This window comes from Lolium perenne, chromosome 2, assembly GCF_019359855.2.
Source record: "Lolium perenne isolate Kyuss_39 chromosome 2, Kyuss_2.0, whole genome shotgun sequence".
NCBI lineage: Eukaryota > Viridiplantae > Streptophyta > Magnoliopsida > Poales > Poaceae > Lolium > Lolium perenne.
The window spans coordinates 208,129,084-208,200,770 of NC_067245.2; the positions used below are offsets into that span (position 1 = coordinate 208,129,084).

Below are 71,687 nucleotides of genomic sequence, written 5' to 3' on the forward strand. Positions count from 1 at the left end.
CGCGAAGGCGCACAATCATAGCGTCCTTCTTGGCACGCTGCTGGCGAAGGGCCTTGCGGTCGTTGTTGAGGAGCTTGATCGCCTCACCCTGCTCAATGATGTGAGCATGGGTCTGGTTCGCGTAAGCGCGAGTGGCGTCGAGGTCCTTCTGAGTCTGGTAGAGCATGAAGTCCAGGTGCTCAGCATGGTGCCTCAACTGCGGGTGCGGCTGCAGCTCCATAGGCACTCCCATGGCATCACGCCTCATGAGATGCGCAAAGCGCGAAGCAAGGATGCGCACCACGTTCTGTCCATGGAGGTGCGCAAGTGCCTCCTGAAGGCCACGTGCGAGTCCATCGGGCCAGTTTCTCTCGCGGAAGGAGAAGAGGATCCTCTCCGAGGTGGGAGGCTCCATCTTGCCCCTCAAGTCGGCAGTGATGATCCACTGCAACTCTCCTCCAGGAGTGTCGTCCACCTGAATTCCGTGGAACTCAGGGTGCGGGCGCTCGAGGAAGTCCGAAAGGGCGTTGAGGTCATGCTCGAAGATCAGACTCCCCCCATTCCCAAGTTGGTAAAACTTGGTGTTGATGGGTACATTCGGCTCCATCTGAAAGCGAAAAGGATGAGTAAGTTAGAGAGTGAACAAGTGTGGCAAAATTTTAGGTAGATTCAAATAAGATAGAACATGATTCATCAAATTTTGGAAAAGTCTCAAAGACAAGAGTGTAAGTAAAATTTTCACAAATATTTTCTTCATTTGATTTCAAAGTTAAATTTTTCAGAACGCCCATTCTAACTAAGGTCTTCTAAGGTCAAACAATGGCTCTGATACCAACTTGTCAACACCCGGATTTTTAAATCTGAATGCCTATTATGTCATACATCGCAATCCCAGGAATATTGTTGTTGCGAGGCATAATAGTTAAGTATCACAGTCATCATTCATTACAAACCATAATGTCTTACAATTGGAATCACATCATCCATATTACACGAATAGTTGATCTATTGATCAACGAACAAAACACAAGTTCATAGCGGAAGCGTAAGATACAAGGACTCTCTAGTCCACAGGCCAATGCTTGACGTCGGAAGACTCCTAGTTGTCGTAGGCGTCCTGCTGGTCATCTCCTTGTTCATCTTCATACTCTGGCCATTTGAATAGCCAGGGACAAAGCCGTGAGTACTTCAAGTACTCGCAAACTAATACTAGTGTAAGTGCTAGACAATTCTAGTAAGGTTTGCTAAGCTCTAGTTTATTTGCATAAAGCCAATTTTAGTTCACAAGTATTTGAGAAAAGCTTATTCATGTGCTAACTAACTCAAGTGGGAACATTAGTGTCATTCCCACCATTCAAGTGGTGATTTCAATTCAATTCACCACTTCACAATTCATTTCACCATCATTTTCAAGAATTGACATTGGAAACTGTATGGCCTTTCCAACCGTCCGTAACCGTGGACGTGACTATTTGAATAGATTGACACTCTTCAGAGGTTGCACACTTGTGCCACAACATTTGATTTCATCCGTCGGGATTACCCCGAGTCATCGTAACACAGTACGCGGATCATCAACCATAACCTTTCACTTACAAATCCTAGTATGAGCACCTCTCCCCATGAGCTTGGCCTCCCAGTGAAGACCAACTGTCAACCTGGGAACCGCACGACAGGCTTGGCCGTACAATTCACCTCAATTCACATCATTTCTCAACAACGGAGGCAGCCTCAAGCATAACCCCTATGATGTGTGTTCAGAGGGAACCCATACTAAGATGCATAAACTTCCAGTTAAGCCCTACCCATAATCAGGTATTGTGGGGGTACTCAAAATTGGAAAGGTATCGCATTCAAACCAATATCATTTTATCAGAAATCACCATCTTCTCTTGGTCATATCCACCTTCAAAAATCATTCAATGGAATGCTTTCTCATTCCAAGGTTTCAAAATTCAGTTCAAGTCACATTGTTCCCATCTAGAGTAGTCAAGTTTTAAATCATTAGCACTAGCTCTAATCATGAGGGGTGCTATCTTGCTTGGCTAGTTTGATACTCATTTTACTACTCTAGTAATCATCTTTAACTTAGACCAAAGTTAACTATAAAAGTAACTCTTTGAAATAAACAAGTAAAAACTTGTAAGGTAGAAACATGGGATAGGCTTATGGTAAGAAAGGTAAGACTATGGTGCCTTGCCCCAAAAGGGCTTTGCGATTTGCAAGAATATTAGCTTGCCTTGGTAGTTCTCAAAGTTCTCCTCCTCTTCTTCTTGGTAGCAACCTTCTTCCTCCGGGTATTCTTCGGTGCTAGCGTCTAAATTTGAATACGAGTATAATTACGCAACTAATTCAATGGCTATTCCATACATCACATATATTCACACAAACTATTCTAAACACACAATTAATCTAATTAGGGTGCATTGGTGGTGTTGCTTGAGGAGAAATAATTTCCTCTCATTTAATATGTAAATGATAGTTTCCATAGGGTTCTTGAGAAATAATTTCCTCTCATTGAAATCTTCTTAAGATTTAATTTCTCAAACAATCATGCATGAATTTATATTGACCTAAGTCAAACATTCATTATCATCATTTGAGAAAATGATTTAAATGAGGTAGACCACCTCATAACATTTAATAATTCTACAAATGATTTAAATCTCCAAGTATTTCATATAAGAGTGTTTGACCAGGGGTTCAAACATCACATGAATTCATTTGGGACAAGATTTAAATGAAGTAAAATACTTCATATGATTTGCATAATAGTTTTGGACAATATCACTTGAGTAAACTAGCCATATTGTCCATTAATTAAACTAGGGCATGATCATGCAAAGTGACCACACCATTTTCTTGCAGAAACAATTAGTGTAAGTTAAATGTGAGCTACTGGAGTTGGAAGTAACTAAATATCTATTTTGATTGATTTTTAATAATTATTTGAATAGGAAAAAGTCCTTGCCTTCTTCTTTTTATCATTTTATTTCTACAACAGATCTTGAGGTGGGACCAGTGGCATGTTGTAGAACTTTTCACTAGCTTCCAAAAATATGAAATTTGTTAAATTTGGCCAAGCCAAACAGATTCTATGAATTTTCAAAGTTGGAGCCAGTATTGAATTTGAATTGAAATTATTTAAACTGGATTTGAATTAACGGGCTGGCGGGAAAAGAAACTGGGCCTAATCAGTTTGAAATAGAGAGAAATGGCCCAGCAACGCAGCTCGTGCGAGTGGGCCGCCTGACAGAGTGGGGGCCACTCGTCAGCGACTCTTCAAAGCCGAAACGGTATGGATTAACCAGAGGCGTTGGATTAGAACAGGATCGGACGAACGATCGTCGTCGTCTTCTCCGGCGAGAACCCGACGCTCTGGCGGCGAGCCTAGGGGGTCGGAGGGCTAACCGTAGGTCCAGCGAGCGGCGGCGGTGGTCGAGGCGAGGTTGTCGATGAAGGGGAAGAAGCTGGTAGCAGTGGCGCAGCTCGAGGAGGCTCCAGTCGACGGCGATTTCACCAGAGCTTCCGCGGCTCCGATCGCTCGATTGGGCTTGCTCCGGCAACGATTTGGTGAATGGAGTGGTGGTGGAGAGTTAGGGATGGGAGGAGAGGAAGGTGTGGTGCTCAGATTGCTCAGGGGACGCTGGTATTTATAGAGACGCAGGTGTGCTGCGGGGCAGTGGCAAGGTCGACATGCTCGCGGCGATTCCGGCGAGTGTTGGGGCTAGGAGAGGGTGCAGCAGTGTTCTCCTCGTCCAGGCGAAGCTAGAGGTGGCGACAGCTTGGTCGGGCGGTGGCTAGAGCTCTCGCATTTCTTCCATGTCTGGCGGCGGCGTCTACGGGATCTTGCTCACCATCTCCGGCGGCGGCGGTCCAGGGGCTGGTCGTGAGCGTGTCTGGCGGGTCTGAGGTGGCGCGGCGATGCTCGACACGGTGAGAGAGGGGCCAAGGGGTGCGCGTGCTGGTGGGGTGGCGCGTGGCCAGTGCGCGTCCACGACGTGCATGGTCGCGACGCGAGCGGCATGCTGACGCGTTCTGGGCGCGCGTTCTCCGGCGTGGCTACGGCGTCTACCTTGATGCTGTCGGTGCTAGACGATGTAGATGAGCGAGGTGGCGAGCTAGGGCATGGTGGCTAGGGGTGGAGAGGAAGGAGAGGAGGCACTACTAGGAAAAGGGCAATCAGTGGCGCACCACTTTTACCCATCAGTGGCGCATTAGTGGTGCGCCACTGTTATCACGCCACTGCTAAGTTTTAGTAGTGGCGCACTAGTGGTGCGCCACAACTACCCTAAGTAACAGTGGCGCACTACGTGGTGCGCCATTGACAAGTCCAGTGATGCGCCACTATTACCCCAAAGGGGTGCGCCACTGTTGTTCTGCAGTAGTGCGCCACTACTCTATGGTGTCGGTGCGCTACTGCTACCTCCTAGGGTGCGCCACTGCTACTTTCGAAAGGGGATCAGAGAGTAGTGCGCCACAAGGTCCAAATTAGTGCGCCACTGCTACTTACTGGTCGTGCGCCACTGATGGTCCTCTAGTGCGCCACTGCTAGTATTTCGTTTTTATTTTTTGTATTCCTGGCAGGTATTTGTACAGGTTGTATATCACACTATAACAACACAAATATAGTATATATAACACATATAAGCAGCTAGCACAGTATACCAATACATAGTCCTTCACATTAGCCTCCATGATTCACAAGATTTCAAATATTAGATAAGTGTTACGGTGTTACAAGTCACAAATGAGCTAGTGGTTACACAAGGTTGATCATCTAAACTAGCATCACATAGAAGAGAGCTAGAGTCACACTAGCACCGTCCCGATGAAAGTGGTCTTCATCCGGTTCCTCCTCCGCTCCGTCCTCTCTCCCGCCAGATAGCGTGCGTATCTGTCTTTGGCCTCCGCTCTAGTGGTGTACCCTTTGTAGCTGTTACCGCTAAAACGGTGAACCTGTCTCCGACACTCCTCCCAGTCGTTGTAGACTCCAGGAACCTTGCCCTTGTACACGACATACCACGTCATATCTGCACATATATGAACAAGCCAAAGAAACATTAGTGCACGCTCATAGATGTTTGCAACGAATAAGAGCAAACTCAAAAACGATCCAAGTAGTATGAACTAAATGAAATGCCTCATATATACATTGTTGGTCGAAACAAATATGAACATCCCGGGATGGCGTTAGTGAGGCCAGGTAGGATGCACAAGAGATTGATATTTGTGCCATCACACCAGGCTCACTAGCGTCACCCCGGAGTGTAGTGACCACAAAATTTAATCATCGGCCAATTCAATTAAGAAGTGCAAACTCAAATAAGAGACAAGTAGCTAGTATGAACTAAATGGAATGCCTCATACATTGTTGGTCGAAACAAATATGAACATCCCGGGATGGCGTTAGTGAGGCCAGGTAGGATGCACAAGAGATTGATATTTGTGCCATCACACCAGGCTCACTAGCGTCACCCCGGAGTGTAGTGACCACAAAATTTAATCATCGGCCAATGCAATTAAGAAGTGCAAACTCAAATAAGAGACAAGTAGCTAGTATGAACTAAATGGAATGCCTCATACATTGTTGGTCCAAACAAATATGAACATCCCGGGATGGTGTCAGCGAGGCCAGGTAGGATGCACAAGAGATTGATATTTGTGTCATCGCACCAGGCTCGCTGGCATCACCCCGGAGTGTACAGTTGACCAAACATTCTAATCATCGGCACTAAAATGGAAGAAAGGCTAATGCAATTAAGAAGTGCCAACTCAAATAAGAGACAAGTAGCTATTATGAACTAAATGGAATGCCTCATATTTTGTTGGTCGGAACAAATATTAACATTTAGAGAAGGGGTAAGCGAAACCAAGTAGGATGCACAAGAGATTGATATTTGTGTCATCGCACCAGGTTCACTGGCCCCTCCTCCAAGTGTATAGGTGACCAAACATTCTAATCATCGGCATTCTGAAAAACCAAAGCAAATGGAATGACGATGGCCTCATACATTGTTGGTCCAAACAAATATGAACATCCCGGGATGCCGTAAGTGAGGCCAGGTAGGATGCACAAGAGATTGATACTTGTGCCATCGCACCAGGCTCACTTGCGTCACCCCGGGGTCCTCTGTTGACCAAACATTTCGTACACACATCATGGAAAACAGCCAATTCGTACACACATCATGGACATAACATCATCATACCTAACATCGTAGCTTCATACAATTTAAGATAGAATTCAAACAACACGAAGCAACGAAGATAGAGTTGACAACACTCTAAGTTCTAACTATTGGTGTCCGAGCCGGATTCGCCGGTGTGGGGGTAGTGCACACGGCAGGCGGTGTCGTCGAACACCTTGACGATCATCTCGCCGTCCCCCTCGTACAGGAAGGTGAGCTGGCAGCCGGGCTCGAGGTGCAGGTCACGGGCGAACTTGTCCCACCCCGTGTGCAGGTACATCTTGCCCTGCCCGTCGAACAGGACCTCCACGGACCAGCGGCAGAAGTTGCAGCTAGCCTCCCGTAGCTGCAAGTGCGCCGGCTCGACGCTGTCGACGAACTCGGCGAACTTGTCCGGTAGCCTCTTGATGCCGAGTGGGTCGTCGTCGATGCGGAGAAGGAACTCGAAGCAGCGTTCCTCATGCGAAGACGAGGAGGATGCAGGTGACGGTGACCGTGGGGCCCTTGCTGCTCCACCGCGGCGGCCCCTTCCCCGGCCCCGGGGGCGCCCAGGACCGCGGCCTCGACCGCCTCGCCGGCCACCGGGACCGGCCATCCTACATGTTTACATTTTTGAACCATATTACGATCCATTCCACTAACAAAATTGGGCATGACCTATGCTAATTTATGTACATATGAGTGCCCCATTTTCGCCGAAACGGAAATGAATCAACATTTCGGCGATAATGGGCAACTCTGTCGATCCCTGCACAAGAATATGACAATATATAGGTGCACGACAGAAATGTTGATACCACCACATTCACACCAGCAACAAACTAGCAGAAGCTAGCAGCATGCATCAACAGCAAGCATGCATGCATCAACAGCAAGCAAGCAGAAGCTAGCAGCAGCTAGCAGCATTCAACAACAAGCAAGCAAGCAGCAGCAGCTAGCAGCATGCATCAACAACAAGCAACCTTGGAGGATGCGGCGGCGGTCTTCTGCAGCGGCGTTAGCAGTCGAGGGCGACGGCGGCGTGCTTGTCCTGCTCCTGCTCCAAGTCTCAGCCTTGCAAACGTTCAAAATAAAAAGTCAGTAAACTTAAGGACCTAGCAGCTAGCAAGCAACATCAGTTAGCAAGCAACATCAGCTAGCAAGCAACATCAGTTAGCAGCTAGCAGTAGCAAGCAGTAGCAAGCAGCAGCAGCAAGCACCAGCAGCAAGCTCACCGTGCGTCGCGTGGAGTCGCCGAGAGGTGAGCTGTTGCTCCGGGTTGAGGAAGATGCGGCAGCGGGTCGAGGAAGATGCGGCAGCGATGGTCAGGTGCTATTGTTCCAGGGCTGTGAAAGAATGACCATATGGTAGTAAAGTGAGGTTGTATGATCACTATAACAGAAAATAAAATGCTGATACGGTAGCTGCAGTGTAAGAAACACCACTCAAAACATTAGTGAAATCAGTTGCTTTAAACAAACATCAACTAAGCTAATTCTCATTTCTTGTACAGAATATCAACTAAGCCATTTCAGTTATAGGTGTTAGTTTCAGTTAACACTTAGCCTTTTTTTCTTCAGTCAAGGGTTTACCCTGATCTGTTAGGGTCTAGCAACTAGCAAGCACCTAATAGCAGCAGCACCTAGCAATGTTTGCAGCAGCAACACCTAGCAAGCACCAGGAAGCACTAGCAGGCACCAACAAGCAGCCTTTCAAGCAGCAGCACTGGCATTTGGTGTGATTTTTCATCTATTTTGATTTAATTAACAGTATTGGCACTTGGCTCCAACATTTGGCTCAAGCTATCATCCAAGGCAACATCTTATAAAAGGAAATTAGTAACTATTAGCTACCAAGCAACCTAGCAACTAGAAGCAACCTAGCTAACATCAAGTACCTAGAACCTAACAACCTAGCAAGTAGCAAGTAGCAAGCACATAGCAACTAGCAGTAGCAAGCTAGCAGCAGCACCTAGTGATGCATACAGAGCATCATTGCATAGTGCATACAGAGCATCGAAAATCAAACAGAGATCATAAGGAATTCATAGCTCACATAGGCACATAGCATAGGTCATGCCCAAACAGAGAAAAATTCAGAGGAGAGCAACATGATCATAAGCAATTCATAGCTCACATAGGCACATAGCAAAGCTAATGAAACTAGTATACTCAACAAATCAAAGGAATCAACAGAGATCGAGCAACTGAGCAACAACATCATCACATCATGAGCAGAAAGCAAGCAAAATGGATCAACTAGAAGTAGCAAGCTAGCAAGCACATAGCAGCAAGCTGCCAACAACAACAACTAGAAGTAGCAGCAAGATACCAGTAGCATGCAATAGCTAGTGTAGCAGTAGAAGCAACATCTAGGAACCAGAACAACATCAGCAAGCAAGCAACAACATGGTTGAACAACATCATCAAACAAGCAAAAACTAATCCTTAAGCAACATGATAAATAGTTGTTCTATTCTTGGAGTACTGCCTTTTTGATCACCAGCTATAACATTTATAATGTTGAAGTAATCTGCCTAAGAGAGTTTTGTTCTCTTATTGAACTCTAAACATGGTACCCACAGGTCTACTGAACAATGTGCTACCCAAGGTTATCTCATTTCTAGCAGCAGCACCTAATAGCAGCAGCACCTAACAGCAACACCTAGCAGCAACCTAGCAGCAGAAAGCTAGGAGCAACAACACCTAGCAAGCAACAACCTTTCTAGCAGCAGCAGCAGGGACATGGCAGCGCCGGCTCGAGGGGGAGCACCGAGCAGCAGCAGTAGCAAGCAAACTAGCAGCTCCTAGCAATTAACATCGAGGAGGAGGAGGGGCGTGGTGGCTACCTTGGAAGGCGTCAGCGGTCGAGGGCGTGGCGGCGTCAGCAGTCGAGCGGTCGAGGGAGGCGTCGATGGAGACGGGGCGCCGGTGGAGAGGGGCGCCGGTGGAGAGAGGGGCGCCGGTGGAGAGAGGTGTCGGCAGAGATGGGGCACCGATGGAGAGAGGCGTCGACGGAGAGGGGGCACCGGTGGAGAGAGGCGTCGGTGAATGGGGTCGCAGACAACGTCCTTCTCCACGGCGTGCGGTGGTTGGGGAGGAGGCAGGGAGAGGTGGTCGCCGGCGGTGGGAGAGGTGGGGAATCGAGAGGGGAATCGAGATCTCACAGTGATGCCTCGATCGGGATGGGGTGGGGATTTGGCTAAGTCCCCGACTCCCCTTAGCAATAGCGCACCTCTTGTGGTGCGCCACAGTGATGCCTAGCAATGGCGCACCTCTTGTGGTGCGCTACTGCCTATTTAGGTTTAGGTCAAAACATGGTCGGCACGTACTATTGACAAGAACCGAATTGTACCACAGTGGCTAGCTCCCCCTCTGTTAGGTTTACCCTGGCCGGCCAGGTTCGAACCCTGGCGGCCCCAATTTTTTTCCTTTTTTTAAAAATTGATTTAACCATGTGATAAATATCATAATACACCAAAATAAAAGGCATAAATAATAATATTATGTAGAGTATTTAAAATAATATAGAATCTAGAAAATATCCAAAAATATGAATTATATGTCTATTTTGATCGGTACAATGTGTAGATTAACAATATGACATCCATTATTCATACAAGAAAATGATACATAATTATCTTTTCACAATCTTCTTGCCCTTCTTTCTCGCGGTTGAATAATTTAGCCCCGGAACTCCTAGACTTCTTCTCTTGAATGGACGGCCTTTAGGTAGGGTGGTCCTGCTTCTTCTTGTTGTGTATGGTTCTTCACCATCGTCGTCGTCATCTTCCATCTTCGGATCGCCGTACTGGTCAAAGTCTAGCTCGTTGGCGGCTCCATCCATTCCGATGATGCTCCTTTTGCCTCTTCTCACGACAACACGGCTGGGCTTTTGCGGGTCGGTAATGAAGAAGCATTGGTCCACTTGGGAAGCTAGTACCCATGGCTCATATTTCGCGGTGACCTTTGCGCCCGCTGTCTTGGATTTGGCTTCGGGTATAACCATGGTGGTGAAATGTCGGTCTTCTTTTACGACGTTCTTGGCCCACCTGACACGGAACATCGGCACATTCTCTCCGGTGTAGCTCAGCTCCCAGATCTCCTCAATCTTTCCGTAGTATCTCTGCTTGATGTCACCGGTGTAGGACTCCATCGTTACCCCGGAGTTCTGATAATCGCTCTTCATGTCCTTTTCCTCGGTGTAGAATGTGTAGCCGTTGATATCGTACGCCTGAAATGTCATCAGGTTGTGTTCGGCGCCCTGTGACAAGGCGAAGATGAGTTTTTCTTCCGCAGAACAATCCTCGTCTATAGGGTACGTCAGCATCTTGTCCTTGAACCACCGCGTGAAGGTTGAGTTGTGCTCTTTGATTATATCTCTGTCCGTCCTCTGTTGGCCCTGATCATTGTACGTCGTGGCGATGAAGGTTTTGTGCTCTACCACCCAAGGATCGACCACGTCTATGTGTTGTAGCGCGACTAGGTTTGCTCTTTCAAAGTCGGCGATTCGACCCTTGAAGTCGACATGCATTTCGCGGCTACCCTCGCGGTGACCCCATCCAGCGAGCTTCCCGAGGTGCCTGTTTATGGGTAGACCGACGGGATTCTCGATTTCTAGATAACTCGTGCAGAAGGAGATGCACTCTTCGGTCAGAAAGCCCTTGGCTATGCTTCCGTCTGGACGTGCCCTGTTGCGAACGTACCCTTTGATGACACCATTCATCCTTTCGAACGGCATCATGCTGTGCAGGAACGTCGGCCCCAGTTGGATGATATCCTCCACGATATGTACCAGCAGATGCACCATAACGTCGAAGAATGCGGGCGGGAAGTACATCTCAAGCTCGCACAGTATCACCACGATCTCTTCCTGTAGCCTTCTAAGTTGCCTCACGCCAACAGACTTCCGAGAGATGACGTCGAAAAAGTTGCATAGGCCAAAAAGCGTTTCACGGACGTGCGCGTCCATGATCCCACGGATTGCAACCGGAAGTATCTGCGTCATCAGCACATGACAGTCGTGAGACTTCATCCCACTGAACCTCTGCTTCGCTTTGTCTAGGTACCTGCTTATCTTCCCCGCGTAACCGTAAGGAAGTTTTACTCCTAGGAGACAGTCGAAAAACTGCTCGATCTCCTTCTGACTTAGAGTGAAGCACGCGGGGGGCAGTAATATTCGATCTTTTTGGCCTTTTTGCCCTTGCGACGACTTTGCGTGTCCTCAGCCTCATCATCGTCATCATCATCATCATTAGGGCGTCCCGCGTGAAGCTCCTCCCTGATCCCAATTGATTGCAAGTCGTACCTTGCTTTCGGCCCATCTTTGGTCTTCTCTGGCATGTTGAGGAGGGTACCAAGCAGACTCTCGCACACGTTTTTCGTGATGTGCATGACATCAAGGCTGTGAGGCACACGGAGGATCTTCCGATGCGGCAAGTCCCGAGAAAACAGACCTCGTCTTCCATACCTTAAGCAGCGGCTCCGGCGCCTTTCGCTTCTTTCCCGGCGGTGGGCACTCTTTCCAATTTTTCAATAGCTCGTCTATTTGCTCGCCGCTTCTCGTACGTGGCCGTCTTCGTGGTTCGTCTTGACCATCGAACAGATCCTTGCGTTTCCTCCATGGGTCGTCCTCGCGAAGCCACCTTCGATGTCCCATGAACACCGTTTTTGAGGACCCAGGATCTCTATCTAGTTGGCGGTACGTTGTGTCGTCCATGCACCTGACGCATGCATTGAATCCGTGGACCACCTGCCCCGCGACATATCCGTAACCGAGAAAGTCGTGCACCGTCGTGAGCAACGCGGCTCTCATAGGGAAATATTCTTCTGCGGCGGCGTCCCACGTGTTGGCAGGCGCGTCCCATAGCGTGGCTAGCTCCTCTTTCAGAAGCCCCATATACAGATTGATGTCGTTCCCTGGTTGTTTCGGCCCTTCAATTAGCATACTCATTTGAATGTACTTCCTCTTCATGCACAACCAGGGGGGAGGTTGTACATCCACACAAACACGGGCCAGGTGCTATGCGTGCTGCTCTGGCTGCCAAACGGATTGACTCCATCGGTGCTCGCGCCCAGCCTTATGTTCCTAGGATCGTCCCCAAATTCTGGGTACTCGAGGTTCAACGCATTCCACTGGCTAGCATCCGAAGGGTGTCTCAACATCCTGTCCTTTTTCTTTTTCTTCGGATCATCTGCGTCATCTTCTCCCTTCCTCATCTCCGCGTGCCAGCGCATTAGCTTTGCTTGCTTAGGATCCGCGAAATACCGCTGCAGATGAGGAGTGATCGGAAAGTACCACACCACCTTCCGAGGAGCTTTCTTCCCCTTCTTGTACCGACTGATGCCGCACACCGGACATATGGTACACTCCGCGTGCTCGTTCCGATAAATGATGCAAGCGTTCAAGCACACATCGTATTTCACATGCGGTAAATCCCGAGGACACACGATTTTCTTGGCCTCCTCGATACTAGTCGGACACGTGTTACCTTTGGGAAGACGTTCCTGCCAGAATAACATGTTGTCGTTGAAGGATGTGTCCGTCATTCTGTGCTTTACCTTCATCTCCAGAGCCATGAGCGTTACTTTCAGGCGGGTATCCTCCGGCTTGCATCCTTCATACAATGGAGTAACCGCGTCTACCTCTAGTTGATCCATCTTGGCTTTCTCTCGAGCGGCAGCTCTTGCGTTACTCGTCTGCTTGAGAAGCAGCTCTTGAAGATAAGGGTCCTGCACCCAGTCCATCGACGATGGTCCATCGTCTTCATCTTCATGATCGTCATGATGACCTCCATCTTGATCTTCCTCATCATCAGGTCCAGGATCTCCTACATTGTGATCATGATCATCTCCGGGATCTTCTACATCCTGATCATGTCCGAGATCTTCTACATCCTGATCACCTCCTTCCTTATTTGTTGTTGAAATCCCATGGACAAATTCATAATCATCTTCGTCGCCTTCCCACCGATAGCCATCCATGAAACCACGCATGAGAAGGTGGTCCCGCACCATATCGGCTTTAGGGTCCATAAGGCTCGTCAGCTTGCATCTTCGACACGGACATCTTATCTCCTTTTGGTTATTTCTAATCATCTCGGCTGTCGCGGCTTTCAAAAACCTAGCCACAACGCCTTCGCTCATCATGCGGACCATGGTCGCCTGCGGGTATAGAGAAAATGGATATCTTAGCATACCAAAAGAAAATTTTGGCATGACCTTCCCTAAAAATAGGACATATGTATATGCGTAGTATGCCCAACATTCGCCGAAACGGAAATGAATCAACATTTCGGCAAAATATTGGCAACTCCGTCGCATTTCAAATCCCTGCAAACAAAAACACATGCAACACATGTGTGGAGGCTTCGCATATACAACACATGTGGATCCGGAGGCTTCGCATACAACACACATGCACGTGACGCTTTTCGCGCATGCGCACAACACACATGATCATCGAGCTTCGCACATAACATATGTGCACACACACACGTGTACGTGACGTGTGTGCAAGACGATCATATCGGAACCGGTCACACACAAAGCATAAAACCAACAAAGTTACCGATACGGCGAGACCTAGAGTGTTGGATGAGGTAAAAAGTTGAGATTGAGTAGGGTATTGAGCTAAGAAAGCTTCACCATTACTTACCTATGAAGAAAATTAAGTTTACCAACTTAATTTTGGTGAATGAAGAGGTGAAAATGAGGTGGGAAGGAGGGGCAACACGACCAGATCCAGATTTGGTGGGAGAGTGTTTGGGGAAAGTGGGTGGCACATGTGAGTGGAGGGGTTAAAAGCAGGAAATGGTCCCAGGTTAGCAGTGGCGCACCACCTAGCCGTGCGCCACTGCTAGGGTGAGATAGCAATGGCGCACTGCTATGTGGTGCGCCACTGCTCACCTGGTACCTGCACCACGCGCCCCTGCCCAACTTAGCAGTGGCGCACCCTGTTGGTGGTGCGCCATAGCTACTAGTGGCACACCACGGCTGTGCGCCATTGCTAAGGACCTCATCTCTAAAGGTGCCCTGGCCACCTCCTAGCAGTGGCGCACCACGATGTCGTGCGCCATAGGTAAGCGAAGTAGCAATGGCGCACCACTCCGACGTGCGCCACTATTAGGTTGGGGTAGGAGCTGGCCTCCTGCCAGTATTTAGCAATGGCGCACCACAAACAAGGTGCACCACTACTACATTTGTAACAGTGGCCCACCATTTTTTGGTGCGCCACTGCTAAGTAGTAGTGGCGCACGGCCACCATGGTGCGCCACTGATGTCAATCTTACGGCTAGGCCTTTTCCTAGTAGTGAGGGGTGGCTCGGCATGGTGGCGACATGGCCGTCATGGCCATGCACCTGCTGGCTAGCCTCTCCTCTTAGGGTTACTATATTGCATTGAGTGAGAGAGGGGACCAGGGGACCATGTAGAGTAGTTTAGGGCAGGTTAGGGTTGAGTAGAACACTATTTGAAATAGTGTTGAATTGTTCCCTATTTGTAATTTGCAAATATTGTCCAAATTTGAATGGGTTCAAAAGGTGGCAAGATTTGGAAAAGTGGTATTTGGTTGAGTTGTAAATGATCAGAGACAATGAGGTGTGGTGGTGGAAATTTCAAATTCAAAGAATTGCAAAAATTTGCTAAGTGTGAGATTGTTCCACATAACAAAAAGTTCCAACTTTACATGAGCATAGAATTTGATCCAAAGTGAATTTGGCATGGTGGTCTTTACAAAAGTTGTTCACCTTGATGTGCTCTTGGATGAGGTGCAAAGAATTGGGAAAGTTTAGTTTGAAAAATTTGAATTGCAAAGGCTCAAAGTAGGGATCAGACTATAAATGGCAGATTTGACCATTATCATATGTGATCCAAATTTGAGTTTGAATTTGATTCGATTTGTGTTTCTTTGATTCCAAAAGTTGTAATAAGTGTTTATTAACATAATACAACTAATGGTGAAGACCAAAATGGTCTAGGGTAAAGATTTGCAAAAGTGGCATAAACCATATGTGAGGGTTTTAGGGTTTTATTCTTATTTGATTTCTTTCTCCTTTTGATTTATTTGGTTTGGGATCTTCAGTTGATCACATTAGGGTTTTAGGGTTTAGCACATACACATAATAACAATCATCATGGCATATCACTCAAATGCACAAGTCCTATGCATGGCACTATATGCAATTTAAAAGTTTTTGTTGGTTTGAAATTTTGCTCTCTGGAATTCTTCTAACTTTATTTTTATTGAAATTTGGGATGTTACACGTCTTCTCCTAATTGTGCTATCATTGTTGGATCTTGTGAGCTGCCTAACATGATCAAGATCATCTATTTGTAATGCTACATGTTGCGTTTGTTGGGATCTGATGAATATTGAATGCTATGTTATGTTGATTATCAATCTATCACCTATGTGTTGTTTATGATCTTGCATGCTCTCCGTTATTAGTAGAGGCTCTGGCCAAGTCGTTACTTGTAACTCCAAGAGGGAGTATTTATACTCGATAGTGGGTTCATGCCTCCATTAAATGCAGGACAGTGATGTAAAGTTCTAAGGTTGTGGATGTGCTGTTGCCACTAGGGATAAAACATCAATGCTCTGTCTAAGGATGTATTTGTTGATTACATTACGCACCATACTTAATGCAATTGTCTGTTGTTTGCAACTTAATACTGGAAGGGGTTCGGATGATAACCTGAAGGTGGACTTTTTAGGCATAGATGCATGCTGGATAGTGATCTATCTACTTTGTCGTAATGCCCAATTAAATCTCACACTACTCATCATAACATGTATGTGCATTGTCATGCTATCTTTATTTGTCAATTGCCCAACTGTAATTTGTTCACCCAACATGCTATTTATCTTATGGGAGAGACACCACTAGTGAACTGTGGACCCTGGTCCATTCTTTTACATCAAATACAATCTACTGCAATACTCGTTCTACTGTTTTCTGCAAACATCATCATCCACACTATACATCTAATCCTTTGTTACAGCAAGCCAGTGAGATTGACAACCTCACTGTTAAGTTGGGGCAAAGTACTTTGGTTGTGTTGTGCAGGTTCCACGTTGGCGCCGGAATCCCTGGTGTTGCGCTGCACTACACTCCGCCGCCATCAACCTTCAACGTGCTTCTTGACTCCTACTGGTTCGATAACCTTGGTTTCTTACTAAGGGAAAAGTTTTCCGCTGTACGCATCACACCTTCCTCTTGGGGTTCCCAACGGGCGTGTGCTTTATGCGTCATCAAGACTGTTTTTCTGGCGCCGTTGCCAGGGAGATCAAGACACGCTGCAAGGGGAGTCTCCACTTCCAATCTCTTTACTTTGTTTTTTTTGTCTTGCTTTATTTTTATTTACTTCTTTGTTTGCTGCATTATATCAAAATACAAAAAAAATTAGTTGCTAGCTTTACTTTATTTACTATCTTGTTTGCGTTCTCCATATTAAAAACACAAAAAATTAGTTACTTGCATTTACTTTATTTGCTTTTTGTTTATTTCATCATGTTTCCTCCTAAGTTTATTCTTAAAGATGTACCGGTAGGCCGAGGGTCTATCATTGGAAGAGATAATATAGAAGCATTTTTCACCCATGTTAGCATGGATGAAGATTTTGAAGATATACCATTATTAAAAGCTGCTCCTACTTATGAAAGTGCCTCTGCCTGTTTAGTACACATGTTCAAAACTAGATTTATTAGTCTCAATCCCATGATACAACACATGTTCCTTACACTTTCTGATATGGAGAGGGGAGAAAAGGGAGATTTTGTTTTAAAAGTCCTTGATAGAGAATTTAAAGATATAGCTAAAGAAGCTAGAAATGTTTTTATTAAGCATAAGAGGCTTGGTTTGTTCACCGATTTTAAAAGAACACTTGAAAAGATGGACATGGATAGAATAAGGTACACTAATAATGTTAATGATGGTGGGGAGATTAAAGCACCGATACCTAGTAAGCTCCTAGGAATGCATGAAGCTCTAGAAAATAACTTTGCTTGGCTTGTCCCTGAAAATTTGTTTGATGAGAATAGCGAGCCTAAGACTAATGAAAAAGGAGCCTCTGAAACTTACATAAATAATATACAATGCATAGTGGAGAAAGCTCCAAACCCCGCTGCCAATGCTTCATCTCTTGATAATACTTGATACACACTTTCTGCGCCTAGCTGAAAGGCGTTAAAGAAAAGCGCTTATGGGAGACAACCCATGATTTTACTACAGCACTTTTGTTTTATATTTGAGTCTTGGAAGTTGTTACTACTGTAGCAACCTCTCCTTATCTTAATTTTATTGCATTGTTGTTCCAAGTAAAGTCTTTGATAGTAAGGTTCATACTAGATTTGGATTACTGCGCAGGAACAGATTTCTTGCTGTCACGAATTTGGGTTGAATTCTCTGTAGGTAACTCATAAAAATCTGCCAATTTACGTGAGTGATCCTCAGATATGTACGTAACTTTCATTCAATTTAAGCATTTTCATTTGAGCAAGTCTGTTGCACCTAAAAAATTCGTCTTTACGGACTGTTCTGTTTTGACAGATTCTGCCTTTTATTTCGCATTGCCTGTTTTGCTATGTTTGATGGATTTCTTTATTCCATTAACTTTCAATAGCTTTGTGCAATGTCCAGAAGTGTTAAGAATGATTATGTCACCTCTGAACATGTGAATTTTTATTATGCACTAACCCTCTAATGAGTTGTTTTGAGTTTGGTATGGAGGAAGTTTTCAAGGATCAAGAGAGGAGGATGATACAATATGATCAAGGAGAGTGAAATCTCTAAGCTTGGGGATGCCCCGGTGGTTCATCCCTGCATATTTCAAGAAGACTCAAGCATCTAAGCTTGGGGATGCCCAAGGCATCCCCTTCTTCATCGACAACATTATCAGGTTCCTCTAGTGAAACTATATTTTTATTCCATCACATCTTATGTGCTTTACTTGGAGCGTCTGTATGTTTTTGTTTATGTTTTGTTTGAATAAAGTTGGATCCTAGCATTCATTGTGTGGGAGAGAGACACGCTCCGCTGTTGCATATGGACAAATATGTCCTTAGCTTTATTCTTAATGTTCATGGCGAAGGTTGAAACTGCTTCGTTAATTGTTATATGGTTGGAAACTGAAAATGCTACATGTGGTAATTGGTAGAATGTCTTGAATAATTTGATACTTGGCAATTGTTGTGCTCATAAAGGATCATGTTTAAGCTCTTGCATCATATACTTTGCACCTATTAGTGAAGAAATACATAGAGCTTGCTAAAATTTGGTTTGCATGATTGGTCTCTCTAAAGTCTAGATATTTTCTAGTAAGGGTTTGAGCAACAAGGATGACAGTGTAGAGTCTTATAATGTTTGAAATATGTTCTTATGTGAGTTTTGCTGTACCGGTTCATACTTGTGTTTGCTTCAAATAACCTTGCTAGCCTAAGCCTTGTATTGAGAGGGATTACTTCTCGTGCATCCAAATCCTTGAGCCAAAAACTATGCCATTTGTGTCCACCATACCTACCTACTACATGGTATTTCTCTGCCATTCCAAAGTAAATTGCTTGAGTGCTACCTTTAAACAATTCAAAATTTATCATCTCTGATTTGTGTCAATGTTTTGTAGCTCATGAGGAAGTATGTGGTGTTTATCTTTCAATCTTGTTGGGCAACTTTCACCAATGGACTAGTGGCTTCATCCGCTTATCCAATTATTTTGCAAAAAGAGCTGGCAATGGGATTCCCAGTCCCAAATTAATTAACCTTCATAATTTTACAAAAATAGACACTCCTCCATGGTATGTGATTGTTGGATGGCACCCGAGGATTCGGTTAGCCATGGCTTGAGAAAGCAAAGGCGGGGAGGAGTGTCATCTAAACAAAACTAAAATAAAAAGGCACTCCTTCATGGTATGAGATTGTTGGCAGGCACCCGAGGATTCGGTTAGCCATGGTTTGTGAAAGCAAGGTTGGAAGGAGTGCCACCCAAAAATAAAAATGTTTCATGGGAGCCGCTCTTTGAAGGTTTGTCTGGCAAGGGGGTTAGAGTGCCCACTACCATTCGTTGACAACAATAAACACCTCTCAAAACTTTACTTTTATGCTCTCTCTATGTTTTCAAAATAAAAGCTCTAACACAAAAATAGCAATCCATGCTTCCCTCTGCGAAGGGCCATTTTTTTACTCTTATGATGAGTCAGTTTACCCATTTCCTTCCACCTTAGAAGCAAACACTTGTGTTAACTGTGCATTGATTCTTACATACTTGCATATTTGCATTCATCATATTACTCTGTATTGACAACTATCCATGAGATATACATGTTACAAGTTGAAAGCAACCGCTGAAACTTAATCTTCCTTTGTGTTGCTTCAATGCCTTTACTATGAATTTATTGCTTTATGAGTTATCTCTTATGCAAGACTTATTGATGCTTGTCTTGAAAGTACTATTCATAAAAAGTCTTTGCTATATGATTCAGTTGTTTAACCATTGTCTTTACCATTGCTTCGAATCGCTGCATTCATTACATGTGCTTACAATAGTATTGATCAAGATTATGATAGCATGTCACTTCAGAAATTATCTTTGTTATCGTTTACCTACTCGGGACGAGTAGGAACTAAGCTTGGGGATGCTGATACGTCTCCAACGTATCGATAATTTCTTATGTTCCATGCTTGTTTTATGACAATACCTACATGTTTTATACGCACTTTATGTCATACTTATGTATTTTCCGGCACTAACCTATTAACGAGATGCCGAAGAGCCAGTTGTTGTTTTCTGCTGTTTTTGGTTTCAGAAATCCTAGTAAGGAAATATTCTCGGAATTGGACAAAATCAACGCCCAGGGGCTTATTTTTCCACGAAGCTTCCAGAACACCGAAAGGGAAACGAAGTGGGGCGACGAGGCGCCGCCACAGTAGGGCGGAGCGGCCCAAGGGGGGCCCGCGCGGCCCTAGAGTGTGCCCCCCTCGTCAGCCCTCCGACTCCGCCCTTCCGCCTACTTAAAGTCTTCGTCGCGAATACCCCAGTACCGAGAGCCACGATATGGAAAACCTTCCAGAGACGCCGCCGCCGCCAATCCCATCTCGGGGGATTCAGGAGATCGCCTCTGGCTCCCTGCCAGAGAGGGGAATCATCTCCCGGAGGACTCTTCACCGCCATGGTCGCCTCCGGAGTGATGTGTGAGTAGTTCACCCCTGGACTATGGGTCCATAGCAGTAGCTAGATGGTCGTCTTCTCCTAATTGTGCTATCATTGTTGGATCTTGTGAGCTGCCTAACATGATCAAGATCATCTATTTGTAATGCTACATGTTGCGTTTGTTGGAATCCGATGAATATTGAATGCTATGTTATGTTGATTATCAATCTATCATCTATGTGTTGTTTATGATCTTGCATGCTCTCCGTTATTAGTAGAGGCTATGGCCAAGTCGTTACTTGTAACTCCAAGAGGGAGTATTTATGCTCGATAGTGGGTTCATGACTCCATTAAATCTGGGACAGTGACATAAAGTTCTAAGGTTGTGGATGTGCTGTTGCCACTAGGGATAAAACATCAATGCTATGTCTAAGGATGTATTTGTTGATTACATTACGCACCATACTTAATGCAATTGTCTGTTGTTTGCAACTTAATACTGGAAGGGGTTCGGATGATAACCTGAAGGTGGACTTTTTAGGCATAGATGCATGCTGGATAGCGGTCTATGTACTTTGTCGTAATGCCCAATTAAATCTCACACTACTCATCATAACATGTATGTGCATTGTCATGCTATATTTATTTGTCAATTGCCCAACTGTAATTTGTTCACCCAACATGCTATTTATCTTATGGGAGAGACACCACTAGTGAACTGTGGACCCCGGTCCATTCTTTTACATCAAATACAATCTACTGTAATACTCGTTCTACTATTTTCTGTAAACATCATCATCCACACTATACATCTAATCCTTTGTTACAGCAAGCCGGTGAGATTGACAACCTCACTGTTAAGTTGGGGCAAAGTACTTTGGTTGTGTTGTGCAGGTTCCACGTTGGCGCCGGAATCCCTGGTGTTGCGCCGCACTACACTCCGCCGCCATCAACCTTCAACGTGCGTCTTGACTCCTACTGGTTCGATAACCTTGGTTTCTTACTGAGGGAAAAGCTTTCCGCTATACGCATCACGCCTTCCTCTTGGGGTTCCCAACGGGCGTGTGCTTTACGCGTCATCAGTGGCCTGGGCCGAGTCAAGGGAGGTAGACTCAACAAGGAAAGCGAGGTTGAGATTATCAATGGATGGGAGAGGGTTTCCAAGAAGAATTTTGAAGAAGTCATGCAAAATGGAGGCCTTGGAGCGATGGAAGAAAACCGGGTAGCCATCGTCAGCATCCAAGTTTTTAATATGATTTTTCTGAAGACATCCCAAAGTGCAGAGGTGGAAGTAAAGGGAGTTTTCATGACCAAGGGTGCTAGTATAGTATATTCAAAATCAGGATTTTTAGTTATATTTCTGGAAATAACCACAATGTCAGCCATACACAAGGAGTTTCTCAATTTATATTTTGAAAGTAATATTCCATTGGTCGTCATATACCAAAGCATCCGAGTAAGAGAATGAGGGGGAAAGATTGAACCTAGTATTTCAGAAATTGGGAGCCAACTTCCAACCACCACCCCCAAAAACTAGTATTTCAGCTGATCCTAACATTATGAATAGCAACCCATGTGAACAAACGCATAGACTTGGATTGCACGATCCCCTAGAGAATTGTGAAAACCCTAACATAAGAATTGTGAAGAAATCCGGAAATTCAATTCGGCTCTCGGGTGCATATACTCCCTCAACCTAAAAGACATATTTCTAATTGTCAAAAAAATTCAAAAAAAAATTCTTATGTACATCTCGACATTCTATTTGCGGTCGTACAGTTTCGCGAAAACCCCATATTATTTTATGGCCAACGTAAAAGGATAAAACATGTGTTACAAAAAGCCTTATCTTTAGTACTATTTTTTTCTTTTTTACATAGACCAAACGGCAAGTTGATTTTCTATGGGAAGACCTTTTGCCCACATAGCATGTGAAGATATACATGTGAATTTCCCATTTTAAAATAAATTGATCACATTTTTTATAGAAAATGGGCACTTTATTACTTAGAGCAACAGACCCGGCCTCTGCATAGCTAGGATGCACATAGCCGCATAAATATCTGTTACAAAACCACATTGATATTCGAAGTCGACAACAAAGTTCTCAGAACATAAAAAGGACTAGCTAGGTGGATCCAGCCGTAGATCACGCTACCACCCATGTTGGGAGAAAATATCCCTCGTCGTATCCTCCAACTGTGAAGATACCTCCGTAAAGAGGTCTCGATGCTCCACCCGCTGCAGTGGCACCCATGAGCGGAGCGTAGCTGTGCACCGGTATATGACTTGCATAAACGAAGAAGAAATATTATTAAAAATCTTGTCATTTCTACATAGTCATAGCGACCAAATAATTGCAATCACCCCCATCCTAATAAGACGCTTAAACCTAATATCCACACCATTGAGCCAGTTGCCGAATATATTGGTAACATTGCGTGGTGGGTATAAGGTAGACCCTATTTGGACGGCTGGCCATATAGACCTAGCAAACTTACATTGAAAGAATAAGTGTTTAGAGCATCTCCACTCGTCTCCCCGAACAGGCCCCCGACGTGCCATTTTTTCATCCGGACGGCGAAAAATGGCCCAGCCGCGCCCCCGGTTCCTCGTTTTTCGCCGGATTTAGGCTTTCATCCATCCGGCGAGCCCACGCCAACCCCGGCCTACCGGGGAGCGCTCGGGGACTCCGGACGAAGCGAAAGCGCGCGAAACGCCGAGAAATCTCTCCCGCGCTTTCGTTTCGTCTTCGCCGCAGAGGTGGCCCCGACCGGTCAGCGACACGCGCATCGTCTTCCGCCCGCAGTAAAGGCTGCCGCCGGTCAGTTTGCCGCGGACGCGTCGCATTCGACGCGGCATTAATCGTCGGCGCCTATATACGCCGCTCCGCTCGCCGCGACGCGTATCCCTGCTCCACTCTCCCTCCACTCTCCCGATGGCGTTCTACGAGACGACGGCGCAGCCAACAACGGCTTCCCCCATCGGTCGCTCCACGCGTGGGAGGGGCACCTCCTCCACCAGGCGGGGTACCCCTGCCCGCCGGACACGAGGCCTCCCGGCGGCGGGTGGCGGCTAAGTGCTGGTGGCGTGCCAATCCCGCCGCCGCCCCAGGGCCACGCCCTCGACGTCGCCATCGAGGAGGCTCGGATCGCGATGACGGAGGAAGAACGTGCCGACCCGCGCCACCACCCCGAGAACTACACGCGGTGGAACTCCTTCTTCCTCCGGCGGTGGGAGCGGGAACTAGCGTCCTACGACGGCCCGCCGCCTCCGCCTCCACGCAACAACGCCGTGGGTCGCCGGCGTTGGTGGAGCGCGCTGAATAGGACGCTCCATAACGTCCTCGAGCACATCGAGGGCGGCAACTCCCCGGTGCTCACGATGCCCCCTCCATCGAGGGCATCGACCAGCCGCCGCTGGGGAAACAACTGGCAGCCACGGCGCATGGCTGCCAGCTCGTCGTCTTCCGACACGGCGTCGAGGTCGCTCTCCAGGTCGGCGCCATCCTTGGCGCCGGTGAAAAAGGAGCTGGCTTCCCCGCCGAGCCACCGCACGCGCGGCGGCGGCATCGTCATCCACGAGCCCTCGACGGCACAAGGATGGCTCCGCCCGAAGCGCGAACAGGAGACCTCCGACGAGCGGAAGCGCAAGCCGGCGAAGGTAAAGGTGGAAGAGGCCGAAAGCGCCGAGGACACCGCCATCCTCGAGGCCGTCATCGCGAGGTCCCTCCAGGACCTCGTCCCCGCTGAGAACGCCATGCCGCTCGACCAGGCCTGCGCCTGGTCGAGGGAGCAGTGGGAGAAGGAGGAGGCGGAGCGGCAGGCGAGGCTCCTCCAGGACGTCGCTCGCTACCGCCGGCCTGCGACTCCTCCATCCGGCGCCGCCATCCCCGTCGTCGACCTTGATGCCTCCGACGATGACCTTTACAAGCCATCGCCGTCCCCGCCTCGCACCAGTGGCCGGTGGGGAGACGCTGGCCAAGGCAGCAGCCAGGCGGCTTCGGCGCCGCCGCAGTTCGACGACGACGGCTCCGACGACGATGGCGGCGACTACACGGTGTTCTACCACCATTTCGGCATGTAGAGCGCCGTGTTTTTATATTTACAGTTGTATTCCCCTATCCGAATTCGAAATATAGTCGAATTCGGTCTCTATGTATGAACTTCGCCCTCTATATAGTAAATATAATTAAATTTAGTCTAAATTCGACCGTTTTATGCCGTAGTTTGTCAAGTTTCCGTTTTTCAAATTTAGATCGCCGTCTTCGCCTGAGATCGCGGCTGGGAAACTACTCCTCCCCACGCCAAATTTACGTCCAATCCGGACGTAAATTTTCCCGGATTTCGGCGTGGGGAGGGCAAACGAGTGGAGATGCTCTTAATAGTCTCATCATGATGACAGAAGACAATTTTTACTTCCATGCCAGTTGCGTTTGGCAAGATTATCTTTAGTAAGAATGACCCCACAATGAAGATACCATGCAAAGAATTTTGTTTTATGCGGTATCCTCATCTTCCAAATTTTTGAATTATTATCGACTGGGATGTTAGGCTGAATTAGAGCATTTACATGGAAGCTACTGAGAATGAGCCATTCCCGGTAAGATTCCAACGAAATACATCAGACCCTTGCGTCAATTGATATAACCCAAGACGATGTAACAAATTATGCCAAGAGGTTTGTCTAGGTCCAATGAGACTTCTTCTAAACGCCACATTCAGTGGGGAAATTTCCAACACCTTAACAATAGTATCGCTTTTATGGCGCACTATATTGTGCAATGCTGGATACTGTTCTCGGAGCGTGGTATTACCTAACCATTTATCCTCACAGAAATGAATTTTCGATCCATCCTTAATAAAGAAAGATCCATATGGAAAGAAATACTTCTTTGTATCCATCAGACCAACCAAAAAATGTGAATCTCCTGGTTTCCAAAGAAGCTGAGATAGAACCTTTGAGCCAATATACTTTATCTTGAGGAGTGTTTGCCATACCCTCTTCGGTAAGTAACTTGGAAAGCCATTTACCGAGAAGTTCCCTATTCTTGACCTGGAGGTCTTGGATGTCAAGTCCTCCATGATCTTTGGGTCGACAAAGCACACTCCACTTAGCCAGTCGATACTTACGCTCCTCACTATCCCCTTACCAGAAGAATCTTGATCATAAATAATCCAATATTTTTAAGACTCCTCTAGAAAGTTGGAAGAAAGATATCATATATAGTACCATGTTACTTAGTACTGCATTTATGAGAAATGATCTTCCTCCCAAGGAAAGTAATTTACCTTTCCAACTGCTTAATCTAATCTGTAGTCTTTCCTCGACCATTTTTCATTCAGCATTGGTTAGTCTCCGATAATGAATCGGAATACCAAAGTACCTAATTGGAAATTGGCCTTGGCCGCAGCCGAAAAGCTCAGCATAATCTGCAACATGGTCTTGGGCCTCGCCAAAACAAATCAACTCTATGGAAATTAATTTTTAGACCCTATAGATGCTCAAATGTTGAAAGAATTAACTTTAGATTTCGAGCCTTTTCGATGTCATGATCCATAAAAAGAATTGTATCATCGACATATTGAAGAATGGACAATCCTCCATCGACAAGATGAGGAATGACCCTTTCAATCTGGCCCCCCTGACTTTGCCCGTTCAATCAAAACAACGAGCATATCAGCCACTATATTAAATAGCACTGGCGATAATGGATCTCCCTGTCTTAGTTCCTTCTTGGTTTGAAAGTACTTGCCCACGCCATCATTGACTTTAATGGCAACACCCCCCCCCCCCCCCCCGAGACGAAACTATTGATCAACGCATGCCACTCATCAGAGAAACCTTTCATTCTGAGAGTTTGTTGCAAAAATTACCACTTAACCTTGTCATAGGGTTTTTCAAAGCCAATCTTTAAAATCACTCCATTCAACTTCTTTCTATGCAATTCATGAATACTTTCATGGAGGACTATAACCCCATCTACGATATTTCGTCCTTGCATAAAAGCAGTTTGTGAAGGCCTAATCACATGATCACCCACCGTGTTGAGTCGGATTGTTGCAACCTTAGTGAATATTTTAAATCTCACATTAAGAAGACAAATAGGACAGTATTGTTGGATTCTTTCTGCTTCGTTAACCTTCGGCAACAAGATAATTTCACCAAAGTTAAACCTAAAAAGCTCCAACTAACCAGCATGAAGATCCCCGAAAAGAGCCAATAGGTCTGACTTGATGACATCCCAAAAGGATTGATAAAATTCAGCTGGAAAACCACCAGGGCCAGGGGCTTTATTATGTTCCATTTTCAAAACAACATTTCTTACTTCCTCCTCAGTGTAAGGCGAAGTGAGAAAATTATTCTCCGCTTGAGAGACTTGAGGGATATCCTCCGTTCTTGTCTCATCTAACGAGAAATTACTTTCCTCTGGAACACCAAAAAGCCCTTTATAGTAACTCGTAGTATACGACGTTAGCTGTTCATGACCCTCAATCGTACCCTCATCCTGCACAAGAGTACAAATAAGCTTCTTTCTATGTCTGCCATTGTCAACACAATGGAAGTACCTTGTATTCGAGTCTCCCACCAGAATAAATTGGGCCTTAGATCGTTGGTACCATTTCAGCTCCTCCTCACACAGAAGTTTTACGATTTCTGCATTTAATTGGCTTTTTTGCTCAATCTCTTGTGCAAAAAGCGGTCGAACTTCTGCTTTAGCTTTGAGGCCATCTATAATAGATGAAAGTCGCTGCTTTTCTTTTTTAAGAATCCCAGTTGTGTGTCGTGCCCAGCCACAGAGGTGTTTGCGTACATCACATATTTTGTTATTCTACCTAGACATACCCTCAACCGGTTTTTCCCATATCCTTTTAACCATGGTTTGAAAAACTTCACGATTCAACCAACCAGGTTCAAACTTAAATCGGCGGTTAGACGGAGGTCCAGGTAAACCAGTGGATAATAAGATGGGAGCATGATCCGAAAACCCAACAATACGTTCTAGCGGGCGCACCGACACCATTCGAAATTTCAATTCCCAGTCGGTATCCATGAGTACGTGATCCAGTTTTTCATATGTTGGCTCCGGAAGATTGTTAGCCCGGGTGAATTGTCTGCCAATCATTGACACGTCCCTCAAATCCAAGCTGTCAATGACCGATTGAACAAGAAAGGTCAGTGATTGTCAAAACTTCCCCTACTCTTCTCACATGGAAATCTCAACAAATTAAAATCCCCCCTATGAGAATAGGATGGGGGTTTTCCTTTGCTAGATTCACCAATTCGTGAAGAAAAGCGGCCTTAGAAGCTTCCTGAGCAGCACCATACACGGCCACTAGAATCCAGATGAAATTGTCCGCTCTATTACGGATGTGGAATTTGATATGAAATTCCCCAACCGAATGTGCTAACACTTCCATTGAGTCCATTCTGACACCGAGTAAGATACCGCTAGATCTCCCACGAGGTGGACGGGATATCCAAGTAAAGTATATACCACTGGATATACGGTTTAGGAGACTTTGCAAGAAATCTCGTCTCCCCGTCTCAGAAATAGCCAAAAAAATCTAAATTATGATCCCTAATACAATCGGCAAAATGTAAGTGTTTAGCCAAGTCATGAAGACCTCTGCTATTCGCAAACATGCCATTCATTAGGAAACAATTGGAGATTTGGAAATTTTAGACCATTCCCGCAAATTCTTGTTAGTGGAGGATTTGGATTTCCGACGAGATGACTTTAGCTCATATAAAGAGTAAAGGTCATCCTCATCCAAACCTACCTCCGACACTTCACCAACTAGGTGAGAAAGAAGCTGACCATCTGATGTGGCAACTGCTTCCTCCTCATCTATATAGGTGGAATGCAACATGGTCGAAGCTTTTGGAATCAAATTTCATGTGCTTCAAGACTCTAGTTAAAACAGAAATCTCTTTTTCGCTACTACCTAGCCTAACACCTAAACTATCAAGCTTAGAAGAAATAACAGGAGATGAAAAGAGATAGAAAAGATTTAGATTTATGAGAAGACATCATACCAACGGAATTAAGGTTTTGCGCCGCTTTACAGCGCATCGCCTTCTGCATGGAGTCCTCGTCCGTCACCATCCCACCATCCGCATCCACGCCAAACCTCCCACTTCGCCTGACCGGAGTGACATACCCACCATGGCGGTCACTCGATGGCGCAGGTGTGAGCGGTGGCAGAGCATCCTGCCCCACATATCGCGGTGAAAGCGACGCGGAGGGTGTCGACGGCGTGGTAGGCGCAGTGGGTGAGGAGGGTGTCGGGCCAGGAAACGGTGAAGAAGAAGTAGCCATCTATGCGGTCGATGAAGCCGAAGGCGAGGTAGGACAGGGCACCAGGGTCTGTCATGGGGACGAAACCCCAACCTCGTCTCCCCCGAAGCCGGAGCCAGAGCCGTAGTAGGAGGGGGCACGGGCGGTGTAGCAGCCCCCCACCACCGCCATAGCATCCGACCTCGTCGCCGTCTCCGCCAAAGCCAAAATAGTAGCAGCCGCAGTAGCAAGATGGGGCACGGGCGGTGTAGCAGCCCCCCACCACCGCTATAGCATTCGGCCTCGTTGCCGTCTCCGCCAAAGCCGCAGTAGTAGCAGCCGCAGTAGCAGGAGGGGGGCACGGGCGATGTAGCAGCCCCCTCCACCACCACAGCACCACCATTAGAGGGGGCACGGTTGCTGTAGCAGCCCCCCTCCACCAAACCCGGACGAACCATGGAGGGGGACACCGGCGCCGAAGCAGCTCCCCCCTCCACCTGTGACGCCACTGAAGTCCGGGGTGAAGATAGTGCCGAGAACAGCACCCCCGGCGCCCTGTGTTTGAAATTACGCACATGACATCTCAAAGTAGGGTGCTTGAAATTACGCACAGGCGAGACCCTTGTTTGTTGTAGAAGTACTTAGATTGGCTATCTAACTAATTTAGTACATCAATCAAATGGTATATGGATCATAACCTTGCTGCCTAAAATGGTAGATGCAAATAAGATTCAATAATTCAGACCTATTTGCTTGCGTAGGTGCATCTACAAGTTGGTAACCAAAACCTTGTCTCTTAGATTGGAACCTTATGCTGCTAAGTTGATTACTGTTCAACAAAATGTTTCATCAAAAATAGGAATATCATGGACAGTGTGCTTTCTTTTCATGAAATTATGCATCATATGCATGTGAAGAAGCAAACTTGACTTTAAGAAAGCGTACACCAAAATAAATAGGGATTTCCTTTTGAATTGTTGAAGGGTGAGAGGTTTCAATCCCGTATTTTGTTCTTGGATTCATCAGATCCTATATAATGGGACGGTTACTGTTAAAATAAATGACGAGATTGGACCCTATTTTCAAAGTGCCAAAGGGGTTCCGCAAGGTGATCCCCTGTCACCTTTTTTATGTTTAATATGGGGAGTGAGGTGCTCACAAAGATGGTGCTACAAACACAGAGCAGTGGCATATTTACTGGGTTTGCTCCTGACCTGGTTGATAATGGAATGGCCATTCTGCAGTACGCGGACGATACTGTCCTATTTATAACTCATGACCCTGAGAAAGCTGTGAATGTGAAGTTGTTGCTTTATGTGTTTGAGTTGATGTCCGGGCTAAAAATCAATTTCTTAAAGAGTGAAATATTTTTAATTCGTGGTGATAATACAGTAGCTCGGTTCTATTCGGATCTCTTCAATTGGCGATTGGCAAGCTTCCTCTTAAATATCTTAGTGTGCCTATCACTTTCCAGAATTTGAAAAACATAGATTGGGATTTTTGGAAAAAATTGGATGCATGGGTTTGTGAGTCTGCAACCTCTGGGGGCAGGTTACTCTTTCTTGACTCGTGTTTGTCGGGAATTCCCTCTTTTTATATGTCTATGTTCTTGTTAAACCTGACTTTTATCGAGAAATTGAATAAACATAGGAGTGGTTTTTTGGGACCGAGAAAAAGTATAAATGAAAATACTATATGGTCAAATGGACCAGAGTTTGTAGGTCTAAAAACAAAGGTGGACTTGGGGTTAAAGACTTGAGGAAGCAACACATTGCTTTATTATCTAAATGGTCGTGGAAATTAGAGACTCAAAGTGGCATTTGGGAGAATATTGTGAAAGCAAAATATTTGAGAAATAAAACTGTGGCCTCGGTTAAGACCAGGATGTCTGAATCACCCTGTTGGAAAGCTCTCATGAAAGTTAAGGAGATCTATTTTAAGGGGAGGCAATTATTAGTAAATAAAGGTAACCTGGTTAGATTTTTGGCTTGATCCCTGGTTACAACTTTCCTCTTTGTGAAGCTTTCCCTGTGATTTTTGACATTTGTCATGCACAAGATTGGATATTTGAGAAGGTGTTAAACTGTGGGTTTATTGTTCTGTTTAGAAGGAGGTTATCCCCTGACTTGGTAGTTCAATGGGAGCACATCAAGCTTGCTGCTGCTCAGATTGATATGCTAAATTTGCTGGATGGGGTGGTGGGGAGTTTAACTGCTAACAAGTTGTTTTCTACTAAATAAGTCAACCATTATTTGGAACGTGACTTGGCTGGATCTAGTAATAAGTGGGTTTGGAAGGCTAGTATTCCATTGAAGATAAAATTCTTTATGTGGCTGTTGTTCCAGGATGCTATCTTAACCCGTGATATTTTGATAAAACGACAGTGGAAAGGTTCTGAGTTTCCTTCTGCGACAGTAATGAAACAGCTTGCTTTTCTCTTGCTCACATGCTAGAGTAGTTTGGGGTGCTTTGGATGCGGTGTTGAGAACCAATACTTGCCCTACTTCCCTGTGGTAATGTGTTGCCTGGTTGCATGCTTATTTCCCTCATGGTCATAGATTCCATATTCTTGTGTTGTGTGTTAGGCAATTTGGAACATCAGGAACCAGATCACTTTTGAGAAAATAAAAATAGTTCAATCTCCTGTGGTAACTATCTTTTCGATGTGTTCATTTCTTCGCTATTGGGCAGGTTTGTATGGTTCTGAGGATGCGAGACTGATCGTGGTTGGGGCTGAGCAGCTGATGATCAAGGCTTCGGATTTGGCGGTAGGACAGGATGGTCGTGGGGTATCGAGATCTGCAGCGGGCACCGTCGATGGTACCTGGCAGGTTGATGATCACAGAAGGGCGAACAAAAAAGAGAATGTGTATCTCAGGCAGTGTTTTGTGTGTTTGGAGTTGGCATCAGTCGTATGTGGATGGAACTTGGATCCTTCTTTTTATGTTTGGTGCTGTTAGGTGGTACGTTTTTTTTTTGCCCCCTAATCTGGTTCTTGATGCCGAGGCCAGTGCGGTGGGTTTTCCTACCGTTAGTTTTCTCTTCTTTCCAGTTTCCCCTTTTAATTGCTTTGGTACTCAAGTTGTAAGGAAAACTGGTTATTTTCGTTGACCAAATAATTGAAAGGGGAGAAATCCCAGGTACATCAATCACATGCATTTTCAGCAAATAAGCAGAAGGATAACCACATTTAGCATGATGAGTGCACAAGGAGATTCCAGAGTGGCGATAAGCAATGTATGCACAAGACCATCATAGATTGCGAGCATGCAAATGCATATGCCTTGAGGAAAATCATTATAGTGTGCAGAAATTAGAAAATGGCGGATCCAAAAGTTATCAAGAGGATCAGATGTACAAATACTGTAGGTTCCTACTGCCAGTAAGAAACTAAGAACTAAACTAAAAGGAGATGGTTTCTTATAAAATATCAGTGGTAAATATGGTCCTATGGCCTACAAATTGAAAGCTGATAACATTAAACTAGCACGCGAACTGACAAGGAAGCACAAAAGGAACTTCAGCTACAGAATTCTCAGGTATCGGCAAAATGACAAGTAAAGCAGTGATGCGATTATAGTCTAGATTCCGAACTAACATACCACAAGATGTCTGACAGCAGCTTCGCACAAAGCAATTTTCAGAGTGAAACCAGAATACTCAGCCTATATCAAAGTTCACAACCCCACATTCAGAAAATCAACTAACTATAAGACAGAAGAAACTTGTCACATCACAAACTTCTTCAACATAAACCTCAAAGTTCAACATAAAGCATAGTCTAGAATCTGGATTCAGAAATTAACTAAACACAACAACAACAAAAAAGGCCAGCAAGGGCATCATGGATGACAATCATCTTCAGAGTGAAACATCAACAAGTAACCTTCACAGTGAACTTAGTAGCCCAAGATATTGGTGTCGCCGTCAAAGGGATCAGATAGTGCTGTCACAGCTTCTAATGTGAAGCTCTTGCGGTCTTTAACATTCTCAAACACAAGCTCAGCATCCAGGGAGGCCATGTGGCTTTGCTTCAGCAGATTTTGCTGGTTAGTAGACATCCTGGACTGAATCTTCATGAACTGCAGCACATGGGCTCTAGCAAGGAGAAAACATGCAAATTCAAGCATGCTGCGGTTGTGGTGTTCACATCCCAGTCTCACTATCCTGAGATGTCTGGTAAGACAGCTGATGGGATCACACTGTTGGTAGTAGTCAGAGACAATGGCGTCATTCTCGTCCGCAGCAACCTCATAACTGGGATCAGAGGACTGCACAAAATGATGAACCAGTGGAAGCTCTGTTCAGCTAAATTTGACAGCTAGTACCCACAGAAATAAATCAAGGCACCAACTCAAGTTTCAGAAATCACCTGGACATGCAATGTCTCCAAGAACGGGAAGAACTCCAGTACGCTTATCGCCTTCTCCATGTCCTCCTTCTTCGAGAACTTGACACTGATGGCCAAAACTTTCACACTTGGGATTGGAGCACGGATACCCTTGTTAACCCCCTGCAATGCATAGTGAAACACTCAATTAGTTGTCACTCGGCCAAAACAAATTACGGAAAAGAACCAACCGAGGTAAGGAAATTACCGGCGGAGCAGTCTCTCCGAGGAAGGACATTGGAATGCTGGCGACGACATAGCCTAAAGCAGTAAGCTTTGGTGCGCCAGCGATGGTAATGGCTGCATTGAGACGAATATTGCCGAGCAGGCGCTCCAGACAAGGGGCGTCCTCCACGGTGATCTCCTCCAGCTGCTTGTAATGCCAGACGCCGAGGAGCACGAGGCTGCGGCAAGAAGAGACGCGGATGCGTTGGATGCCGTGGACGTGCTTGAGCATCAGGGTACGCAGCGCGGGGCAGCCGGAGAGCGCGCTCTGAAGGCCGGCCTCGGAAAGGCTGGTTTCTGAGAGGGTGAGCTCGGTGAGGCGGGCGGCGGCTGCGGCGGAGGCCCCGGCGTCGGTGAGGCGGCACTTGCCGAGGGCGAGCACCTCGAGGGTGGGGGAGGCGAGGAGCGGGTCGGCGCGCGCCTCGTGGCACCACTCGGGGGAGCAGCGGAGGGAGACCTCGCGGGCGCCCCTGGCGGCGAGGTCCCGGAACCAGGCCTCGGCCGCGGAGACGCGGCCGCGGAAGGTGGTGCGGGAGAGGCGGAAGAGCGGGACGGGGCCCGGGTGGGAGGCGAGGGCGCGGGTGATGGCGTCGGCGCGCGCCGTCCAGGGCTCGATTGAAGGCACCTTGCCGCGCGCGGGGGCGGGGAGCTGGAGATCGTCGAGGCGGAGGGGGGTCCCGAGCCACGCGTCGCGGAAGCGGGTGGAGAGGACGACGGTGCGGGCCGCCTCCGCGGTGCCGAGGCGGGAGAGGATGTCCGAGAGCAGAGCCTCTGGTAGCTCGCTGATGCGGTCCTCGCCGCCGCTGCGTGGTTGCGCGAGCGCCGCTGCCATCTCGCCGGCGTTCGCCGCGGCGCGATCGGGGGTTTTTAGAGGGGAGAGTGACTTTTTCTTTTCCTTCAGGTCCCCCGGATCAGATGTTTGGGGAAGGGTTTGGTGATGGGTCAGATATTTTGTTGCTACTGTGGGAACACATTTCATTTCTCTTCGCCTCACTTTCGACAAAAAAAAAAGGGAGTGTCTAACCATCATCTAGATGAAAATGCAATTCGCTCCAAGTCAGATTTTATAAGTAGTCGTTGATCTCTTCGGTCCCCGTTTCCCTAACAGATACTTCATTCCGTTTAGTCCGGGAAACCAAAAACACAAACAAATTCATTCCGATCAGTTCACAAATTTAGTTTTTTCCATTAACCCATTTTTTATACATCTGCCGTTTTAAAACTGGGCTCTTGTACATAATAACTGAAAAAGGAGTAGCTCATTATTTATACATCAGCCTTTGTTGAGGATTTCACAAAAAACAGGAAACTAGGCCTTCTATTTTCGTTGGCCTGGTCCACCAGTTGCCTCCACGTCACCATCTCCCCCCTTCTTCTTCCTCCCCATGCAAAAGCAGCCTGGTTCCAGCGACAACGGGCACCAAACAGGAAAGCAGAAAAACAAAGAGGAAAACAAAGAAATCTCGGGCAAGAAAAAGATAGATCCACATCATGATGGACGAGAATGAGGAGAACTACGGCACAATGAGGAACGCAAAAGTATTTGGGCAACCCGTTGTAGCTCACTCCAGAACCTCTTTTCTTTTCTTGATCAATCGTGTACATCTCCCACCAAATTGTCTTGAATCTGCAAAGTAAATGTTCGATGGTATCAACAAGTAGGGAAAACCACCACATACTTGGTGTACGGGCAACTCATCCCTAGGGACAGTCATCTTAATTGTCATATGCTCGTCTAGCACATTTCAAAAAATGGCTATAAGCTAAAACTGAAGAAAGGAATGCTATTATGTCACCAGCCTTACTATGTTGCTGCCACCTCTCGGTTTCTATGACTCTTTATGCCAATTTAAGAATGATTCAAAAAATTCCTATGTCACCAGGCGGTCATAGGCTAAAACTACAATGGATGCTAGTATGACCTAAGCCTACTTTGCTTGGTGGAACACTGACAGAAAGCCGCCAAAGTTTATGTTTTTGTAGCTATGTTTGCCACATGATCATGATAAGACTGTATAGAGAAAAGAACCTAGGAAGAAGGCAACTCATAAAACAGTTACTATTCTACTATTTGTTATCAACTTATTGATCCATTGAAATAGATGTAGTAACATGGCATGTAGATGTGTTCATATTTCATAGAGTAGGAGCGGGGGACAAATACCAATGGGTAGCATTTCCTGAGATCTCTGGCTTGCCTTATCACAGCTTAGTACCCAATATTGTGGTGAGTTAGGAAATGCATGTCCAGCTTATACGATTTCTGCGAGGAAAGAAATTCAGAAAAAGTTAGCAAAGGGAAGTCTTGATATCCAATTACTGAAAATATCATAGGGAAAACCCATCATCAGAGGATACAACAACAAAAGGTGAAGAAATACTTAGTTATTCATACTTTGTCATTTCCTTGCTAGGCTTAGAGAAAGGTGTAACCTAGTGTAAAGTTTCACCAATGCTAACTAGCAAATCAACCAAGGCTTCTGCGCTGGTGAGTGACATAGTAACTAAACAACCAAGGTGTCACGTCACCTCCCAAATTTCCACTACCCAAACAAAACATGCTCCTGGGAAATAACTAAAGACTACGAGGTTGAAAAACGATAAACTACATGATAAATTATGAACATTGCAAAAAGCTAATCTACAATGAGCTAATAAGATACAATAAGACTATACAGAGCTGAGGAAATAACAAAACATTGAAGTGTATCTTTCTACAGACTTAAGAAAATAGACTAGCAATGACACGAAGTACATTGAAGTGTATCTTTCTGCAAAATTTATGAAATAGACTAAGAATGACAAGAGTGACAATGCAAATGTAAACTGACAAACAAAGAATATTATACTGAAAATCAAAGAAAGAGACTAACCTTGCTATTCCATGTAGAACCGAACAAGCATCCACTCTTTGATCTCCTCCTCTGGTCTATGGCAAAAGTGTACTTACATCCATCATCAAAATCTACCGTCTACACTAAATTAAGAGATGTTGAATACTAAGAGGATGGAGAAAGAAACATCGAAGATAATCAAAACAGAAAATGAAAACAGTGAAAATGATTTTACAGCCAGGATTCTCACCATCAGCGATATTGTTCATCATCGTTTAAGCGGCCAACATTGTCTGATTTTACCAACGGGTAACTTAAGATTCAAGATACAAAACAAAAAACAAATGATCAAACATTTTTGCAATGCTTGATGAATCATCATTGAGAGACTTAAGAAAACAACTGAGGCAATAATATAATGAAAAACAAACTAATGATGTACTGCAAATTGACAGGAGAAAATAAAACTGAAAGAGATCATCAATAAATGAGATTAACAACGAATGAGATGACATGATAACAAATTGCAGGTGGTTGAGAACAATTCATTTGTACCATGATGTTGTATATTATTAACAATTTCCACCACAGGGAGATACCTAATTATTGGAGCACTGATGGCGTGTATTTCACACGTTCGTTGGGCAACCCCAAGAGGAAGGTATGATGCGCACAGCAGCAAGTTTTCCCTCAGAAAGAAACCAAGGTTTATCGAACCAGGAGGAGCCAAGAAGCACGTTGAAGGTTGATGGCGGCGAGATGTAGTGCGGCGCAACACCAGGGATTCCGGCGCCAACGTGGAACCTGCACAACACAACCAAAGTACTTTGCCCCAACGAAACAGTGAGGTTGTCAATCTCACCGGCTTGCTGTAACAAAGAGTTAACCGTATTGTGTGGAAGATGATTGTTTGCAGAAAACAGTAGAACAAGTATTGCGGATGATTGTATTTCAGTAAAGAGAATTGGACCGGGGTCCACAGTTCACTAGAGGTGTCTCTCCCATAAGACGAACAGCATGTTGGGTGAACAAATTACAGTTGGGCAATTGACAAATAAAGAGAGCATGACCATGCACATACATATCATGATGAGTATAGTGAGATTTAATTGGGCATTACGACAAAGTACATAGACCGTCATCCAACTGCATCTATGCCTAAAAAGTCCACCTTCAGGTTATCATCCGAACCCCCTCCAGTATTAAGTTGCAAACAACAGACAATTGCATTAAGTATGGTGCGTAATGTAACTAGTGACTACATCCTTGAACATAGCACTAATGTTTTATCCCTAGTGGCAACAGCACAACACAACCTTAGAACTTTTCATCATCGTCCCAGGTGTCAATGCGAGCATGAACCCACTATCGAGCATAAGTACTCCTCTTGGAGTTACAAGCATCTACTTGGCCGAGCATCTACTAGTAACGGAGAGCATGCAAGATCATAAACAACACATAGCATAACTTTGATAATCAACATAACAAGTATTCTCTATTCATCGGATCCCAACAAACGCAACATATAGAATTACGAGATAGATGATCTTGATCATGTTAGGCAGCTCACAAGATCCGACAATGATAGCACAATGGGGAGAAGACAACCATCTAGCTACCGCTATGGACCCATAGTCCAGGGGTAGACTACTCACACATCACACCGGAGGCGACCATGGCGGCGTAGAGTCCTCCGGGAGATGATTCCCCTCTCCGTGAGGGTGCCGGAGGCGATCTCTGGATCCCCGAGATGGGATCGGCGGCGGCGGCGTCTCTGGAAGGTTTTCCGTATCGTGGCTCTCGATGCGGGGTTTCGTCACGGAGACTTTTTATAGGCGGAAGGGCAGGTCAAGAGGCGGCACGGGGCCCCACACTACAGGCCGGCGCGGCCAAGGGGGCCGCGCCGCCCTATGGTGTGGCCCCTCCGTGGCCCCTCTTCGTCTCTCCTTCGGACTTCGGAAGCTTCGTGAGAAAATAGGCCCTGGGCTTTGATTTCGTCCAATTCCGAGAATATTTCCTTACTAGGATTTCTCAAAACCAAAACAAGCAGAAACAAAGAATCGGCACTTCGGCATCTTGTTAATAGGTTAGTTCCAGAAAATGCACGAATATGACATAAAGTGTGCATAAAAAATGTAGATAACATCAATAATGTGGCATGGAACATAAGAAATTATCGATACGTCGGAGACGTATCAGCATCCCCAAGCTTAGTTCTGCTCGTCCGAGCAGGTAAAACGATAACACGAGATAATTTACGGAGTGACATGCCATCATAATCTTGATCATACTATTTGTAAAGCATATGTAGTGAATGCAGCGATCGAAACAATGTATATGACATGAGTAAACAAGTGAATCATATAGCAAAGACTTTTCATGAATAGCACTTCAAGACAAGCATCAATAAGTCTTGCATAAGAGTTAACTCATAAAGCAATAATTCAAAGTAGAGATATTGAAGCAACACAAAAGAAGATTAAGTTTCAGCGGTTGCTTTCAACTTGTAACATGTATATCTCATGGATATTGTCAACATAGAGTAATATAATAAGTGAAATAAGCAAATATGTAGGAATCAATGCACAGTTCACACAAGTGTTTGCTTCTTGAGGTGGAGAGAAATAGGTGAACTGACTCAACATTGAAAGTAAAAGAATGGTCCTCCATAGAGGAAAAGCATCGATTGCTATATTTGTGCTAGAGCTTTGATTTTGAAAACATGAAACAATTTTGTCAACGGTAGTAATAAAGCATATGCATCATGTAAATTATATCTTATAAGTTGCAAGCCTCATGCATAGTGTACTAATAGTGCCCGCACCTTGTCCTAATTAGCTTGGACTACCGGATCATCACAATGCATTGTTTTTACCAAGTGTCACAAAGGGGTACCTCTATGCCGCCTGTACAAAGGTCTAAGGAGAAAGCTCGCATTGGATTTCTCGCTATTGATTATTCTTCAACTTAGACATCCATACCGGGACAACATAGACAACAGATGATGGACTCCTCTTTTATGCATAAGCATATACCAACAATTAATAATTTTCTCATTTGAGATTTGAGGATTGTTGTCCAAAACTGAAACTTCCACCATGGAGCATGGCTTTAGTTAGCGGCCCAATGTTCTTCTCTAACATATGCATGCTTAACCATAAGGTGGTAGATCTCTCTTACTTCAGACAAGACGGACATGCATAGCAACTCACATGAAATTCAACAATGAATAGTTGATGGCATCCCCAGTGAACATGGTTATCGCACAACAAGCAACTTAATAAGAGATAAAGTGCATAATTACATATTCAATACCACAATAGTTTTTAAGCTATTTGTCCCATGAGCTATATATTGCAAAGGTGAATGATGGAATTTTAAAGGTAGCACTCAAGCAATTTACTTTGGAATGGCGGAAAAATACCATGTAGTATAGGTAGGTATGGTGGACACAAATGGCATAGTGGTTGGCTCAAGTATTTTGGATGCATGAGAAGTATTCCCTCTCGATACAAGGTTTAGGCTAGCAAGGCTTATTTGAAACAAACACAAGGATGAACCGGTGCAGCAAAACTCACATAAAAGACATATTGAAAACATTATAAGACTCTACACCGTCTTCCTTGTTGTTCAAACTCAATACTAGAAATTATCTAGACCTTAGAGAAACCAAATATGCAAACCAAATTTTAGCATGCTCTATGTATTTCTTCATTAATGGGTGCAAAGCATATGATGCAAGAGCTTAATCATGAGCACAACAATTGCCGAGTATCACATTACCCAAAACATTTATAGCAATTACTACATGTATCATTTTCCAATTCCAACCATATAACAATTTAACGAAGGAGAAACTTCGCCATGACTACTATGAGTAGAAACCAAGGACATACTTGTCCATATGCTACAGCGGAGCGTGTCTCTCTCCCATAAAGTGAATGCTAGGATCCATTTTATTCAAACAAAACAAAAAAACAAAAACAAACCGACGCTCCAAGAAAAAGCACATAAGATGTGATGGAATAAAAATATAGTTTCAGGGGAGGAACCTGATAATGTTGTCGATGAAGAAGGGGATGCCTTGGGCATCCCCAAGCTTAGATGCTTGAGTCTTCTTGATATATGCAGGGGTGAACCACCGGGTGCATCCCCAAGCTTAGAGCTTTCACTCTCCTTGATCATGTTGCATCATACTCCTCTCTTGATCCTTGAAAACTTCCTCCACACCAAACTCGAAACAACTCATTAGAGGGTTAGTGCACAATATAAATTGACATATTCAGAGGTGACACAATCATTCTTAATACTTCTGGACATTGCATAATGCTACTGGACATTAATGGATCAAAGAAATTAATCCAACATAGCGAAAGAGGCAGTGCGAAATAAAAGGCAGAATCTGTCAAAACAGAACAGTTCGTATTGACGAATTTTAAAATGGCACCAGACTTGCTCAAATGAAAATGCTCAAATTGAATGAAAGTTGCGTACATATCTGAGGATCATGCACGTAAATTGGCTTAATTTTCTGAGCTACCTACAGGGAGGTGGACCCAGATTCGTGACAGCAAAGAAATCTGGAACTGTGCAGTAATCCAAATCTAGTACTTACTTTTCTATCAACGGCTTAACTTGGCACAACAAAACACAAAACTAAGATAAGGAGAGGTTGCTACAGTAGTAAACAACTTCCAAGACACAAATATAAAACAAAGTACTGTAGGTAAAAACATGGGTTGTCTCCCATAAGCGCTTTTCTTTAACGCCTTTCAGCTAGGCGCAGAAAGTGTGTATCAAGTATTATCGAAGGGTGATGCATTCTCAGCGGGGTGTGGAGTTTTCTCAACTAGGCATAGTATATTGGATACATAAGTTTCAGCATCTCCCTTTTCATTAGTCTTAGGCGTGCTACTCTCATCAAACAAATTTTCAGGAACTAGCCAAGCATAGTTATTTTCTAATGCATCATTCATAGCTAAGAGCTTACATGGTATTGGTGCTTTGATCTCCCCTCCATCATCAATATTATTAGTGTATCTTATTCTATCCATATCCATCTTTTCAAGGAGACTAACAAAATTAGTAGGAGAACCAAGCATATTAAATTTAGCAAACACCTTTCTAGCTTCTCTTGCTAGACCACCAAATTCTCTAAGAAGGGTTTCTAATACAAAATCTTTCTTTTCCCCCTCTTCCATATCACCAAGTGTGAAAAACATGTGTTGGATTATAGGATTAAGATTAACAAATTTAGTTTCCAACAGGCGAACTAAATGCGCAGCAGCAATTTCATAAGTAGGCGCAAGGTCTACCAAGTGTCTATCTTCAAAATTTTCAATAGTACTAACATGATTGAAAAATTCTTCTATATTATTTCTCCCAACTATAGACCCACGTCCTACCGGTATGTTTTTTGTGGTAAAATTAAAAGGAAACATGATGAATAAAGTAAATGCAAGTAAACTAATTTTTTTGTGTTTTTGATATAGTGAACAAGATAGCAAATAAAGTAAAACTAGCAACTAATTTTTTTGTATTTTGATTTAGTGCAGCAAACAAAGTAGTAAATAAAACTAAGCAAGACAAAAACAAAGTAAAGAGATTGAGAAGTGGAGACTCCCCTTGCAGCGTGTCTTGATCTCCCCGGCAACGGCGCCAGAAAAAGAGCTTGATGGCGTGTATTTCACACGTTCGTTGGGCAACCCCAAGAGGAAGGTATGATGCGCACAGCAGCAAGTTTTCCCTCGTAAAGAAACCAAGGTTTATCGAACCAGGAGGAGCCAAGAAGCACGTTGAAGGTTGATGGCGGCGAGATGTAGTGCGGCGCAACACCAGGGATTCCGGCGCCAACGTGGAACCTGCACAACACAACCAAAGTACTTTGCCCCAACGAAACAGTGAGGTTGTCAATCTCACCGGCTTGCTGTAACAAAGAGTTAACCGTATTGTGTGGAAGATGATTGTTTGCAGAAAACGGTAGAACAAGTATTGCAGTAGATTGTATTTCAGTAAAGAGAATTGGACCGGGGTCCACAGTTCACTAGAGGTGTCTCTCCCATAAGACGAACAGCATGTTGGGTGAACAAATTACAGTTGGGCAATTGACAAATAAAGAGAGCATGACCATGCACATACATATCATGATGAGTATAGTGAGATTTAATTGGGCATTACGACAAAGTACATAGACCGTCATCCAACCGCATCTATGCCTAAAAAGTCCACCTTCAAAGTTATCATCCGAACCCCCTCCAGTATTAAGTTGCAAACAACAGACAATTGCATTAAGTATGGTGCGTAATGTAACTAGTGACTACATCCTTGAACATAGCACTAATGTTTTATCCCTAGTGGCAACAACACAACACAACCTTAGAACTTTCTGTCACTGTCCCAGGTGTCAATGCAGGCATGAACCCACTATCGAGCATAAGTACTCCCTCTTGGAGTTACAAGCATCTACTTGGCCAGAGCATCTACTAGTAACGGAGAGCATGCAAGATCATAAACAACACATAGCATAACTTTGATAATCAACATAACAAGTATTCTCTATTCATCGGATCCCAACAAACGCAACATATAGAATTACAGATAGATGATCTTGATCATGTTAGGCAGCTCACAAGATCCGACAATGATAGCACAATGGGGAGAAGACAACCATCTAGCTACTGCTATGGACCCATAGTCCAGGGGTAGACTACTCACACATCACACCGGAGGCGACCATGGCGGCGTAGAGTCCTCCGGGAGATGATTCCCCTCTCCGGCAGGTCTTTGGAGGCGATCTCCTGGATCCCCCGAGATGGGATCGGCGGCGGCGGCGTCTCTGGAAGGTTTTCCGTATCGTGGCTCTCGGTACTGGGGGTTTCGTCACGGAGACTTTTTATAGGCGGAAGGGCAGGTCAAGAGGCGGCACGGGGGCCCCACACTACAGGTCGGCGCGGCCAAGGGGGGGGCCGCGCCGCCCTATGGTGTGGCCCCTCCGTGGCCCCTCTTCGTCTCTCCTTCGGACTTCTGGAAGCTTCGTGAGAAAATAGGCCCCTGGGCTTTGATTTCGTCCAATTCCGAGAATATTTCCTTACTAGGATTTCTGAAACCAAAAACAGCAGAAACAAAGAATCGGCACTTCGACATCTTGTTAATAGGTTAGTTCCAGAAAATGCACGAATATGACATAAAGTGTGCATAAAACATGTAGATAACATCAATAATGTGGCATGGAACATAAGAAATTATCGATACGTCGGAGACGTATCAAGCACCAGACTGAATGGTTGAATATTGATAAACAACGACTTGGCCTAACAGAGACAAGTGGGACTAAATAGGGCGTTCAACATCTATATACCTGAGAGAGAGTCCGCATCCACCCAACTTAAGTATAGCTTAAAGAATGACGTAGGAAGAATTCCCCATGTTAAGATACAGGTAAGAATGCAAGACTAAAAAATCATAAAATTCATAGAATTTTCATATTAACTGAGGAAATTGGAGGAATGAAAATGAAAAAAGGAGGGAGAACTAAAAATGATGACTTAAGGACTGAGAGAATAAATTTTAATTAGCAGAATTTTCATAGAATTCCTTGATGGTGATATAAGATACAGGTAAGAATGCAAGATTGAAAAATCAGAAAATTCATAGAATTTTCACAATAACTGAGGAAATCGGAGGAATGAAAATGAAAAAATGAGCATTGAGAGACCAAGGAATAAAAGACTGAGCAAATAAATATGAGAAGAGGCTGAAACAAAGACTGAGTAAACAAATTAGAACGAGCAAATTATACTGAGAGACTGAAGAAGGAAAGACTGAACAAATAAAATTGAGAAGAAGAGACTGAGCGATGGAGGAACTGAGCAAAGATGCCTGAAAACTGAGGATAAAAGAAAAACAAAGAAACAAAATGAGATAATTTATAGGACTAGGTGACACAGATAATGAAAAGGATGCCGGAAGCAGCTCTATTAAAATGAAAAACTTAGAAAATAAGAGACTAAAATGACAAATAAAGAAAAGAAAGTAGAAATGAAGAAACTAAAGAATGAATACTATGATCAGAGAGAAACTGAGGTACATGATAAATAATGATAAACTAAGATAAAAATGATAACACTGAGCTAAACAATGAAAAGAGATAAACTGAGAAGAATGAGAAATGAGAGACGGAGGCTACCATCTCTGGGGGTCTATCTTATGATGTGTGTAGACAGTCACTCATTGTTGCTTCAATTGCAATTGTCTTATGTTGTAACACTTCTACCATGCTATGATTCTTCGCTAACTGAAATTGCAAATATTGTACAACAGATGATTGAGGATATACTCACAAAGCTTTCCAGCAACACTCGATGTTCAAGATGAATCTTCACACAAGTATGCACCAACACTATCAGTAAAAATGAGAAAATTCATGTTTCAATTAGCATAAGAAAAATAATATGAAATTGCTATGAAATTGTTGCGTAAAGGATTCTCATACAGAGGGTTGCTTCTTAGTGGTCAAACAAATCAAGGATAAACTTCTAAACTACTCGGAGAATATGATGATAATCCATGGGATATAAGAATGTTTAACAAGATGTAGCTAGTCCAGGTGATTTTCTTGAAGAAGCAAATTTTTTTTTTGACAAATTAGTACTGATGCATAGATTACCTTTTGAAAATGAAAAAAAAAACATTACATGCATGCAGGTTGATGATAGTGGGACTATAGAAATTTGCCGGCGAAAATGTCCACAGACCACTAAAGAAGAAAACTCTCAGAGGAAGGTAGTGATCAAAAAGCAGAAGGACGATTTAATTACCATGACTGGATGGAAAAGACAACACAACAGGAGAGGCGGACACTAATATACAGAGCCGATGGTGATAATTGGGACTGCTAGTCTATTTAGCTCCATTTAGAAATAAATTCAACCAGACCCCGATTCGATAAATTCGAGCCTTTCACAACGCACTGGCCATATTCATGTATTTGTACGAACAAAAAGCATCCATCTCAGAGAGGAACCAACTTCGACAGCTTAATTAATTCTGCTTTTGACGTGCCCATACACTATTGTATTACACTTCTAGAGCTGTTGCTGAGGACAACCGGCCAAGTTGCCCTAATCAAACAATTAACAACACACTTTATGAACATATTTTACCCTATTGATGCCTCAATAAAAACATCACCAAAGCAATATCCCATATAACAACAGGTGTTCTACAGATTATAAATTCACAAGAATTGTCAGGAAAATGAAGGTTACAAATAGCAACCAAAGACCGCAAAAATACAAAGAGTCAGTTTCATTCGATTGGTCTTTATTTTTCTAGCAGTCTTTCCGATAACTAAGTAGATGAAAACATGTGTGCAAAACATAAAGTACTTACAGTTAGGGAATGAAATCTGCTATTCCAGTGTCTACGGGCAAAATAATAGTAACTTCAGATACGAGTTTGACCAAGCTAAAAACTCATTGCTGCTACTCGCTATCTTAACCATTAACGTTTCTAAATCAAGGACGGCCCAAAAACACTAGCAGGAGGAATATCATGTGGGAACGCATCCTAGAATCGCTTCACAAACCAATGAATTCGCGTTCTGCCCAGCACCACCTAAGAACAACACAAAATTACCAGATCCACGCGTGAAACTGAACACTAAGATGTGAAGACGCACATAGAAGAGTAAAAGACAAATAGGAATTGGAGCAACGAAGAAGAAAGGTACCAGTCACGCCGGCGACGCAGCCAGCAGCCTCCTACCGTCACCTCGAAACAGTGGTCGCTCCCTGGAAGCTCCGGCATGGAGGAATCCAGCTCCTCAACATCCTTGCAAACCCATACTTTTCACTTCCAGAGAGCGACGGAACACGAGGACGGGAGTGAGCGGAATCCTCCCAGTTCCTCGCTCGGTGGCCTTCACCGATTTCGCCGCCACCGCACGGGAACCTAGGGCCTCGCCGGGAGATCCCACGACCACCGCGGGGGAAAAGCTCTCTCCGCTACCAGAGAAAAAAGAGAAATTAAAATGAAGTGAAAAATATCTACCGACAAAGGGCAAGGACGCTCATATACAAACTGAAAAGACCAAAAAGAAAAACCAACGGACTAAAAAACCAATATACAAAACCGGATAGAAAACAGAGGGCGACGAGCGAGAACCATGAGGGAGCGACGTGACAGCGCCAAGATTCACGCTAACGTTTCGAAGGTACGGCCAACGATCTGACCTGAGCCGAATTGGAATTTCAGCTAGCTGAAAATTAGGAACCCTGAAAAAAAAAGAACATTTCACAAGTATTCAGCTCATTTCGGCACCAACTCAACTTGTAAGCTTCCAATGGCTCAGAATTTCGGTGGGTCTGAAGTATCAACAAAATTGAACTAGGTTCAGATGAAATTCAAAAGGAAACAATTAAATTAGATAAAATAATTCCTAAATGATTTTCCAAGTTCCCGCGATTTCGAAAATTCAAAACCCGGCTTTCAAGCCAAGTCCATTCCATAAACTTGGCATCTCGAACGAGTATCAACAAATCAAAGACTGCAACTTACATTCAGGAAATGGTCTTGGAGATCAACAAACTCAGTTGATATCACTTATGCATATGTGGGCTATCACGAGAGCCCGAAGTGATGCACCGACATTATCCAACCAGAAGACTTTCACATATAAACACGCATAAAAAGCATCTCCTAATATTTCGATAAAGTAGTACAAAGTCATAACTCACATCATAATAACTATTTCCTCGGTTTTAGATTATAAGATGTTTTTGTATGCTGAAATAGCCTACCAAAACGACTTATAATTTGCAACCAAGGAATTAGTTTGTAACGTATAGGGGTATAGCAATCAATTCACACATCATCACATCAACTTTCAAATAAATAGGATCATATTTGGAAAGTTTGGCAAAAAATCCTTCTAGAAAACAATCTCATATCCGACTCTTTTGCCCCATGCCATTGCTATACATCGGATGATGAGGGTACATATCTCAATGACTAAGGTCAAAGTGTTGAGCTGCCAAGACGACCTAGCATCGGGGTCCGACATGGACAAGCTCAACACCACGATCCACGGCATAAACATTGAGATGCTCGTCTCAGCCTATCAAGCCTTGATAACCCATATTGTTGAGTAATTCAATCTCGATGGCCCCTCGTTGAATGTCGAGCAAACGTGTTGGATCTAAAATTATTTCGAAGAACTGACCATTTTTAATACTATGGTTGATTCACTACATTTTGAGCATAGGATAGATAGGATAAGATCTTGACTATCTGTCATTCCCTCACATAGTCATACATTTTCAGAGGATTTAAATTTAGCAAAACCTTTTTTCAAAAAATAGACAACCTAGGTTGGTTTTGGGACAAAGCACCTCGACTCACACAACTGGCGAGCCTCGAGGACAGGCGCCGCCGTCTTCCTCGGTCACGCGCCGCCGCCGCGCTTCTCCCGCCGTTCCTCCAATCCCCCTGTCGCCGGCTCGCGTTGTTCCCGTCGCCTCCTCCCGTTCCTACACCGACATCGGTGTGCCCGCTGGCGCGCCGTCCCCCTCCCGCCTTCGCCAGCGCCGCCGTCACAGCCCCGCTCTCCCGACCTCGTCCGGAACCCTATATCGCCCTAGGCCGTGTTTCCGCTGCCGATTTGTTCGCTCCCCTCTCCGCGTCCTCCTCCATGACCCTCGCGGCCGAGTCGCCGTCGCCTGCCCCGTCGTCCTCCAGCGGCAGCGACGATTTCGCTGCGCTCCTGGACTCGGAGCTCGAGCTCGCCTCTGCCGTCGATTCCGCCTCTCCCGACGACCCCGCCACATCGCTCGCCAGCAGCGACGACGACGAAGAGGAAGAAGACGCGGTGGTCGAGGTAGAAGATGCGGGACAGAGCAGGTACGAGATCTGCAATCCCCACTTCGTACCGGAGTGTTGGGCTTGCTTACTTCGGCTGTGCGATCAGGAGCTTCCAATTCCACGATTCTAGTGTTGAATGTGCAACTTTAGTGTAGTCATTAGCAGATTTAATCCATTTTTATCTGGCGTGGTAGATTGAGTCAGGCCGATGCTTGGGAGTCAATGTATCTGTTCTACTTGCAACGTGGTGACTGGTGGATTCGTGTATACGAGTGCAACATTTGATGCGCTAGCAGATTTATTTTCTAGGGTTTATTGGTGTCGGTGCTGTTCGTTGACTTAGCATGTTAGTAGTGTGCGCTTCACTTGATTATGTTTTATGGTATCCCACTTATTTGAGAAAGAAAATTGATCATTACAGCAGATTCAGTTAGGTCACGTATTCACATGGAAAATGGAAAGTCACGTATTATGCTGTGGTATGCAAGTTTGTTGTTGTTCTTAGTTGTTCAGCCTAGCTTCATTGTCATGCTAAGGTGAAACTAGGGTAAGCCATTTTAGACAATTCTGTGTCTTAGCATAATCTATGAACTGCTGAAGCTTAGGATCAGCGCATCAGGCACTCTGTTGGCATATTGGAATCTTTTTGAGTATTTTTTTTTTGTCCAGAAGTAAGGTTGACTTAGTCACCATCATTTTCTTTCCTCCTCTTTAATATCTATATATCCTGAATGTGTTACATCATCAGTTCACAATAAATAGTTGAAGTTAAATGTTACATTGTTAGGATTGTAAGTGGTACAACAATATGGAGATAGCTTGTAGTATACAAAATCATCCATTTGGGAAACAACTGCAACAAATACGTTAGATGCAGTGATTTTGGTTTTTGGGGTGGAGAGGGAATGTAGTTCTTGACGAGGGTCCTAATACTTGGTTAGGAGGACGGAACTGGAGGCAAGAATATGGGATGATATTGTGTTGAGAAAAATCATGATTTGTTTTGTAGATTTTGTACTATATATCTGACTGTTGACTCCACGGAAAATGCAGTACTAAAAGGTGTAAAGTGGAGGTACAACACCAAGATCGAGGAACAACGATAAGGCCTGATGAAGATGCAATTGGTATGCTTGTTATTCTCGTTTTGCAAAACATTAGACAACAGCAGCTGAAGTTTCTGCAGAAGAATGTAGCAACTCAAGGGGGCATGATTGTACAGTAATTGTCTTTCAGAATTTTATTGATAAGTAAGCTACATGTTTTAGATATCTGTGGAATTTCTAGGCCAATTCTCATAAGTGGTACATATTATGCTTATTATCACTGAGTCCTTTGTCTGTGTGAAGACTTGTTCTATCTGATCTCAACCTCCAACTGAACTTTCTAATTAATGTTCCACTTTGTTTAACATACAGATGATCATGCATTAGTTTCTTTATTTCATTATGGTTTTCGTTTGACAAGTGTCTTGTGATCATCCATCTCACAACTTCACCATGGCTTATTGGTATTGTCATGTTGACAACTGAAAGGAAATACAGTATTATTTATGCCGCCATTCCATACGATGCTCATTGTAATGCTTATGTCAACCTTTGTTTAAAGTTTCAAATAAAGCTCCACTTTAGTGTAGAAGCTGAATCACAAATTTAAGTAAAAGGCTGCTGAATTTGGCGCTGAAAAAGCTGATTGTGTTACTGTAGGTTGTTAGGTTTTCATGATACTAAAGTCAAGTTATTTCCTTCTGCATCATAAAAAGTGCACATTGCCTTTTGCGTTAATAGCAGAATTTGGCTATCCTTATGTATTTTCATATTTTGGTCTAGTATGACTGTACAAGTACGACACACAAACCGTTATCTATGTCATGTACTACCTCTGTCAAGGATGTCGCAAGTTTGTCTAAATTTAGATGTATCTAGACACTTAGATACGTCCGAATTTAGACAAATCTCCGACATCTTTTTATGGACGGAGGGGGTATTATTTTCAAATTACCCAGTTTCCTAAAAGTGTGGTATGCCTTATCCTTTTGCCTTCTAAATATATCCCCCAAAGGTTTAAAAGCTATTCTTATAGTATAAAACTTCTTAATCGAAGTTATCTTTTCTTATATCCTATCTAAATCATTTAATGTTCACGAGTATAGCAGATGATATGTTGAATTATTGAATAATATGTTGTAGAAGCTTCATCTAAAGATGCTCAAATCAAGATATGTCCTCCACATCCTGGATTTTTTGGTGGACTTTGCTTTAGGTGTGGGAAAAAACAAGACGAGGAAGATGTTCCAGGAGTTCCTTTTGGTTACGTCCACAAGGTACATAGACATATGACCTTCTCTCTAACATGAGAGGTGTGATTGTTCCCTTGTTGAACTAACCTTGCCAAGACCCATTTTCTGAGGCTAATATTAGCATTATATTTTAAATGAAATGAAACGCAAAGGTTTTTTGCGTTTTCTCGAAAAAAATATTAGCATTATATCTCCAATTCGTTTTCAGATATTTTAAGTTATTTTTCCGTTTCCAATTGTGCTTGCACAATGCCTTCCATAGGATTTTCTGAATACTGGAGCTATTTAAATGCAGGGTTTGAGGCTAGGTACTTCAGAAATGGACAGACTACGTGGATCTGATTTGAAGAACTTGCTGCGTGAAAGAAAACTGATACTTATTTTAGACTTGGACCATACACTGATTAACTCGACAAAACTCCATGATATTTCTGCTGCTGAAAATAAACTGGGAATTCAAAATGCTGCATCAAAAGGTAAGCTGCATTTATCTGTATTTAAGTTTTAAGAACCTTTAGCTATTTCTCTACACAATGTGATATTGTATGACCATGATCATAGGAGCACTACCTCTGGTCTACAATATATGTAACTATGGGAGTTAGTATCCTATAGTCAGAGTCCTACTAGAGTCGGAAGGTGTCCCTTGGTAAGCAAGGTGTCCAAGTTGTGCTAGGGGAGTCAGTCTGTTGCGTTTGCTTATTGCATAAGGTTGGTTATTATACAAGTCTGTCCCTGTAATCTGTCAGGTATGCAATAGGAAAACTTCAAACCCCAAGTAAGTTTTAGAGCCTCTAAGCTTCGCCTGGGACAAGCCCAGAGAAACTTGAAGGGCGATTTTCCACCTCCCCCCTCGGCCCTTGCAATCCAATCCATGCTCCCAATATCATCTTGTAACTCTGCTAACCTAGCTTAGAAGGTCATGAAAGAACATGCAATCAGATAATGGACGGAATTGAATGCTCATGGCAACTCTCATTGTTTTTGTTATGTTTCCTATATGGTTTCATTTAATGATCACTGGTTATTTTGATTAAAATTTTACAGTATGCAACAGTTGGTAATGCTATTACCTACTACCTTTGTAGCAAAATATAAGACGTTTGGTACGGAGGGAGTAGTAGTCAACCTGGCAATAGTTGTTGACCTCGAATAGCGAAGCTTTTTATATGATGGAAGCAGCAGACTTGTGATTCCTGTTCTACTATAAGTCTATAACGGACTTCTATTGTATGTATATGATTAGTTTCTTCCACCTACTGTATGCAGACTTGTGTTGTAAATGATTATTGTCTTTGATCCTTTCAAAACTTTGTCTCTGCTTATCCATGAATGTAGACAGTTAACCACTAAGATGCCCTATGCAGATGATCCAAATGGAAGCTTGTTCACATTAGAAGGAATGCAAATGCTTACAAAGTTGAGACCCTTTGTGCGTAAATTTTTAAAAGAAGCAAGCACTATGTTTGAGATGTATATATACACCATGGGTGACAAGGCTTACGCAATTGAAATAGCAAAGCTTCTTGATCCTCGTAATGTCTATTTTGATTCCAAAGTGATTTCAAACTCTGACTGTACTCAGCGACACCAGAAAGGTCTTGATATGGTTCTGGGAGCTGAAAGTGTTGCAGTGATTCTTGATGACACTGAGTATGTAAGTGCTTTTCTTGATGAGCTTGCCTGTCACACATTTATGACACTATTTTCAGTACTTACTAGTTACTATTGGTCATGAGTGTGTTGCTCAAGGCATGTCCTAACTGTGTTATACTTCAGCCGCTAAATTTTTCTGCGTAATGGTAATGCTTGCATGTTTACGTGCTTTTTTTTCAGACCCCGTGGTTGATTTGATGTTTCCTGTTTTATAAGATTTGTCCATCATTGTTTGTTAGCATACTGTGTCTAGCCTGAATGGTATTATTCATTTCAGGTCTGGCAGAAGCATAAAGAAAACCTGATTCTGATGGAGAGATATCATTACTTTGCATCAAGCTGTCGCCAATTTGGTTTTAGCGTCAAATCTCTGTCAGAGTCGATGCAAGATGAAAGGGGGATTGATGGTGCTTTGGCTACTATTTTAGATGTCCTGAAGCGTATACACACAATTTTCTTTGACTCGGTTGGTTACTTAAGTACACGTTTTTAGCGCAATTTATCGCCTTGCTACCTTCTCGCTGATGTGCATAAAACTTGACCCTAATAAGCACTGATAATTTTTCCTAATCAATTGCTCCGGCACTTCTGTAGGCTGCTGAAACTGCTCTTTCTTCACGGGATGTAAGACAGGTACCACTTCCATATTTATGCTGGAGTGAACATCTTTAGTCTCAGCCCTGCACTTTTTGCTATCACCATATTGTGTTATGTGGACAACCCTATCCATTTCTTATTTGTAAAGCTACTTTTGATATATACGGTCCAGTGGTAAGAAAGCGATAACGGAGAAAAATGTACATCAGGTTCAGTTATGTCGATAAGTTCTGGAATCACTATATAAATTTACAAGCAAATTTGGTTATGCTGATAAGTTCTGAAATCACTGTGAACTAGAGGCTGCTAACTAGATCCTCCATAGCGTTGCACACTCATGGTTCATACATTAATGTTGTCACTTATATGCCCCCTTCTGTAGGTAATCAAGGGGGTACGGCAGGAAGTACTGCAAGGCTGCAAATTAGTCTTCAGCCGGGTGTTCCCAAATCGTTCTGTGCCACAGGATCAGTTTATTTGGAAGATGGCTGAGCAATTGGGAGCCATTTGCTGTGCAGATGTGGATTCGACTATCACCCATGTTGTTGCTGTGGATGTTGGAACAGATAAGTCCCGCTGGGCGGTTGCCAACGGCAAGTTCTTGGTCCATCCCCGCTGGATTGAAGCCTCAAATTTCCGGTGGCACCGGCAGCCTGAGGAAGATTTCCCTGTAAAGGTAAAGAAGAAGGAAATGGATAAAGAAAATGATGTTGCTGCTGCCACTACCGGTAAAGAAAATGATGCTGCTGCTGCTGCCGCCACCGCTAAAGAAAATGACGTTGCTGCTGCCACTACCGGTAAAGAAAATGATGTTGCTGCTGCCACCACCGCTAAAGAAAATGACGTTGCTGCGGCCACTGCTGGTCCAAAGGACTCTTAACGCAATGGATCAAGAAAAAATCTTTCTAAGGCGATACGTTTGTGAGCCGTGTTTCTGATATGTATCATAGGTACGCCACCATCTTCGGTTCTTAGTCTCTAGAACAGAAAGGTCGGAATTTTTTGACCTGGCCTTGCAGATCCATGGTGTTAGTTTGATACATGTGAAATTTTGCGGATGGTCTGAAGCTCAATGAGCCTCCGGCCACACAATTAAGTGACTATCTAACGCCAGACTAATCCATTTTACACTGCAGTGTCTTTTCTTAAGATTGACATGATACTCTTTACCTGTTAAGTGTGTACAGTTTGACAATTTAGCTTTTCTTAAGCACAGCCGTGCATTACCATTGCTGATTTTTGTTAGTACAGTAGCATTACTGACTTAGAAGACAAAGAAATGAGAAAAGAAGCCGAGAGAGGTGTTTTGGTATATACACCTGGGAGCCAAAGTGAATTTCCGCGTTGATTTATATCTCTTCGTGTTGTCCTATGCTTGCCTTGGGTGGAGTTTTTCCCTCTATTTGCTCTGCACCGAGGTTCACTTTCTTGGCATTCCATCAGTGCCTCCGTTAGCTACACTTTTCCTCCCCGCACTTCACCACTTCAACTTCCTCATGTGCGGATGCAGGCGCACAAGGCCGGGTCTTCAGAACCGCTCCCTGACCACTTTGGCACAAGCTAAACTCAGAAACGCTGTCTGACACTACTTTGGCACAAACTTAACTTGCAACGAACGTTGAATATTGGTAATTTTGGGTCACAAAACAAGGGCAAGGTATATATGCAACACATGCACTTCACTCTCACTAAAATGGGGTAACAAGATTCTCGCGTCTCCCAAACGGTGTCGGGTCGAGTGTTTGGGGGTCGTTTTTTTCTTCGTGCCGCATTTGGGGGACGTCGCTGCCTAGCCACGTCCCCCCAAACGAGACCCTATTTTTTTTGATACAATATTCGAAAACACAACCATTTTATTAAACAAAGCATACAAATAAATATGTTTGGTAAAATGGTTTCTAAATTAAAATACAATAAATAATAAAACAACTAAACATATATAATAAGTGGGGCTAGATCAAGACACTGCCGCATTTGCAGATAATCCTTTGACTCTCCATGTATGCTTAACGAGATCATTTTGAAGTTGCTCGTGAACATTGTTGTCACGGATCTCTACGTGCATGGCGAGTAAATTAACAAAATCTGTAGGCACCTCATGATCAACCTTCGCAAGAGGGCCCGGACACTCATAGGGACCAACATATTGTAAGGGTACATTGCCCCTAAGTGTGCTTTTGGTAATTAATGACAATCCTCTATGGACTAATGTTTTCTTTGTGTTTATATGAAGGAATGTTTCATAGGTATTGCGTGTAGTCCATGTGTTAGATTCGTGGATGCCATGAATGAAGATTGATATGTATACCTTTGATATTGGCATCAAGATCATCCATTTGAAGAGATACAAGGTATCTTGCCATGGGAACACATCAAGAGTATGATCTCATATAGCCCATGTGAGGATGATATCAAGTATGGATGTCATCAAGGTTGAGAAGGGCAAGTTCAAGATGAGCATATCGAAAGTATCATACTTGAAGCTTGTCATCCATTTGGTGATAATGGACATGTGAAGATGTGCCTCAATGAAGCTATCTCATCATGGTATATGGGGGAGCATTTGTGAGTCTTCACGAAGCAACAATGATCAAGTGAGGCATTCCGGCTTGAGTGGAGCTTGAAGCGTTGTCATCAATATCAAGCGGAATGCACAAGGCAAAGGTATGACTTTGCTAGGTTTTCCTTTTACCGGTCTCAAGGTGATTGTTGGGAGACCGGGTTATAGGATAGATAGCCGCACTATCAAGAGGGGCTTTCGGTCGAGTAACTTGATCGCATCATCTTAGGGAGCTCAATCCTTTGCATCCTTTGCATCCCTATTCTTGTTGCTTCTTGGTGTTTCTCTGTGTGAGGTTCTTGAGCATGTTGCTAGCTTTTCAACAAGTGAGGAGTCTCAATATTTCATCTCAACAAAATTGTTGGGGTTCTATTCGTCGTTATCTTTCCAACAAAATTGGTTTCATCTCAATCGGAGTTCGGGAACTTTGTCAAAGTTAAGTTCTTTCGAGAAAACTGCGTTTGAGGGGTTCTGGCGATTTCAGCGCTGAAACCGGTGGTGCCGGCTCTCCTTTCGGAATATCTCGGTGAGCCGAAATGGTACTGGTTTCACCGGAACACATTCTAGTACACTGTTCCGGCAAAACCGGTTTCGTTCCGGTGAGCCGGTCTCGTTCCGGCGAGGGAACCGGCATGTCGGTTTCAGAACCGGTCCAGCCTCGTGTGCTGGAGATTTCCGGCGGTGGTTTCGGTCAGCCGGTTTGCTCGCCGCACCATTCCGGCGTATGAACCGGCGGTGCCGGTTTTACCGCCGGTACGGGTCGCGGGAATTCCTCAAACGGCTTGTTTTCCCCCTTGGACTATAAATAGTTCTTCTTCCTCCTTGAGGAGGTAAGGTCAACCACACTATTTGCTCTCTCTCTCTCCTACTCCATTGTTGAACCTCAAAATCTTGCTTCCTCTCTATCTCTCCCATGATTATTGCATCTTCTCGAGGGATTTGAAAGAGGAGATCTAGATCTACAATCTCCACCAATCAATTCCTCCTCTAAATGAGGGGAAATCTTGGGATCTAGATCTTGGAGTCATTTATTGATTTCCTCCTTTGTTCTTCCAATCTTGGTATGGAAGTAATGCACGAACGTAATGCTCACAACTTCCATCTAGACCTAGCTGTTCTTGAAGTTCCATCTCTTAATGGATAAGGTTTTTCTGCTAACATATAGGAATTTTTGAAGAAATAAAAGCTCTCTAGTTCCTCCATAGCATTTGTTTCTTTGGTGGAATTGGAGTGTGAAGGATTTGATCACCTTTGGTGTTCTTGCTTTTGCATCCTTGTATAAGTGTTGAGTTCTCCATTATGATTCGTTCAAGTGAGAGACCGTGAGCTTGTTACTCTTGGAGGGGTGGCCTCCTAGTTGGCTTAACGGTTGGTGCTCCGGTGACCTCTTTAAGGAAGATTGTGAAGAGGCATGAGCTTCTCCTTCGTAGAGCTTGTGAACTGGTTGTAGAGCTTACCAACTCCGGAGTGGAGGAAAAACTAGCCATAAGAGAAAGGTCTTTATCCTTCATGGTATTGGCACGTCCGAGAGACCTTCGTGGTAGCCCGCATCTCTCCAACGTGACGTACCTTACCTTGTGTGGGGAACACGGGAATACATCTTCATCTCCGCGTGCCTCGGTTATCTCTATACCCGAGTTTACTTTCCTTGTGATAGCCATCGTGCTTGATGTACTTATATCTTGCTATTACTTTCCTTGTGATAGCCATTATGCTTGTAAAATAAACGTTAGTTTAATTCCGCATTCTTACATGCCAAATCCGTAATAGTTTTTCAAACGCCTATTCGCACTCCCTCTAGGCGACATCTCGTCCTTTCACATTCTCATGACCCGATTCTTGCGGTCATCCTTGATGATAATGTTGTGCATGATCACACAAGCCTACATCACCTCTCACATTTGATCGTGAGACCAACTTAGAACAGGGTAGCGGGCAATAGCAAATTGAGCATGAAGCACACCAAATGCGCGCTCGACATCCTTCCTGCAAGCCTCCTATCGCGAAGCAAAGTGGCAATTCTTCTGACTTGATGGAGCCGGGATTGTTTTGACAAAAGTCGTACATTTTGGATATATACCATCGGCTAGATAATAGCCTTTGGTATATTGGTGGCCATTGATCTCATATTGCATGGTGGAGCATGACCTTCCATTAGTTTGCTGAACATCGGAGACCGCTGCAACACGTTGATATCATTGTGTGATCCCACCATGCCAAAGAAAGAATGCCAAATCCATTGGCCATAATCTGCCACGGCTTCAAGCACCACACATCAATATCCATGACGTCCTATGTATATACATTGTCAAGCAAATGGGCAGTTCTTCCATGACCAATGCATACAATCGATGCTTCCAAGCATCCGAGGGAATCCTCTTGCTGCATTTTGTGCCATGATCCTTGCAGTCCCTTCTTTAGTTTTCCCTCTCAAGTAGTATTTGCTAAATTTTTCCACCACATCTCGGCAAAACTTCATGCACTCAATGGCAGTAGATTCACTCATATGAAGGTAGTCGTCCTGTGTATAGGCAGGTGCTCCGTATGCAAGCATCCTCATGGCGGCGGGCACTTCTAAATCGACGAGAACCCTACAATGCCATCAGCGTCGTGCTTCAGCTTGAAGTAGAGATCGAACTCTCGAACGCCATGGAGGATATTCATGAACAAAGGCTTGCTCATCCTATACCGGCGCCAGAAATTGTTGGCTTGTGTTGCTTCATATGCGAAGTAATCATTGTGCGGCTTGGTATGCCCCTCCATCCTCTGTTGGGGCTTCGACTTCTTTCTTCCCACCTTTGAACCTCCGCGGCGCTGCCTCTTCCTCTTCTCCACCTCGGCGTCAAGCATGTTCTGGAGGGACGCGATGATCGACAAATGCTCCCGAATGTCATCGTCGAAGGCTTGCTCTTCCTCCAACATTCTGACGATCATCTCGTCATCGCTATCCATGTCTAAAGCAAAACAAATGGTTAAAATTCATCCACGACAAAGGAGGCAATGAACAACGACCTATCACGCCTATCAGGCAAGGCGCCGAACACCTTCTGTGCGCGGAGGAGGGGCGAATTTGCCGGCGCGTTCTGGAGGGGCGAATTTGCCGGCGCGTTCTGGGACGCGTTGGCGAAGCGGCGGCGGCGAAAAGGACGGCGACGAAACCAACCGTCACGACAATGCCCGACTTAGAAGTGATTGGCCCTCGAGACGGCCGGCAAATCGAGCGACAGCAAAGAGGTGGGAGGCACAACGAGAAATAAAAGGCGGAAACCAACCGTTCTAGATGTGGTCGCCGATAGGTGGGCACCCGCCTCGCTTCTCGCTCCGTTCGATGTACCCGGAGCGTCCCCTGTGGAGCAGGAACAGCTCGAGACGCCGGACACCCTATTGAGCCGCGCCGGGCGAAAGGAGGCTTTGGAACGCGCGACTAGGGCCGAAAATATGTCCAACGCGTCCCAAAAAGCTTTGCGGGACGCGACTAGAGATGCTCTAATGTTTCCGCTTAACTAATTGATTCCGGAAGATACACCATAGGCTTATCATTATGTACAAAAACCACAGGGAATGTGCAAAATAGGGTTCACTGCAACACGAGAAAACGTCACCCAGGCCGTCCATTTTCTTTCGCAAGTAACTCCAGAACAAGAGCTGACTAGTAAGCTATCTACCCCAATGATCTTTCCTTGATCCAGTGAAGAAGAACAAGCCCCTCCAAATCACAGCGTCGTAGCAGCCTCGACTTGGTTGCATTAGACAGGTGTCATCGCACCACAAGCTCTCTAGAGTTGTTTCCCTAACAAACTGCTGCTGGTTCTACTCTGTAAGGGCATACACAACCGCTGTTCTGCTTGGCGCGTACACAGAGAAAGAACGTGGCCTGTTGTCATGCGGATGTTCCTGCAAGGACAGCCAATGGAGAATAGTTTCAGAACTGCAGGTAATTCAGTAAAGAGGGCGCTTGAGCCCAGACTTACGGTTGTGAAGTAATCAACGCCATGATCCAGCCTGCTGAACCCACCGAAGAGTCCATCGTCAGAGTCTAAGGCCACCTGGCAAAAATAGCAGAAAATGTCATTTAATCTAAAACTGCAAGGATGGTTGGGGAAGATTCAGAAAATAGTTTCAGTATTAGAGTGAGCCCAACTGAGGAAGAATGTTAGGAACCTTTCTTTCGACTACAAACATCTAGAGCAACAAATAAAAAAATCTTTAGAAATACCCTTTGATTTATATTGATGGTTAATCAAGCAAGTACATGAGCAACAGATCCAACCCATGTGGAAATAAAAGTTATAGAACCCACAACCCTTAGTGATGAAAGGTGGACGATAAAGAAAAAGCATACCTTGTACTTCCCAGGCTTGGAACAGCCAACACGGTAGTCAAAAAAGCTATTGCTCCAGTGGAAATTGAAAACAAATACCAAATCTCCTCTCTCGAAGATGATCACCTTATCTTCCTCGTGTTTCCGTGAAACATACTGGTGCTCAGATGTCATGAACTGCAGTTACAGTGTTAGTGCTGGGACAGGTATCAGTGCAATCGCTTAAGCTAACTGATTTAATTGGTGAAAAGCGGTTCCAGCTCCTTGTTAAGTCAACTGTAACTTATGATTCTATAGTAGTAATGATAAACCAATGGCATTACCCCATATCTTTCTTCAAGATGATGCATTGCCTGATCGAACTCTTGCATACCATGATATCTAAGAAAATCCGCATCTCCCTGAAAAAAATCATGATATTTTCAATAATTAACATGCTAACATGTATCCATGTTAGACGTTAGAGAACTACAAAAGCAATGTTGATCAACATTATGATTCAACCCAGAGATACATATCTGGTGAGAGGATATAATAGCACAGCTAAAACTTACAAGATCAAATCTACGGCGGCATTTATCATAACTATTGTTATTTCCAGGGAGGACTGAGCCGTTTGGAAGAACCTGCGGACCTCTTGGAAAATCTATCCATTCTGCAAAGTAAAATATAAGTTAACTTCAAAAGCACAGCAAGTCACAACCATGCAGAATGTAATCATGCTGTAAACACTGACCAGGATGCCCAAACTCATTTCCCATGAAGTTAAGATAACCTTCGCCCCCTAAACCCATGGTGACAAGCCTAATCATTTTATGTAGTGCTATGCCACGATCAATGCGAGGTGTTGAAGGTCTGTCCAGAGCCATGAAATCATACATATCCTGCAAAGAGAGGTTGAACTGTTCATGCCATTCTGTGTCGGATCAATAATTTACATCACAGTACCGAGCATCAACCATCCTGAAATACAACTGCTCAGGTCTAAAAAAATAGTAAGTAAGTACATAATACATTTGTGTTAACTTTGGAGTCCAAAAAACTCATTAAAACATATTTTTTTGTATACTTGATTATTTCCTGACAGGTGCCAGTAGTTACAAAGGTGGCACCATAATAAAAATATCAAGGAGCATGTAGATGTACTGATGACATAATATCCCATCGCTGTAGTTTATTTAGTATATCTAGCCAAGGTGTATTAAAACCAAGGCTGAGACAGGAATCAACCCACGAAAGAAACACTCCTTTGGGGCATCAGGGCTAAGGAATATAGCCAGCCTATCTTTGTCCAGTTTTCTGGGAGACCAAAACTGTTTGAGCCTTGAGGCACTATGGTAATCACTTAAGAAAGTACCAGGTGATTATAAATCAATAAATTTTAAATTTTAGTACATGGTTCATTTGATTTCAGCCAGTAAAAAATATTTCCTCGAGAAATTCTGATGGAGAATCACACAGCAGCATGTGTTTTTGGCTGGTTTAGAAAAGGTGTGAACAAATGAACGATAACATAAACAATATAATAAATAAGAATAAAAATTGCAACTAAACTTTCAAAGTTCACAAGTCACCACACAATATGTTTTCAGCGACCTTTGCTCAAATAACAGATGGATAAATAGCTGGTGATGAGTGAGGTAGCTAATCTTGATTACAAGATCAAAATAATAAACAATTAAATAAATAAGAACAAAAAATCTGCAACTTTAAACTTTTTCAAAGTTCACAAGTCAACAGAAGATATGTTTTCAGCATCTTTTGCTTAAGTAAAAGATGTGGAAATAGATGGTGATGGGTGAGGCAGCTAAACGTTATCACAAGATCGAAAATAGTAGCAATCTGATGAGAAAAGGTCAATTGTGTAATTCTTTTGGTCCAAAAGTAACATCTAGTACCTTATCCATCAACCAGAAGGCTATAGTCTTGTCACCAACTAGTGCTTGATCATGACTTTCTGCGTAAGTGACGCACTTCTCTGCCCACCTTCTATTTGTTAGGGTGTGCACAATATCTCCCATTTTCCAAGATTCATCACTTTGCCTGTGTCAAAGAAATGTTAAATTTTATTGCAGCACACTTGGGAAATACAGAGAATGTACTAAGTACCACCAGTTGACAGCTTCAATGGACATGCCTAACTAACCCACAGAAAAGATATATGAACCAAAGAGCAGAAACAGTTTTTCTAAGAGCATAGGAAAGCACCAGGAGCACAACATTACTAAAGGGCAGAAAGTCTCTCATATCCACCAAGTCGGTTGAATAATTTGAATAAAGTTCATTATTGACATTGTATCGAATTATGATTTAACATTAAAATAGCAGAGCAGCTAATTACAGGACAGGTCATGGCAGGCTAGCAGCTGCAAAGTAGTTATTGCATATATGTGCAGATACAACTATACAGATCCACAGCAAGCTACGCAACCAGTGTCCAGTACAGAGATTAGAGCTTCAGTTGATAGGCTGCATATCTAGATTGTCAGAAAGTTTTTTATTGCAGCCCTCGTCTGCACTTGTAACAATTAAAATTATATATGACACATGACCTTCTATATTACTTCTATAAACCTAATAAAGAATTCATCTGGCTAAATTTATTACCTAATACCTGTGAATACACACACTAAAAAATGAACACTGTCAATGACCATGACATATAGCCCTACTACCCTAGACAGAAAGGTACTCATGTACGGATATGAATAGTTACAATTAATGAAAATATAGCTGTCTAAAGTATGTGCCATGCCCAGCGTAAAGACACTATCCGCTACATTTTTGTGTTCTGCTATTTAAACCATGTTGATGATCTAGCCATCATGCTATGCACTAATATGTAAAGCATTCTCATGTTCAACCTGATACCAGGAAAGTTATCTAGCCATTTACATGGATATTTTATTGCGTTTAGCAACTGTATCTAGATCATTGAGTGTATGTAATCCCCAATATCCCTGCACTTACTTGAGGAGTTCAATCCATTTATCTGCTACAGCCATATGCAGGCGATAGTCAAAACCAACACCACCATCTTGAACAGGGATGCAAAATGTAGGCATTCCGCTGACCTGAAAATTTTCGTAGTTACACAGATTAAAATGTTAAATAGTTTATGCTGGCGGAAATGGAACCTCGTATTTGCTTGTGAATTGAAGGCTCCAAGTAACTGGTTCGTGCATGTGTACACTAACAATATACAGTGACACTCCATGGCATGCAGTAATTTAAGTTAAACCATGTTGCTCTTATAAATACATGTAGATAACACATGGATGTATATTTTTACTCTTATAAATACATGTAGATAACCCTGTTTACCCCTAATAAAAAGAGTAATGACCTAATCCCCAAGAAAAACTATTAAGTTAACTGGTTAAAAAGGAATACCGCAAGCACTTACATCTTCACCAATGGCTACAGCGTCAGGATAAAGTCCGTGAATTAGATCGTTCACCAGCATTAAGTAAACTACGGCATCAACATCTGTGGCAAATCCGAAATACTCGCCATAGTTCCCCGTAAATGTCACCTAGAATCAGAGACAGCAAATTAAGGAAATACTACTACTAATAATAATAATAATCACTCCCATGATTATCAGATAAAATCGTACAAGCAATACTCGGGAACTATCTAAGACTCCATAGCACAAGTCATAATCATGATACAAGCTATGATGCATATCAATTGTTCCAGTACCCTACTGGATTCACTTGATAACTTACTTGTAATCCATGGTGAGTATACATCATGGAGGTCACCCCATCAAATCGAAATCCATCAAACTTGTATTCTTCAAGCCACCATCTTGCATTTGAGAGTAAAAATCTTAAAACCTGCATAAGAATAGAATGACATCTCTAATAATATATTAACAGTATCAGTTAACCAAATAGGGCAACAGAAGTCACTGCTACATACTTCCCAACTCCCATAGTTGAACAAACGAGAATCCCACATCCAATGATGGCCACGTGGACCACCATGGAAGTAATGTGTATCAGTGCCATCGAAACCATTCAAACCATCCAAGGTATTATTTGACGAGTGACTGCAAAAAACATTGAAGTCATTGGTAAAGCCATGCAACTCAGAAGAATCAACCAAACTAAGTCAAAGGAGAAGCAAGTTAAGATTATCAGATCTACATAGTGCAAACACATAAATATGGAAGCAAGTGGCTATGGCAAATGGATGGCTTGATGCATATTTAGGGGCAAGGTATGATTCAACTACGAAGCTGGCACAGTGAGGCATTGCTGTCATTTTTTTCTAACTTGCAAATTCTATGTAGCGGCACAAGTTCATGACCAATTAATTAACTTCTTCATAGCATATGAACTTTTCCATCCGCATCTATGCCATAAAATTGTGTCACCATTACAACACAAAGTTCAGTGAGCATCAGTTTACCAGAAGTGCCAAATACATTTAATACATCTGAGGAAATCATGTAGCACAATTACATAGAACAGAAAAGTAATCGTGAATCACTGGCATTTAGAATACCAGATAAATGTAATAAGAACTAAAGTTCAAATTGCACCAAGTACCTGTGAACAATATCCATAAGAACAAGCAAACCAAGTTCGTGTGCTCTATCAATCAAGGATTTTAAGTCCTCCGGAGTGCCAAAACGGCTACTTGGTGCAAAAAAATTAGTAACGTGGTACCTGGAATAAGCGAACAATAAAAAATGATCATAAAAGTCCGAAACACTATACGTTGTAGTAATATTTTTCTAATAAACAAATATGTCCAGATATTTTATATGCATGAAGTATTAGGATTTTAAAGCTCCAAACGGGCCGCATACAAAAAATGAAAAAAATAGAATTGTGTGAATACCCAAAGCTTGCATAATATGAGTGCTCCTGGATTGCCATTATCTGCACTGCATTATATCCAAGCTTTTTAATTCTTGGCAGCACCTCATCCCTAAAATTAGCATATGTGTTTATCTTTGGTTCCTGCGCAAGATCATATTAAGATATTCAGTTCATCCTCAAGTATTGTAGTGATGGCATATAGTAATAGTAGTGATATTTGACAAATAGGTTACAAATAATTAACCATATCCTTTTTATGGGAAATGGTAGGGGAGATCCTTACTATGACTAACTATGATTTTATAAGAGCATGTCCGGTAGTCCATGTTAGACATTTCTTAGGGGTTGACACAAGAATGTTTTGATGATGTGGAGGAAAATAAAGGAGGGGAGAGAAGATGTTCTTATACAGGAAATGACCCATTGCTAATACCGAGGAGCTAGAAATGAATTGTCGCGAAGGCTGTTGTTATTTCTTAAAGTGGGTTCCAGCAATAATCTATTGGTGAGCTCGAGGACCTTAGTAACAATGTGACAAAACCATCTATCGGAGAGCTTGTTACTTCCCATGAGGTTGTTCTTTCTCTCCTCTTATTTAATAAGCTAAGAAATGGCTTGTTAAAGATGTTGTAATACGATATTTTTTACTTCCTAAATAGAAACCCAGTCTTAAGCTAGTAACATGTTTATGTACTATCGGGCAATTACAAAGATAATGGTATTCATATATAACTATGTTGTAGAAAGGAAATATCTAGATTTGACATTCACATGTCCACTACCTCCAAATGCAATGGAAATTGTACAAAAATACAGAAGAGAAACAGGACAAAGAGGAAGTAAAGTTTTGAATTTGTCAATATGAAGAGATTATAAGTATTTGAGTTTGCCACATGAATGCAATGTGTAATCTATACATAATAGAATTAAAATAAAATAAAACTCTATGCAATAAACCATCAGACCAGAAACAGGTAAAGTAACTTATAGCATACCGGGCTGCTCATTCCAATGTGTGATTCGTATATCCTGAGTGACTTTGGTTGTTTAGGTTGAGGATGTTGGAATACAAATTTCTCCTGCATTTGCATGTAAAAAAAACCCTTAGTAAATAGTCACAAAAGGTCAAAGTTGAATATTCTAACAAAAAGAGAGCATATTGCAGAGCTACAAGAGGCTTAAGCCACAACACTGCATACTCACACCACTTTTGTTGGTTGCACCTCAGAAGGTGAAATTAATGCATATGTCACTTCTTTTTTCGAGAAAACGCAAAGGACCTTTGCGTTTCATTTCATTGAAAAGGTAGAATATGATTTACAACCTCCTAGGAGGCGAGATACAACAAGAGCATATGTCACTTCCAAGTTCAATATTTTCTTTATTCGCATATCAATAAGACATGCAGTTGATATTGAAAAATGGCAACACTAGAAAGTTCATTTAATAATGTAAAATGGGTAGATGGGTGCATACCTCTTCAGGTGGATCATAATATATGCCATTATATGGTATTTCACCTGGAGCCTGCACAGAGAACTTGATCCAAGCAGAAATCGAATCCTTCACGCCAGATGGTGTATCCATCCGTATCTAGAAAACAGAGAGGAAAAGGATCATAAGTACGCTGATTTGAAAATGCTTACATCCTCAATTGAATAATTGGCTGGTCCCACCTTTACACGCGAGCCATGAGGAATAGCTGGCGATCCATCAGTATTGTTAGGGAGGAAAATCTCCCAAACACCATATTCATTCTGAAAATATCATTAACATACATTGACATCAATAGGAGCAAACCTTCACTAACAGTATATAAAAGTTCATGTGCTATAAATCAAACCTGCTCATGTCATGTAATCAAATATTTTGTATGGAAAAGCATACAAATACAAAAGGTTCTGTTCAAAATCGGGAGCCTTCAATTACACACATTCATTCATCCTTACTATAGAGTATAGAGTCATTTTCAGACTCAAGAATATGGCAGTCAAGTGAAGTGTAACAGTAGTACTGTGTTTCAGTAGAATCATTTGGCTTAAGCTTAAGATAGGATGAAAATAATAGGATTTTGACAAGATATAGTTGAGGCTCAACTTGAATGAATGTGCAAACAGCTAAAATAAATCCAAATGGATACATCAATAGTTATGAAGAAAAGGTGGAAGAATGTAAAAGCTGTAGGCATACTCTGGTCATAGTATCTGCATTTGAATTCCAATTGTTGAAGTCTCCTACTAATGCTGCAGACTGTAACAGGATGCAAGAGTCAGTTCATAAATCTGAATGTAACCGGTCAGTAACTTCAATAAGCTATTTCATAAGTAGAGTAAACTAGTTGGGAATAGTTGGCAATAGCTTGGAAGGTATTTGTTAAGACTACAAAAAATGTACCTGTGCTCCAGGAGCCCATTCTCGGTATGTAATACCTTCAGCACTGTAAAAAAAGGGGGGAAATAGGAATTACAAATTCCATGTGCAGATAGACTAGTGGAGGCTTTTCACAATAATGAGGCAATGTGGTTTTAAATTTACTTGCGGGTAAATCCAAGTTTTTCGTAACCACGAGAAAATGCATCCAAGCCACCTTCATGTTGGTCAATAGCAGCACGTATTCTCTTGTATTCGCTGTATCTGTTGAAACACAAAAGGCATACAACAAAAAATTCAAAGTTAGCAGTGTGTTGTCCCAACAAAAGCACCAAATATAAAAAACTAAGTTTCCCAACTGGTGGATTTTTTTTCAGGTTATCAGTAGTAGAGGAATTAGCACAGTAGTATAATCTATAATCTACCTAGGACATTTTCATCAGCTTGCCACTCAGTAACTGTAACGATCAGAGACACATTACCAGTAATTTCTAGTCGACACTCGGACCTCGAGGGAAAGAATATTAAATAGTGGTTCCTAGTTGCTCCCCAAATTTGCAAGATGAAAGGACCATAATTCAAAATGAACGGAAGTAAATAGCTGGTAGGGCATTACCGGTAGTCAAGGTGGCTGCGAAAATCTTCCAGCATTGGGTCGATCTTGTATATCTTCTGCCCATCTCCTGGTTTCGGGATAACTCGTGGTTTCTCCTCCTCCACGACTAACTCTTCAACTCCTTTAGTTACAGCATCAGTGAGTGTTTCCACAATACCCTGAGTCGGTTCTGGAGATTCAGGTTCGTCTTCAGCCCCAACCGTTGTGTTTGCTTCAGCCGTTTGGTCCATGTCTTCAGGCGTCTACAGCATGATAAACGTAACGATTGTGGCACGGACCATGGACTAACAAAATCAAACAGTGCTTTCCAAAACAAAACAAAACAAAAACAGTTGCATTCTTTTGTGAAGTTCTTGCAAAATGGCACATCCAGCTAAGCTATCAGTGTACCGTTACCAAGAGTCAGCGCAGGACCACAGGTAACAAAATGCAGAAAGCATTTGCAGCACAATGCCCCTGACGCCTCGGCGAGTTAGTTGGTTTATTCGACATGCGAAAAGTGAATCGCGGTGATATGGAGATTTTCTGGCACAAATGCGAGTGTACCTGTGATTCTTCTTCTTCTTCTTCTTCTTCAGGCTGCGCTGGACCGGCGGCGGCGGGCTCGTCGGTGGTCAGCAAGTCGTCACTCCCACTTCCAGGCACCAGCACCTTGCCAGTAGCGCCCGCGCAGCTCAGAACGGCGCCTGCAAATGCGGCAAAGACGATGACACCAGGAGTGAGAAACAACACCCCAGCTTCCAGTTACAGCAACGCCAGAAATGGAAAAAAAACGGGGTGGGGAACAGAGGGTGGAAAAATATCATGGAAATGAGATAGAAGGATCGTAGAAATGGTGACACTGAGGAATTTTATTTACAGGTGATCACGATTCAGAAGGCACGATCGGTGGTTCGCTCAACTCCTTCAGTCAGTTTTGATCGAAACCAATTGAGGGGCCGCCGAAGAGGTGAGGCGCGCGCGCGGCCGGAGAGGGGGAGAAGGGGTTGGGCTGGGGACTAAAAATAGAGGAGAGGGGCGAGATTTGAGGCGTACGAGAGGAGGAGTCCTTCTTCCTGAAGAGCAGCGGCGGCGGCGGCGGCGAGTCCACCACCCCTCCCCCGCCCCTCCGCCGCTCGGCGCCGGATCGCGCCGACGAGGCCCCTCCGCCCCCGGCCCGCACGAGTCCCAGCGTGGCGCCGGACACCGCGAACGACGCCATCCCCACGCCCGCGCAGATCTCAGTTGAGTCGACCCAGCACCGTGCGTCAGGGGAATGCTGCGGCGGGCGAGCGAGTGAGGAGTGATTGAATGAAGATATTAATTGGGAAGACCGAAGACGTGTGCGGCGGAGGTGGAAGCTGGCGCGGGCACAGATACAGTGCAGTGCATGGGGATGGGAGAGAAGAGATAGACGCCCAGCCAGGCAGTTGGGGGCCCACGGGGAGTGTGTGTGGCGTCGTCTTCCGGCCTCGTGCGCGCGCGCCTTCAGAGGTGGCAACGGCGGAGACGCGACGCAGCCTGGGGCAGGCGAGGACGAGATCGCCAACCAACGGCTGGGAGCGCGTTGCCTGGCCAGCCGTTATTTTTACGGCTTCTAGTACGCTCGTTTACTTGCACTTTTTTTTTTTAAAAAAAAAGTCATTTAAATCTTATAGAAACAGAAAAATGTTAAAATGAAGGGGAGCTGAATTTTTTTGGTACATGATAATACTATGTTCTAATCATACTTCTTAATCGAATTTGAACCACAATGTCTTTTAAGTTTTTCAAATTTGTTTAACAAAATCTTTTGTGCCACAACCAACAGAGTTTTCATGCGAGAGGTTAAAAATCGCAATTGAGCACACACTAGCACGGTGCAAAACGCGATAATTAACTAGAGACTGGTTTCGTCTTCTCATTACAGTTGCTAATATTTTTTTTCTTCATATAGAAACTATTACATGGGAGAGGTTTACACAGTGATGAACAATTAGCATAAATTGCCAAGTATGAGCTTCTCATAGTGACACGTTTTGGTATTCTAGCGACTTAATCTTCGTGTAACTTCCTGTATTGGTAGTCCTCTCTTGTTCCTATGCATACAGGACTTCAGGTACTAGCATGTGAGCCACATGCAGAAGAAGAGTCCATCTTCATCTCACCATTGCGATGTTCTTACTCCATTTAGGAACCTACACTGATCTTGTCGGAAATTCTGACGCTTCCAAGTCCTATGATGTTGCATTGCAGGATTTTTTTTTTTACCAACTCTATGTACATTGCATTTGGTGTGTGATGATGTAGTGATATGAACCTAGCAACGTTCTAAGTTATAGACCTTGTTGGACATCACATATGTAGAATGGCTTCTTTGTGAAATCATGATGTTGTTTGATCCCCTTGTCACACTTATATATCACCATTATTACATTCAAGGTCGACACTTTGTAGCGCAACAACCTTGCGATGAGTAATTTCATGAAGTTCAATGCTTCCGGGAGCACATGGGCATATTTCTTTTTGACAAAACATAGAATTCCCATGCATTTCATTTCATTCAAAATGTAGAAGGTTCAACAGTAAAAGCCTCATATGTACCCATGTGTGTGCTTTAGCGTCCCCTCCTTCAGTGAAGTAGCTCACTGATAAAATATATTGATCATACAAATCGAAATTCATGGTGCAACATATTTAAGATTGCTGCATTTTAACAAAGCACTTGCATCCACCATCGCAAGTCACAACTTACTACCAGGTACAAAATAGGTTTAAGCAACTATAGGCTTTGCAATGTAGAATCAAATAATCAATGTACAATCAATTGCTAAAACTCGAACCTAATTCTATTTGTTTGGAGATGATCTGAGTATTCGGAAGGGGTAAACGCACACTAGATGATATCGATTGAGCTTCATACGAGGAAGAAAGTACATAATGTGTCATTATTCACATGTTTTTGCAAGGACAACTAAAGTTGACGTGAGCAGAGGTTGGTAAAAAAGAGACTTGAGGAACTGGAATATCCCTAAAGATTTGTCGCTTGATAAGATAGCATGAAAATCAGCGATTCATGTACCGGAATCTTAGTTTACTTGTTCTTTTTTTTATTTCTCATTGTCTTGGTTTCGTTATGTTTTCATTGGTTTCATATCCAGTCTACCCAAATTGCATGCTTGGAGAAAAAAAGACTTCGATTATTGTTCATGTATTAGTAATCCTCTCTGTTCCTATGCATCTATGTCTATTGGAACATTGAAACTTTCAAGTGTTATTTTATTCATTTGTACTAGTTCTGTGGTCACCTGTAGAAGAGCCCATCTTCATCTTACAATTGCAATGTTCTTACTCCATATAGGAATCCGCGCTGATCTTGTCTCAAATTCTGATGCTTCCTAGTCCTAGGATGTTGCATTGCAAGATTTGTTTGGATCAAGTCTATGTACATTGCATTTGGTGTGTGTTGATGTAATGATATGAACCTAGCAACGCTCTAAATTCTAGATATTGCTGAGCATCATATATGTAGAATGGCTTCTTTGCGAAATCATGATGTTGTTTGATCCCCTTGTCACGCTTATATAGCACCATTATTACATTCAAGTTTGACACTTTGTAGCGCAACAACCTTTAAGGTGGGTGTTTCCATGAAGTTGCTTCCAGGAGCACATGGGCAAATTTTTTCTTAGAAAACAGAGAAATCTCTTGCATTTCATTTCATTCAAAATGTAGAAGGTTCAATAGCTAGTGCAAGCCTCATAAATATACCATGTGGTTTTTAGCATCCCCTCCTTCGGTGAAGTAGCTCACTAATAAAATATATTAATTACATAAATCAAAGTTCATGTTGTAGTACATTTAAGATTGCTGCATTTTAACAAAGCATTTGCATCCACCATTGCAAGTTAGAGCATCTCCACTCGTCTCCCCGACGAGGCCCCCGAGCGACGTTTTTTCCATCCGGACGGCGAAATTCGGTCCAGTCGCGCCCCCGGTTCCTTGTTTTCGTCCGGATTTGGCCCTTCATCCATCCGGCGAGCCCACGCCATCCCCGGTCCCCCGGGGATCTATCGGGGACTCCGGACGAGTGAAAAGCGGGGAAGGACCCGATCTGTCGGCGGCTCGACACACGAACCCCACCGCCACCTCGCTCAAAATCTCCCCCACCCCTCGTATCTCTCTCGCCGCCGGCACCACCTCGCCGGCTTGTTGCCCAGATTCCGCCGTCCCTCCTTCTCCACCTGCCTATATTCCGCCGTCTTTCGACGAACGCCTATCTGGCTGCTCCTCTGCCGGCCTGTTTTCCGACTTTGGCCTACTCCTCGTCGCTCGCGGCTCGGATTGCCTCGACCACGCCCGTCAGGTGTTCGTCCATTTGCCTCGCCGGCCATGGACTCGGACGAAGAGGAGCAGATGTTCGTCGAGCTTATGCGAGAAGAGATGGCAGCCACCGCCCAAGACGAGGAGCACATGATGATCCTCGGTTGCTTGTCAAGCATGTACGCCGGACTGACAACTGGTCGACGTGGTGGGTCGGCACCAGGTCGCCGGAAGTGCAAGCCGAGACAACGAATGGAGGGCTACTCCATG

At 43.7% G+C, this 71,687-nt stretch overlaps 3 protein-coding genes and 1 long non-coding RNA gene across 5 annotated transcripts; 1 reads left to right on the forward strand and 3 right to left on the reverse strand.

The window, feature by feature from the left end:
• Window positions 1–32,299: 32,299 nt before the first annotated feature.
• Window positions 32,300–34,113, reverse strand: LOC127334694 (F-box/FBD/LRR-repeat protein At1g13570). Its single transcript, XM_051361222.2, has 3 exons — window positions 33,173–34,113; window positions 32,947–33,087; window positions 32,300–32,845 (listed from the first exon to the last, which is right to left on the reverse strand). Exons 1-3 carry the CDS (start codon window positions 34,019–34,021, stop codon window positions 32,474–32,476), a joined length of 1,362 nt encoding a protein of 453 aa, XP_051217182.1. The 5' UTR covers window positions 34,022–34,113; the 3' UTR covers window positions 32,300–32,473.
• Window positions 34,114–34,392: 279 nt separating this feature from the next.
• LOC127330414 (uncharacterized) lies at window positions 34,393–45,884 on the reverse strand. Its single transcript, XR_007869273.2, has 6 exons — window positions 45,754–45,884; window positions 44,363–44,421; window positions 36,274–36,336; window positions 36,063–36,161; window positions 35,354–35,452; window positions 34,393–34,816 (listed from the first exon to the last, which is right to left on the reverse strand). It is a non-coding gene; the product is annotated as an uncharacterized lncRNA (long non-coding RNA).
• A 1,513-nt stretch (window positions 45,885–47,397) lies between these two features.
• Window positions 47,398–53,583, forward strand: LOC127334696 (RNA polymerase II C-terminal domain phosphatase-like 4). 2 transcript variants are annotated; one of them, XM_051361223.2, is made up of 8 exons: window positions 47,398–47,921; window positions 48,936–49,009; window positions 50,072–50,205; window positions 50,477–50,657; window positions 51,549–51,838; window positions 52,115–52,303; window positions 52,432–52,470; window positions 52,817–53,583. In XM_051361223.2, the coding sequence occupies exons 1-8, from the start codon at window positions 47,713–47,715 to the stop codon at window positions 53,312–53,314; spliced, it is 1,614 nt and encodes a 537-aa protein (XP_051217183.1). In that variant the 5' UTR covers window positions 47,398–47,712; the 3' UTR covers window positions 53,315–53,583. The 2 variants fall into 2 exon arrangements, with proteins under 2 accessions (XP_051217183.1, XP_051217184.1); XM_051361224.2 differs by having other exon boundaries at window positions 50,075–50,205.
• A 4,918-nt stretch (window positions 53,584–58,501) lies between these two features.
• On the reverse strand, window positions 58,502–68,496 carry LOC127334697 (1,4-alpha-glucan-branching enzyme 2, chloroplastic/amyloplastic). Its single transcript, XM_051361225.2, has 22 exons — window positions 68,172–68,496; window positions 67,683–67,822; window positions 67,137–67,378; window positions 66,686–66,784; window positions 66,545–66,587; window positions 66,341–66,400; window positions 65,827–65,907; window positions 65,627–65,743; window positions 65,146–65,229; window positions 64,170–64,291; window positions 63,875–63,994; window positions 63,243–63,372; window positions 63,047–63,157; window positions 62,722–62,850; window positions 62,286–62,389; window positions 61,214–61,358; window positions 60,052–60,199; window positions 59,870–59,970; window positions 59,639–59,716; window positions 59,337–59,492; window positions 58,966–59,040; window positions 58,502–58,888 (listed from the first exon to the last, which is right to left on the reverse strand). Exons 1-22 carry the CDS (start codon window positions 68,335–68,337, stop codon window positions 58,805–58,807), a joined length of 2,535 nt encoding a protein of 844 aa, XP_051217185.1. The 5' UTR covers window positions 68,338–68,496; the 3' UTR covers window positions 58,502–58,804.
• Between the last annotated feature and the right edge of the window lie 3,191 nt (window positions 68,497–71,687).

Excerpts from the sequence above, each read along its gene's own strand:
- LOC127334697 (XM_051361225.2), bottom strand. The coding sequence starts at position 68,337 with ATGGCGTCGTTCGCGGTGTCCGGCGCCACGCTGGGACTCGTGCGGGCC. Across the intron at positions 65,230-65,626 it reads ATTATGATCCACCTGAAGAG|GAGAAATTTGTATTCCAACA; the intron begins GTATGCACCCAT and ends ATGCAAATGCAG. Across the intron at positions 60,200-61,213 it reads CCTTCTGGTTGATGGATAAG|GATATGTATGATTTCATGGC; the intron begins GTACTAGATGTT and ends CTCTCTTTGCAG.
- LOC127334694 (XM_051361222.2), bottom strand. The coding sequence starts at position 34,021 with ATGGCAGCGGCGCTCGCGCAACCACGCAGCGGCGGCGAGGACCGCATC. Across the intron at positions 33,088-33,172 it reads TCGGAGAGACTGCTCCGCCG|GGGGTTAACAAGGGTATCCG; the intron begins GTAATTTCCTTA and ends TATGCATTGCAG. Across the intron at positions 32,846-32,946 it reads TGGAGACATTGCATGTCCAG|TCCTCTGATCCCAGTTATGA; the intron begins GTGATTTCTGAA and ends CATTTTGTGCAG.
- LOC127334696 (XM_051361223.2), top strand. The coding sequence starts at position 47,713 with ATGACCCTCGCGGCCGAGTCGCCGTCGCCTGCCCCGTCGTCCTCCAGC. Across the intron at positions 50,206-50,476 it reads CTTTTGGTTACGTCCACAAG|GGTTTGAGGCTAGGTACTTC; the intron begins GTACATAGACAT and ends ATTTAAATGCAG. Across the intron at positions 50,658-51,548 it reads TCAAAATGCTGCATCAAAAG|ATGATCCAAATGGAAGCTTG; the intron begins GTAAGCTGCATT and ends TGCCCTATGCAG.